Source organism: Sphaeramia orbicularis, chromosome 11 (genome assembly GCF_902148855.1).
Source record: "Sphaeramia orbicularis chromosome 11, fSphaOr1.1, whole genome shotgun sequence".
In the NCBI taxonomy this organism is placed as follows: Eukaryota; Metazoa; Chordata; class Actinopteri; order Kurtiformes; family Apogonidae; genus Sphaeramia; species Sphaeramia orbicularis.
In genome coordinates this window covers 39,608,248-39,680,336 of record NC_043967.1, presented here as the reverse complement: position 1 = coordinate 39,680,336, position 72,089 = coordinate 39,608,248, and positions in this window count along the sequence as shown.

Here is a 72,089-nt window from a genome sequence, read left to right as displayed (position 1 = left end):
ATCAAATGGGTGAGACATTCATTTCCAAGTTCTCCATAATTATCCTGTGATCACGAGAAAATAAAAGCTGATAAATTATCTCATTATCCCGAGAAATCAGCCTTTTGTTTTATCGAGATAGCGAGATGAATGAACCCATTATCAGGAGAAAATTAACTTTATTGTCTTGAGATAACTAAATCATTAACTTGGGATCTCAAGGTAACAGTTTTAAGAAAATAATTACAAACCTGTTCTTTAGTTGCACTGCTCCTTTAAAGAGATCTCAGCACCTGAAGTAATAACAATAAGACAAGGCAAGGAAGGTTTATTTATGAGCCACATTTCAAAGGCAAATTCAAAGCTCATTACATAAACTGAGACCATTAAAATCACAAGGCTAATTATAATTCAACAAAATGTAGTATTACACAGATTTGTCATTGAGGTGCATTAAATAGTGGTGTTAAACTGCTCTCAGGCCTCATGCATGTTTTACTTTTGAAGATTACAGGCTAATTAACTGTATTACTTACCTTAATATGTGGCAAGGTATGTTGCATATTAGCTTTTATTTAGACCACTGCAAACTGTTGCAGCTCTTTTGCATTACCTGTGTTTCCAATATGTGCTGTACCAGTATGGTTTGTGCAATGCCCGCCTGAGAAATTACATAATTACAACAGAGTAAGACATTTGTTTTGAAGTTTTTGTGTATTTTAATACTAATTCAAGCTTGTATGTTGACTAGAGTACAATGGATCTCTCAAAACTCCAGAAAATTCATGCATTTAGCTGCATCAGACCTGTTTGATTGTTTGTAGGCTGACCTTGGGATACCTGTATTTCACTTTGACAGGTAAACACAAACTTTACCTCACTCAAACTCCTCACCTGTCACTGTCCACAGAGCAGGGCTTGAAACAAAGCAAGATCAGATCAACACCATGCCTCACCAGTGCCTATTTTAATCCTCTTTTATACTTTTTTTTTTTTTTTTTTTAAATTCTGGAATCAAGCTTCTTTCTGTTTAACTTGAAGCCAAAGCTGTGATGTAATAAGTGAGTGCAGTGGGTCACTGTGATGAGGACAAGCCTCTGTGTTAACACAGATTATGTATAGAGCCTGATAAAGTGAAGTTCTACTTGTAAATTAATAGCTGTGGCAAAGACACACAAGTTATCTTGCTATTTCAGTGAAAAGCACCACACAACTCAATATTTTTGCTTTATTATAAAATTATAGTGGGTCTAATGGGATTCTAATGGGTTACATTATGCAGTTTTGTTTTTGGCTATAAATACACCATGATGACTAAAAGTAGTCTGGGACATGTCCAAGCAATATAACCTTTTCACCAAATCACACAGTCCTAGTGTGTGCAGTATGTCACAAATACACATAAATATATAATTAAGTCCTATATTTGTACACACTAAACCAATATCAATTATTTCACTTTTTATGTTTTTTATTTATTTTTTCCCCTATGTTTGTATTGTATGCATGTCTGTGTGTATATGGATTGTTGACAATTGAAGGCAATGCACAGAAAATGTCAAATATACAATGACACCAAAGATATTCCTTTATTATTGAATATTTATCAAGTAAGATAGGGTCAAACATCTCAACGGTTATGGTTAGATGCTATTTCACCTTTTTTTTTTTAATCATGAATGTCCCAAGGATCTGTATGTGTCTCTTTGTGTTTATCATTTTCTTCTTGTCTCACTTCCATCTTAGTCATCTCTTCCCTCCCTCCCTCTCTCCCTCCTCACAGACAGCTCATGTTGGTGTGTCAGCAGTACAGTTCTTTTTCAGATGCATGCCACTGCACCTATAGAGGTGTATGTGTGAGATAGAATCTATCTATGCATGTCAGAGTGTATTTTCCTGCTGTCTATAAGGGTTTGGTGTGTGTTTGTGACAGTAACGGTTTGTGTGCAGCAGTGGGAATGTGTGTGCATACAGACTGTGTCAGTGAGAGTGTGTCCCTATGGATTGCTTGCCACTGCATCAGGCGTCTGGATTTCTCTCCACTTGCATTTGCTGCATAAGGTATCTGGATGGTATAACTGTACACTAAGCTGTGTGTGACGCATCGGCGATAGCTCTATTGTTTTGCTGCATCAAGTGTTTACACACCTCATCTCCATCTCTGCACTGGGACAGACTTCTGCTGCTATATCTGCATTAAAGCTAAATGCTCCAGGGTCCACGGCTGTAAGAAGCATATGTGGGTCTTCTGCATCTAAGTCCTGCAGCATCATCTTACACATTTCTACTTCACCAGGATAATTGCCCATTACACAGTGGTAAAAGTAGTGCAGGGGGTGGCTAATGTGCATTTATAAGACTTTTCAGGTAAGGGAGAGGTTTAAAAAAAAACTCATAAATGTTCTTAAGTCGTTTTATTACCCCAGATGGGAAATGTGACCCGCAGCTGGGTACAAGATTAAAACAACACAAACAGGAAAACAACACTGAAGCAAAAATTACAGAGATGGATCATTCAACATACAAAGGTAGTGAACTAATGAGAGAAACTGAAACCTGAATAATAGATTTGTTTTTTCATTCAATGGTGGGTCCTAAAGTCTACTCCCACACAAGTTGGACAGAAACCTCATGTGCAACTGAATGTTTCTACTGTCTCATAGATAGAATGGTATCATAGTTTAATTCAATTAATTAATTTCTTGAATGCAGATAACTAGGTTTGTTTGAGTAGAGACATTCTGCATTGGGTCTTTCATTGACTTCATTGTTGTTGCTCAAAAATGTGTTCTATATACTCACAATTATAATAATAAATAAATAAACAAACCACTTTGTAAAATCCTAAAATCACTCAATTTAAAGAATAAGAAATGTTTCATATCAGTTCTGATTGAATACATTGGCTTCAATACTGGTTCCAAAACAAACAAAATACACATTATGTTTAAAAAGCTCTTTGGGTTTGTTATATGCCGAAATAAGTTTTATACAAATTTTTTTTAAAAAGCCTATCAACATGATCTTGAAGTTACCTGATAATATAATATTCATGAAAGCACCGACAGTGATGAGATTTACACCTTAGATATTGAAATTCTGTGTCAAATAAGGACTCTGTGCCATAAAAGTATTTAATTTCAATATCTAGCCCTACTCAATATAGAAAGAAAAATTTAAAAAAGGGAATAAAAAAAGGTTTTACTGCTATTTCACATAAGCCAGGGTATGCTCAGGCTCCAACCATACAAACACCAGGTAATGGGGGTGGTTTGTGTAATTTAGACCAAAAATTGAGTTCTTGAATATCAAATCTTGGAAACAAACAGACAAAAAACCAGAGATGTTAATACTGTAATAGATTTTCAAACTTTATTAATATTGATCTTAGCCCCACATTTTTTCATGTAATTCTTGCGAGATGTATGACAACACTAGTTATTTGTTCTGTTTCCATGGAGCAGGCATCTAACATTTGTGGGAGAAATGTCATTTTAGATAAACAACTCAGCTATTCCCACTTGCTATATTTGAACACTGACCGCTGTTCACAATGCAGGACCCGTGCGTCCCAGAGAGTTTCTTCCATAGAGATGATCACATTATTTCCAGCCTCTCTCTCTAAACCAGGCGATATGACCATCAGAAAGGCACCACAGACATCCCATTCTTCCTCTCTTATTGTCCTCACTCTGTTATTCACTCTCATTCTTCTGCCGTCATTCAGTCAGTTTCATTGTGTTGCTCATTCTGCTTCTCTACCACTCCCAGTGCTTCGCTTCTTTTTCTGCCGCCCACCCTCATCTCATCCCCCCCTCTGTCTTTCATAGTACTGGAAAAGTGACGGATTGACTGCATGTCTGTCTCTCTGTGGGAAATGAGCCCACTAATGTGGCGAACAGGGCTTGTTCCATATTCATCTGTAAGTCTGTGAATCACTGTGTGACTGTAGAGACTGTCTCGTGCACAGAGACACATCTGCCTCCTTTCCAAAAGTCAAACGGAGCGCAAAATAAGCAGTGAATATAAATCCATTTCCTGTCTCTTTCAGGCCATCATCAGTCCATCTCTTTGGCTTTCTCCAGCTCTCCTGATCCTCCTCCTTCTTTCCACCTCTCCATCTCCCCTTTCACCTGCTGTCACATTCACGCTACGATTATTTTCCGCCGCTATTGTGCTGTCCCTCTCTGTTTCCCCCTTTCTCTTTTAATCAGCCCATCCTTCATTCTTCTTATCTTCCCTCTAAATGTCTGCCCCATCTTTGTCAGCAGTGTAGGGAGAGGAGGTTGTTATGAAAAGGTATCACAGAGTCATGCAGACTGACAGACGCCTCACCAGCTGGCTAGGAGGAGGAGGAGGAGAAGCAGGGAAAAAGGCAGAGAGTCATTAGGGATGACTGCAGGGATTAAGGTATAAATAATCCAGGAGTCAATCAGGCATAATATTTGTGGTCCGGTACAACAACCTCAGCAGACCCAGGTGGATAACTGGGCAGCAGGTCAGTATTAAACAGTGGCTTTACCAGTGAATTACAATAGATAGTCAACAAAGCACACCGGGCCTGCTATCAGTGACTGCTAAGTAGCTGTTCAGCAGAATATTACAGCTGAGAACACAGCTGGGAAGAGGTCAGTCAACAATAAATGCCTGCATATCTTTTTTTTTTAAGCAGCATAGTGGATACTCTGTCCAGCAGAAAGGAAGGAATTCAACCTTGTCTCCTTATTAATGTTGAATTATGTGTTGACAGAGGCATACGTAATAGCAAATATGAGAATTTCTAGCCGTCTCCTATGGTGTATTGTCTTTAAACTATCCTAAATATCACTGCAAGTTGTTGCCCCTAGCATCAAAGAATTACATGCAGGGTGGGTGATATATTTAAGGCCTGTACAAAATGAAGAGAAACTGAAAAGCAGTGTTAAAGTGGCAGTGCTAGATGTTTTTTTTAATATCACTCGGCAAAAATTCCATAATTCGCTTTCAGCATATAGTAATTCAAGAGGATACAAGACTTCTGTATCCACTTCTTCTCTGTGCTTTTGAGAAGCTGTAAGTCTGTGCATTGATGCAAGTTTCTGGTGAATCACTGGCATTTTTAGACAGGTAGAGAGGTTATGTGAAGAATGTAATTAAATCTGACAGATAAGACCGCTACTCTACTCTGTGTCGCAACATGAAATCTCAGAAAAATTGCTTTACTTTTCCATGAAGCAACATCAGGTGATATGTATTTATATTTAGGCTTTTGATTTAGACCAAAAAGCTGCAGAAAGAAGGTGCACATTGTCTAATTCTGCTTCCACCCCGTATTTCATCTTAAAGTATTGTGATTATGATATAACAAACTGATGCCAGCTGATGGTATGTACTGCATGCATACACAATATGTTTATGGTACATTTAAATAGTGTCATGGAATGAAAATGTGAGTTGTACAGCTCAAATTACAGGCATGTGCATTTCAACACTTGGGTCACGTTCATAACTTTTGCGAGTCAGCACTTCAGCACAAAATGGATACTGGTCCATTGACAAGCTTGATGACATGATCTTGGCAAATCGATGAATAACACAACGGCGTGTTGCTGAACTTATGTCCATGCCGTTATCCACACTGAAATCTGAATGACTGAGGAGCCAAAGCACGAAACCCACAGTCGCTCATTTTCTCCGAATTTGCACACTTGCATTGTCCGTAAGACAAAAAGTACACTTCAAACTTTGCATAATCATCCAAAATGTTGAACTGCATGAGAATATAATGAGACTTAAATAACTCATCCTCTCTTACCTTAGGCCATGAACTTATCATGAACAATCACCACTTGGACTTAGTATGCCTCGCTGTGCTTTCAGCTCTTCCAATGATGTCTAATGGTAGTGGTAATAAAAACAGTGAGAAAAGCAAATTACTACATTTTATATAAGACAGGGTGGATGATTCTGTTGGGTCATAATCTAAATTAAAACTCACAGTGATCAGAGTCACACCGTATAAGACAGCTTGACTCTTTGTTAAAGTATTGTTTGCTCAGTTGATACAGATTGTGGTGTGAGGCGACCACACAGCACGAGCATTGAGTCATACTAACACTAAAACAGAGAGGTGCTGCAGTACAGTTACATAAGGAAACCTGGAAGAGTCAGAACTTCTGGACAGTTGCAGTTCAAGATCTTCTAGACTCTTAGACTTGATGATGCCTCGGGTACATAATTTGAGGGCACAGTGACAAGACCTTCCTGTCTGCCATGCTGGCTCATTGCATTTGAATTTTAGTGACTCATTTCTTGTCAGCTGGGACAACAGGCAGACAGACGCCTCAGGTCACTGGAGGATTGACTTTCTAAACTTGATTTCTTGATGGTAAAGTTCTGCAAGTTTACAGGTCATAGTTCTGCTAAGGGCAAAACCTCATAATACACTGCATCACGGGGTTCCTTTCTCTAAACATGCCCTGTTTCTACTGTACTCCATTATTCATGGACTATTATTCGCAATTTCAATGTTCAGAGAATTCTTATAAAAGGATTTACTGCATAATTGGAGCAGGCCAACGATGAAGCTGGCATTGTCTTTGCAGTACCTGAGAGAAAGCAGATTAAAAACAAAACATATCAGCCAAAATAAAAATGTTTTGAGTATAATTTGGCCCAGATTCTGTGTATCTTAAACAGATGACGCAGTTGATGTAACCTGACCTTAATACTGTACTCTTATGCCCCATACACGCAACAACAAAATTATGTCAATCTGCAAAAGTTTAATACCATTCTGGCCTTTCGTCCACATGACACCGGCGTTGTCAGTGCCCTGAAACAGTATTTTTGAAGAACAGGTCACAGAGCGGAAAACTCTCACAACGCTGCCCTTGTGTTGCTGTATGGATACACAAAACACCACTTCTTGGAAATGATGACGCCATAGTACCACATGACCAGAAGAAGAAAACCCTGGACATAACAACCAGTAACAACAACAAAAACAATGGTGGATTACAGAGTTGTGTTTGTTCTGCAGGTGCATGCTCACTGCATTCTTCTGTGATTTTAGTGTATCCTGTGGCTCTGTCTGTGTTTGTGTACAGCGCCACATATAGGTGTGGCATATGTATTACACCGTTTTAACCCAGTTTTCCCGTTTCCAACTGGACGGAGGTATTTCTTGAAATGATACGTGGATGGACATGAAACTTCAAAAATATCACAAGTGTTGTCGTCTGGATGTAGCCTTAGTGAGTCATCTGTCATTTTAATCTTGAGCTCTAATCTTGTTCTAGAGAGACAGGTGAGAGTTTTGCTTACTTAATATCCAGTGCATGTTGTCCTGTAGTTTTGTTTACGTGAAAAGTATTAATTTATTCACGGTAAGACTCAAATACCTTGGGACTGCATTCCACAAAATAAAACATTTAAAGTTATACATCAGACTTTGTTAAAGTGCATTCCACTAATATCATTGCCATCGTCTACCGTGTTTTTGTGAAGTGCTTTCATTAAAAAGACTTTTGTTCAGGAACTCACAGCGAATTACATTTTCTTCCACACAGAAGTAACAGACCGTGCAATAATGGATTATCGGAGCAAGGGTAATATGTCCATAGTATTATGCAAAATCTGTTCTTGACTGACAATGTAATGGGAATAGCAAATAAATTACAAATTGGCTCTCGGTGTCAAACCTGTGGAAAGCAATATCCATTTTCATAGAAGTACTTGTAGTTCAGACACAATATGTCAAGAGAGAAAAACATAAATATAGCACAGTTAATTGTTGCAAATCTTTAATTCGCACATTTTGACAATTCTTTTTACACTGTAAGTTAGATACATAGTAAAAATGGTAATTATTTTAACTCAAGCTGCATAACTCATAATATAGGGCATTTCTAACAATGTCTGGAGAAAATGTGATGAGTAGAATCATTTATGACAAGGTCGTTCTACTTGGCCCCATGGGGGTATTGCATTTGGGTCTGTCTGCCCACACCTGATGCTCCAAAACTACAGCGCACTGTCACTGGAAAATTTTATACCAAGTGGGACCGTCTCATATTTCGATGTTCATACTCCAAAAAAAATGCCCCAGATCTGGATCTGGATTGGAAAGGCCTAGAAAAGGATTTTTCACAATGTGAGGATAGGGCAGTTTTTGTGATTTTCTTGGAAATGGAGACATCACTGATGTCATTGTTCTGAAGAAAGATATCACACAGAGGCTGCTTGGCCATATTTACCAACATGATTTATTTCCTACTCTAGTTTGGCACAAAGAAATTTCCGATCTGGTATTTACATTTTCTGTTCATGAATTTTTATGTAAGATCTGTTTATACTTGGCTTATACAAGAATCATTTACCGTCAGTAAAAAAAAAAAAAAAAAAAAAAACAAGTCCAGAACAAACAAGACATTCATCTCAAAGTTCAACATTATTATGTTTTTCACTCTGTTTAAATCCATACAAACTCTGTCATTAAGTCAGGTACTGACACAGAGCTGTCTGTTCACATGATCAGGTACCAGCCATTAGAGAATCATGTGGCCACCATACAGAAACACCATATGTTACTCAGCTTCTTACATGTCAGTGTATGGCTGTGGAATCACATAAGTTACTCATAGATTGATTTATTTCAGAGCAAAGACCGTTAGAGAAAAGTTATTGTGAAAAAAAGGGAGAGAGGGTGGTACAATGTTGGCTGATCATGGAGGACACAGATACAGAAGGGTAATTTGGAAAAATGAAATGGTATTTTCTGACTGTTTCTCTGAATTTCCTGTTCTTAAACACAAACACAAACACACATCTTAACCTGACATGAACATAATACTGTCTAACACTGATCATAGGTCAGCTAACATAGTCCCAGTTGTTCCATTTTTTAAAAAATCTGTTAATTATTCTGAATTAATCACTAAATTATTCATTTATTTTACAAACTGCTTCCTCCTCAAGAGGCTCACATGGGTGCCGGAGTCTATCCCAGCTACTAGTGCATGAAGGCGGGGTACACCCTGGATGTGTCGCTAGTTCATCACAGGACTGAGATTTAAAAACAACCATTCACTGTCACATTCACACCTACAGCGATTTAGTGTGGCTGATTAACCGATTACAGTGCACATCTTTGGACGGTGGGAGGAAGCTGAAGTATCTGGAGAGAATCCACACAGACACTGGGAGAACATAAAATTAATGTGTTAATATTAAAAGCCCTCATTAACATATATCTGTAAACACAATTCCAAACTAATACATTCTATTATGCATGTGCTCTGACGGTGAACATGAGTTTTTAAAGTGCATCATTGTGCTCATTCATACTTTCTCACTCATATTGGACTGAAAAGTTTTACATTCCCCTGTGCTTCTTTTGTGGCTTTGATAAACAGATGCTTGTAAATGCCTCTTCTTTAAGTGTCATCTCAGGGTAGTGGTTGAATCACTCATATCTATCTATCATCTTTCTGCTTATTTGTTCTTTCTGCTCTGCAAAACCACTCTACAGCTTCATCTGTCCTCTGTATACCTGCTGCACCACTCCAAGATACCGCATTCATGTCAACACGATCAATTTTACAGTGAAGCTCCACACTAACACTTACATGCCCTTCAGTATGGCTCTTAAACAAATCAATTAATTTGTTAATTAATCAAACAAGTACAGTTTGCTGCATGGGGACATTGATCCTCCCCAACCCCCATACCGCCTTGTCCCAGCACACACCTCTATCTACCCCTCTCATTTTTCTCTTTTCCAGCTCCATATGAAAGGGTCTTTCGCTCAATTCTAATTTCATCTCCGGTCTCTTTTTCAGCATCGATCTTCATACACCCTGTGCGGCGCAAAGTGATATTGAGAGGGGGACTGATATGGAGATGGGCATTGATTTGACATAAAAAAAAAAAAAAAAAAAAAGAAAAAAAAGATGAGTGTAGCTGTGGGCCAGTGCTTGAAGAAAGTGAAGCGTAGGAAACGGTGTGACAGAGATAGAGGGGAGGTGAGAGCTTCTGTGTTGATTCGATTAGGTTCATGAGATGTTATGACACGACCTGTTTCTTCCCATTTCCTCTTCAGCTCTGAGAACTTCATCAGGAGAAAGTTAAAGTGATTATGCAGAGGCATCGCTGGAATGGCCGACAGGTTTTTGTGCCCGCTAGTCTGTCTTTCAAAACTGAAACCTGTGAATACTAGCCTAAGGAGTGTCTTTGGCTACCTTACTGGGGATTTGGATTTCCCTTTTGTCTGCTTGTAGGGTTAAGATACAAAAGCCCTCCAACACTTCTCTTACTTCCCTGGAAAAGGTAAAGTGCAGAATGAAGTAGTCTCACAGCTTTTTCAGTTTGTAAAGGCCTGTTTTGTCAAGGCCTGAAATGTCAAGTCTGCATAGGACTGTATCATTTCCAACAAAAACTACAAAAGCAAGAAAAAAAAAGAAAAAAAACCTCGGTTACATTGTGCCAGGTGTTCAAAGCCTCAACACTGCTGTTAAAGTATTTCTCCATTTAAACCATTGACATTGCCCACATGACAGCGAACATGAATGGCTAATTCTACACAAGCTGACTCCATTTGTTACAGAGCTTTAGCATTTAACCAACAAGTGATAATAACAGGGCAAACGGAATAGAGAGAATGGCTCCAAACACAGCAAATCTACATTTTACTGCAGTTCTGCTGACTCAGGGGGGATGAGGAAGTCTAACTTGCAGCAGCTGCCTCACACTGAGAGCTCTAGAGTGATTATACGACTACCCAGTCTGGCCTCAATCATGAAGAAGTCTTGAAATGAAGATCCCAAGAATACTCATAAACAAAACAAAATCCTGTTAGATTCTCAACTACTTTATGAAATTAACTTTCTGACACACCAGCCAAACAGATTTTCTTTGAACTCTTCTTGCACCACATATACACATATACATTAACCTATAAAGACTCAAACATGCCATGGCTCAGGAGGTAAAGCGGGTTGTCCAATAACTGAAGGGTTGGTGGTTCGAATCCTGCTCTGTCCTAGTTACTCCGTTGTGTCCTTGGGCAAGACACGTCACCCACCTTGCCTCCAGTGTTACTCACACTGGTGTAGGAATGCTCGATGGTGGTCGAAGGGACTGTTTGGCGTGAATTGGCACCCATGCTTTGGTCAGTCTGCCTCAGAGCAGCTGTGGATACAAATGTAGTTTACCACCACCACAGGGAGAATGTGAGAGTGAATGTGTAACGCACATAGACTCAAGGATCTCAGGAAGAGACTGTTGTTCCAAAATTTTCCATATTTGTTCCGCCGGAAGTGTGCCTATGCAAAATTAGGAAACGTCTACGTGATGCAAAGTACAAAGTCGGTGTCTCTTTATCTGCTCAGATGCCCAATAAAGTCTAAAGGGCTAGGGTAAAAAACTAAACTGCTGGGCGATGGGGGTTCACTTACATGGTAAAAAGGACTTACCACTTGAAGTCGGTGTCGGGGGAACACAACAGGAGAATGAAGAAAAATTCACCAGAAACCAAGGATGAGATTTAAAAAGTTAGAGCAATAGCTTTGTTTATTGCATCAGGCAAAAGTTAAAAAAAATCTAGCATTAAACACACATTTCGTTATAGAGAGAAAAAGCAAAAAAGCCCGCACGCACGCACTCGCTCTAGAGTTTCCTTTTTTTTTAAACTTTTAATGGCCTTTAGTGACTGTTGGAGACTCCCATTATTCAATGACGTTATTTGTCGTAGGCTTATTATTGGTTAATGGTAGTTACTGGGCAGAACATGTCAGTCACTCCATAAGCTAATACTAAGAAAAGCACATGCTTTCGCATATGCATCGCCTTTGCTTAGCACCTGCACTGTTAGGCTAGCATGTCTTGACCACAAAAATCCCCAAGTTCATATTCAGTTTTTTCTGCTCTACACTCTCTTTACCACAACTACTTTCTAAAGCTGTAAAAACAGATCTTTTAAGTAGAATATGACCTCTGCTCTGAGTTCATCACAGGCAGGTGTTAGTTCAATCAAAATCACACACACACACACGAATCAAACCTGACTGTTCAATCAAAACCACACACACACACGAATCAAACCTGACTGTTCAAATCAGACTGTTCAGTACCTCTTAAAATAAAAATACAAGATACAGTTGGAAAATATAACTCAGAATATAACTTAAGACTTGCAAAATTAAAAAGACTCTTCAAGCATAACAACTTTGTAATGTAAAGATTAAGCAGACAACTAATGATGTTACTTTTCCTCTCCTCCATTTTGGTTCATGATGCATGATGTATGATATTCATCTGACATTGTAAAATTTAAAGTCACATTCAACTACCATTTAATACGATATGTTTAACAAATGAATAATGGATCAATAATGTAAAGCGCTTTGGGTGCCGTGAAAAGAGCTATAAAAATCTATTATTATTATTATTATTATTATTATTATTATTATTATTATTATTATTATCCACCGGTGACCAAAAGCATCTACTCATGTAAACTATTTAACACCTTTTCATCCACTAATCCTATCAATACATGTAAATAATTGGTGTAAAATACAGTTTCATGGTCATCAGATATGACCCATTTGGACGTTCAGAGGCTCCATAGTAAACGCAAAAACACTGTCATCTTCTACAACATGGATTCACCAGTAAAACTCAGAGTTGGATCAATGACAGTGGATGGACACATGTATATTTACATTCAATTATTGATTTATTTCGCTGAAAAAGTCACTTTTTCTTCAGTTTTCTCTGTTTTGATGTAATAACCTTTGAACTTGCTCTGAGTTTCCATGAGAATAAGCTTAATTATAGGAAAATACATGATTTATAGTGAAAATCGCAAAATACAGAGGATGATATAACAATAAACGGCGATAAATCACTGAAGAAATGTTAAATAGAGACAAAAATTCATTTGGGAACTGCCAGAAAAGTCACCCTGGGTCTTAATGGGTTAATTTCAGTACATTTCATTGAGAGATGCACATGCACATATGTCATCCTCTTTTCATCAGTGGGTTTTGCTTTAAAGATCACTTTCCTTGTTGTAAATATTGCCAATTCAGTTATTTTTTTTTTAGCCTAAAGATAGCTAACAGCAGAGCCAACTGTATTCCACAAAGACATTCCCCTACACTGTTTGGTAGTTATTTCGATGGCTAGAATAATAAGAAAAAAGCTCATAGGGGCCTGAAGTCTATGTAGATACACACTGCATATTCAATTTGAAACCCACAAAAGCATGTAACATGGGACAGAGTTGTTGTGTAACAGCATGGAGACACACCTGCTTGGTCTGTCGTGTAGCTAAAATTACCTTCATATTCATTTCAGTACAATATACTATGTATAAACAGTGCTTTATATAATGACTAATGGCCAAATACATGAACACCTGCAGGAATATTTCACACAAGCTTTACTACTAAAGGTGGAGATTTTATGTGCTGTCAAGCTTTATGTTGTATTTCACAGCATTAAAATTACTTGTCAGAAAACACTGGTTGTTAAGGTTTGCTGTAAGGATGACTGTCAAGGTTAATTGAAGCAAAAAGCTATTTGTTTAACTACTAAATGTGTTATTTTGCAACATGCTTTGCCCTTCATTCCTATTTGAGAGGACATGTTTTAGTGGGAAAGGAAAATTCCTTGAAGTTCCACCTATGTATTCGTATGTTAACAGCACCATGGTGATAAATAACACCTAAATACTGTAGAAAATGACACGTTTATATATTGCACTACTTTGCCCACCAGTGTAGTGGACAGACACTGATAGGATTTGGGATCCTGTGCCCAACGGTCCATGCTTTTTTGGCAGAATATTAAATATCTGTCAGACCTGTACTAGACATATGGCGTTATTAATAGATTAGTGTGTTTTATTTAGAATAACCCACTATGTAAAAGGGAAATGCTGATCTCTACTCCACATATCAGTCAGAGACCTACAGACCATGAGTCTTTCAAAGGGTCTACTTGGCAGGTTTTTATTCACCGGCTTTATTTCTTGATTTGGTTTCAAAAGAATTTGATGGACAGGGTTGCCAGATCCCTGCTAAGTGGCTTTTCCTTTGTGGCCCTCAATTACTCATGCTTTTCCTTGATTTTTGGCTGTCACCTGTAACACACTATGTAACTCACTATGATCTGCTCTGGCAGAGCTCACTGATTTATTATTCAAAAAGGAGGAGGAAACACACAGAAAATGTCACAAAACATACATCAAATGAAGAAAAATGGCACAGACTGCATAATGTGATGTGTTTTTTTTTTTTGCAGAAAGGTACTGTATAATATGCTTACCAGTGTGGCTGCACATTATGGCTGGGAAATAAAGAAAAAATCTCTAAGAGTGATTGCAATCAAATGCACTTTGATAATGATGATAAGCTTTGGAATCTAAAGATAAATTCAGCAGCTTTCACACAGAAAAAATATATGCAACGCCTACAAAGATCCACATGCTGGTAGATTTTCCATTTGGTGAGTACATCTTGGAAGGCTGTTTGGCACACTGGCAAGAACATGTATCTACCAAAGTACTGTGATGTGAGTCTAATGCCTTTTGGTTTCATTTCCAGGGGCATTCATCTGTGTCAGACTTTGACACATATGGGCAATAATGTGGACTTTAGGGTGGATTCAGGTGTACCTTATAGACACAAATACTCTGTGCCAGGGCAAACCCATTACCCTTCAAATATACTAAACCTAAAATGCAAACTTAATGTTGGACACCATTACTTTTGTATCTGGGCTAATTCCATAAGCATTTGTAAAGATTCACATTCCAAAGCACACATTTTGGAAAGGGAAAGTCAGAATTTAGTTCTTTTAGTTGACGGCCAACAAATGTCACTTTCCTATGCGTCCTCTTTGCGTCACTCTCCATGCCTTTTGCTTTAATCTCCTCTGTGGAATGAGTCTCCTCCCTGCTATAATTCACCTTGCTCGCGAAACCTTTACGAACAGATTGAACATTGCAATTGTGAAGTCATTTAGTCACTGTTTTAATCTAGTTAACATTAAAACACCCACTGCTCTGGTTCTACTACTGTGAATTCCTCTTTCACCTGCCTCTCATTGGTCTGTGCTGCTGCTTCAACAAAGAAAATCATTTGTCAAACCTACACTCATGTTTGTCACATTACTATATAACAAGGTCTGTATATATTATGAGTACAATCTTGGCCATATATGCCCAATCTGGCTCTGTACTAATTTTTGCTGTGTTTGGTTTAGCATAATTTTACATATCATTAATAGATCACTGGTCTCTCTTTTTGGTGTTTTGTCCAGGTTGCAGCTTTGCTAATTTCCACTGCCTTAAAACTGGTGCTAAGTCTTACTTTGAAGATGAAGACAGGTGACTTTTAACAGACTCCACAGTGCATTCATTTGTGTAAAGTCAGAAATCTTTATATAAATATCCATGGCGTTCCATTTGATAGGGAAGTTTATTCAGGCAGCAGTGTAGATAGATAGATAGATAGATAGATAGATAGATATCACACTTTAAATGTAACATGGACTACACAGCCCTGCGATGAACTGGCGACTTGTCCAGGGTGTACCCCGCCTTCGCCCATAAGTAGCTGGGATAGGCTCCAAGCGACCCCCGTGACCCTAGTGAGGATAAAGCGGGTTCAGAAAATGAATGAATGAATGAATGGACTACACAACACAGGTCGATCACATTATCACACTTTAAACATTTTCATTATATGATGAGAAACTCTTCAACTGACAATAGATTGAAATCGGAAACTCCAACTCACAGTTTAGGTGAGCACATTAGCATGCACCGTGTTACATACTGTACCTTTAATTTTTATTTTGTTAATTAAATGAAATATACAGTTTATTCAGGCAGCAGCCAATGACAGGACTATCTATCTATCTATCTATCTATCTATCTATCTATCTATCTATCTATCTATCTATCTATCTATCTATCTATCTATCTATCTATCTATCTATCTATCTATCTATCTATCTATCTATCTATCTATCTATCTATCTATCTATCTATCTATCTATCTATCTATCTATCTATCTATCTATCTATCTATCTATCTCGCTATCTCTCTCTGAATCTGAAAAATGATAATTAAGTTTCATGTGCTCTGAATTCTAACCTCTAAGTAACTGTATTCTACCCAAATGTCAAGTCGTACCTGAGTTGTGTGATGCAGCGCTCAACGGTGGAGGGGACCTTGTGCTCAGCGGTGGCTTTGGCCTGACTGTGCGGAGGCCAGAAACCTGCTGGGCTCGCTTCACCTCCTCTGCTTCTTACTGACATGTCTGAACAGAGGAGACAGAGGGAGGAAAGAGAGATATATTGGTAGGCGGAAGGAGAAAAGGCTTTTTTTTTCCCTCCCTCCTACCGCCTCTCTCCCTGACTCCTGTGGATCTCTGTCTCCCCTCTGCCCTTCACATCCTCCCATCCCATCCTCATTTCTCACTCTTGCCTGTTTATTTGCAGTGTTGTGTCTCTTTCTTATCTCGCTCCTTCTCGTTTTCTCTTACCCTGCGAGGGGGTCAAGAGGTAGAGGAGAGCAGGGATGCAGAGGAGGTCAGCTGGTTAGAGTGAGAGATGGAGGAATGAATAACAGCACAGGGAACAAAAACGGATAGATGGTCTTTTCTTCAGCTGTGGGTGTCCTTAACCTTGCTGTAACCCTCTGTGGGCTGTGCAAGCCCACTTCCTTGACCTCAAGGTTGTTTAACCCACCCCAGTGTGAAAATATATTTAATGTGTTTTTGGCTCGCAGCTATCCTCGTTCAGTAATTATAACTTCACATCCTCATGTCATTGTGTGTGTGTGTGTGTGTGTGTGTGTGTGCATTAAATGGAATGAAATGGATTTTTTAAGTGAATGTATAACATGGTTCTAATTTTAAAAGGGAAAACAAGAGAAAGGGTCATCTGTAGAGTTGGTGAGTTATTTGTACAGCTAGGATTAGAATTTTAAAGCTAAAAGATCAGTTTGCACTACTTTATTTTGCAGCCAAGCACAAAGAAAATCTGTAGAATGAGTTCTTTTCAAAGAGATGGTAGGATAAATGGTATATACATATTTTTATTTCTATTATTTTATGGACAAGTATTGAAATTGATTGAAATCAAATCAGTTCTCATTTAATCATTGATTTGTTGGAATATTTCAGTAATAAGCAGTGGTGGCTGGTGCTGAAGAAGACCAGGTGGGTGGTGGTGTTGTGGTTATTTGGCCAAATAGTCAAGTGGTGTTTGACCTCATTCAAATTCAAAATTATACTCCATTAAACGAAAGTCTGTACAAAACCCAGAGGTGTAGGAGACTAAACAGAGGTGTAACAGGGTGAACAGGACAAAACTGTATTATTCATGACATCTGGAGCAGCTTAAATGTCTGCTTCCGGTTCATTCTCGAGTCCTAAAATTATCTGTATCTCACTCGAGGCAACTTGGCAACCAAAGAAAACCATCATCCCACCATATAAAGACAAGAAAATTAATAGAATACTGATTGGAGGAGTACAGAATCACCACAGGGCACAATTTTTGGTGCCTGTAGCCAATGAGAGCACAATGTCATATCATCCGCCTGTCACACAGAAATTAATTCAATACAGTTAAAAACAACTTCAATAACTGAGACATGGACTACACGACAAAGTTCAAGCATATTATCACAATTTAAACATTTTAATTAAATGAGAAACTCTTCAATAGACAATAGATTGAAATCAGAAACTCCAACTCACGGTTTAGGTGAGCACATCAGCATGCACCATGTTATATATTGTTCCGTTAATTTTTATTTTGTTAATTAAATGGTGAAATATACAGTACAAATAATACATTCTAAGCAAGGAGCACAATGCTAAGAACTGCACCCAGTTATTCCTTTATATTATCTCATCTATACTATATGAACTCTATAGGATGCCTCTTTTGTGTGTCATACATTTATGCTGCATTCTGTTCAAAATATTGTTTACCATGGCTGGTGGGAGAGGTCTGTCTTAAGTTAAAGCTGCTCTGTACCCTGTGGTCTACAGGAGCTCTTCCAGTTATGTAGAATAAGGCTGGCTGCTACATTAGACCAGTTAGTGCCAGCTCAGACTCTGCTTTAGAAAGTTCTGGTTGTGTAGGAGAAATATCCACCAGCTAAACACAGTTGAGGAGGAACTGGGACAGAATGTTTTATCCAAGGAGACAATACTAAGGGACAGTCCCACAGGACACTGGGATATGCACTCCTTCCCTTGTTGTATTTCCAGTATGCATTGTCTGGGGTTCGACCCATTCTGTTTCAGCAGTGTAAACTATGTAGGATTTTGTAAATGTCCATCTTTTCAATTTACTGTCAAAGAGTGTTATGTGATTCGTAAACGAAACACAGCAGAATGGCCGTCAGGAAATTCTTATCTCCCCATCAGATAGTACTAGTGGTGAATATGTGGTAATGGAACACCTCTGTCTCCTGGAAATCCTGTTTATATACAGCTAAATGGTTTTACCAAATGTGTTTTAAGGGAAATGTAATTTCAGGCTGCTCTGTGTTCACTGGCCCAGGCAGTGTAACTTCTAGAAATGATAAGAAGGTGTCGCGTTAGATGGTGGGTGTACAAAGACTTAACACAGGAGGCCGGGATTTGCATTTTGGCTCCCATGTGTGGTTGAGTTTCCAATCAATTATTGAAAAAGTGAAAGAGTGCTCTTTTGTTCTTCCAGTCACTGTTCAGCAAAACCATGCCCTTATAGTAAAGATTTAAAAAGTTTATCAAGTTTTAGCGGCCAAAGGAACAAAAAGAGAACCTCGACTGAATATTTTACAGGTATCTTTAGCAAAAACATTTGCAAATACTTGGAAAATATGGATATTAAAAGTTCTATTACTTATTAAAAAATGGAACTCAATTAATAAGTAGCCTTACTTGATGCCAGCCATGTTTGGGTGACTGAGTGTCATTTTGCACAACAGTGAAAGCATGATTTAATGTAGACTCAGTCATAAAGAATATCTTGAGTCTACGTGATTTATGTTTACTTCAGTAAATAAGGTTACTTCCTGTTACTCTATCTTGAAAAGTTGATCTTAATCATTGTTACGAGGCCTGCTCTCATATAGTATGTGAAAGAATTCTATAAAACACCAGGCTGAACTGCAAACACTGTTAAGATACAAGATGTCCTAATGTTTATTGTATTTAATAGAAGTTAGAGTATGTCAGTATACCGTAAACAGTTTTTGTAAACCTGACCCCACATTGATTCTTCATAAAATGTAATAACACTCCTGCTCTAAGTCATTTAGAACTGACTGACTTCAACTTCACATATCTATCAGAAATGTAATAGCCAATACAATGTTAATTCAATCAAAATCTGTCTTTGCAATAAAGGTTCCAGTCATTTGACAGTTCTACAGTGTTATTGGTAGTTTAGTTTCTATATTTTTGATTCCTTCAGCAGTATAAGACAAAAAGCAATGATATTGTAATGGCAACATAAAGGATGTATTTTCACTGGACCTTTTCATAGTAAATGTAAGATTTATTGCAAGTCATAGTCTTACCTAACAATTTTTGTCACTGCCCATAAACAAAAGCTTGTATTAGTCCTTTATTATATCCTAAAGCCAGCAAGGTTCTGGGAACTCTTTCCAATAGGAGTTATTAGAGAAGAAATCCAGACGTTCTGTCTGCCAGACGGCCAAACAGCCTTGTTCTCTGAAAGCCATTAAGACTTTAAGATGAGGCCATAAAACCAACTTTAGCTAGCTCTATTACTGGATGGCCCATCTCTGTCAGTTGGTCTGTCCATCAGTCAGTCAGTCTGTTGCTTTGGTCCTCTATGGTAAGCATTAGTATCACCGGAGGGCCTGATAATTACTGAGTTATTATCTCAGTAAGTCCAGAATGAATTTCATCCCACTGGAAATGGCCATGTAAGTGATTTTCCACAGCTTCTCTGATGGGGGAAAAACTCAGACCTCGAGGGTGCTTTGCTAATTATTTTTCAATCCGTAAAATCCATGGCAGAAGTCTGACTCACGCTGCAGTAATTACTTGATGATTGGAATTAAAGAAATTAGTATTTTTGACTCTTGCTCATTTCAGTCACTTTTGAGAATGCACACCACAAGGGAAGACATCTCAGTATGATTTAATTTGTTTTATGCCAACGTTCATTTGAAGTAAGCCTCCATAATAAGCAGTGTGAAAGTCACAAGGCAGAGATGTCAACAACAAATCCAAACTGTGCTCACAATAAAAGGGAAAAGAATTCCTTTGGATCAGCTTGATCACCCCCAGTAGGCACACTGAGACTTATGATTACTTTTATGATGACCCCAGGGGAAATTAATATTTTTGTGGAAGGCCGTACAACCACTGTTCAGATACTCACCACGCAAACACAGCATCTCTCCTTGAGTGACACACGCTTTCTAATTATTCCTCAATATTCACTTTTTGCCTTTGAAAACACCCATTAAATATGAATGAGTTTTACTCCCATCTTCTGTTTTGACTTGACTCAGCTGAGCCCCAGCCTCCCCAATCATCAGCTTTTATGATGTTAAGCTGCCATCAATTAGATCTCATTTGATCTGCTGACTCCCTGGCCACCCGGTCTGACAAGGCGGTGCGCTGGCGGCGGTGGAGCGGGGTGCGGCCTGCAGCAACTCGCTAATTAAAGCAGTAATTAGACCTAATCCTGGGCTCCGCAATGAGCTCCTCAGCAAGCCAGGTGTGCCAAACAGCAGTGGGGAAGGTGTTTTCCTCATTAACATTCACCGACTCTATCACTTTTCTACTTTACAGTATGTGCTTTTGTGTCTTACCTTAGACACATTTGATATAAAATCTAACCATTGATGGGTGATAGCAAAATATTAATGTCACTTCTGGGAATGTTTTGCTCTTCTTGTTCTGTTGAAGAAAGTTGTATCATAATTATCTTGACAAAACTTCCAGCAGACTGCAGGATGATATAAAAATGATGTATCATCCTTTTTAAACAGCGGAATACTTTGTTTCATAGCACCAGTGGAAACAGCTGCAAGGATAAACAGCTGTGCATCTTAACCGGCCACGCAATGTCAAACACAGTACAAACTGTGATGATAATTTTTTTTGCCCTTGTTTTCAGAAGATATTCACTTGCTCCAAGAAACATTTTTCTCCAAGCACGCACTGGATACTTGTCTGTCTGTCTTTGTAAAGGAGAGAGAAGCAGAAAGGTCTATAAATGTGAAAGTACTTGGTAAAAAACAAGGCAGCTTTTAATCTTGTTTTTCTCTTCACAGCAGTGGATTAGTACAGCATATACAGTGTTGGTCATCTTAGCTAAAACTGATGGTAAACAGTTAACCTCCAGATTTAAAGAAAAAAGAGAAGGTGCCAAAATCCAATGAACTCCTGGGAGAAGCTCCAGCATCTGTTTATAAACTCTAGCTCCTCTCACTCCAGGAAATTGCCATTAGTTAATCTATAAGTCAATTTATAGCAATCATTTATCCATTACTCCATAACCAACTTAAATAAGTAAACAGTGCAAAGGCGATACAAACTATTACGCAGAGGAAACATGATCTTAAACTGATTGAAAACAACAAATCCTCCAAATATCTCCCAAACCTCCCACTCATCTATACCACACTTGGCACATCTTTCTAGGAAGTTAACTATTAAAGCAGTCCAAATGGTCTGGACTCGTCTGGCAGTTCTTCGATCTAAACCACAAGATGGCCAAGTGTAGTGTAAGGGAGAGGTGAGAAACACAAAAAGTTTTCACATAAACATTGTGAAACTACAGTATTTTTTTTTTTTTTAATCATGCTTGTTATCTCATGTGACTGTATAACTTCCATCAAGATATTTTTATGTGTATTCTGATGTATCATGTTAGAAAAGTTCAATGGAAGCAGTGACATTTGAGAAAATATTGTGACTCTCACTTGAGGTGATTTTCACCATTTCCGAAAAAGACATAGCGAACTTGCATGAATGATCAGGGTTTTTTTTCTGAAGAAGAAGAAATAGCCACAGGTTCAGTCACTTTCTGATGACACTGTGCAGCTCTTACAAAATTCTAAGTTTGTTTCAAATTTGTTTGACAGATATTTTTGAATGGAAGAACAATGACATGACTCAGTCTCTGTAGTTGCCATGTTGGGTTTTTGAGGCTGGAAATGACCATATTTGGACAAAAGAGGTGGAACTAATTAAGCTAGCTAATTACTACCATCCTGACACAGTAAAATGGTAAACTTCATCAAGCTTTACATAACAGCTATGTTACAGTGTTTTTGGACTGTCAAAACAACAATTAAACTTTTTTTTTCTGATTAATCTGATTAACATGAAAAATTTAAAGATGAACCAAACACAAAACACTTGTTAGAGCTTTCAAATGAAATGGATTAGACCAGAAATTATAGAGTCCTAAAAAAACTTATCGACTTCGAGTTCAATGTAAGTCTATGGGAGCCAGGGCTTTTTGGAGCCCGCCCCAGCAGCTGTCAGTGGTCTTTCAATGCTAGGACAATTATGCATCTGCTTTTATTTGGAGCTGAGGGCCTCGACTTTGGGTTTTAATCACTTTACTTAAACTAAGTAACTCAGCAACCCAGACACCTGCTATCTAAAGTTGTGGACAGATGTTCTGGCATTAACACAATACATTATTATTATTATTATTATTTTTTTTTTTTTTTTTTTACAGATAATGTTCTTTTAGGTTTCTTCCATATCTTTCTTACATACATTGAACAACAATTATGAGGATGTTATACATTTCAAAGACTTTTATTGTCAAATGAATCAAATTTCTGGAGAGAGTCCACTTGTGTCAGTGCCAAGCTTTTGGCTGTGACTGTTAAAGTGACTGACTTTGATAAGCACAGTGCATTGTGTCTTATGTAATACAACATTAAATATGTAGTAACACATTTCTTTCACTTCACCTGTCTCCAAGCCTTACCTACAAGGAAACTGAACGCAAAAGAGAATCCTGTAACTACGAGCCTAACTACTATGAAGCCATAGACTCTGCTGACCAACACATCTTTAATTGTCCCAGCAACTGTCACTAAATAAGTCCCACTCATGCTCTATGATCCCCATCTATAAATATGAGAGATTGCACACACATCTGACATGCAAGCATATTTCTCTGCACATGAATTCATCCTGTATGTGAATAAAGAATACTGTGAGCAAGCTGCCTGTGTACATAGCTGTAGTTCCATCTGTTAGCTTTAAGTGAAAAACTCAGCGAGGATAGTAGCTTGTGATACGGGCACAGATGGTCTGTTCTTTCTGATAATGTTTTGCAGTTGGAGCCGTCAGCGGAGAGAATGTGTGAATGAAGAAATCCCTGTTGAATAATAATAAATCCACAGTACAACTCTGCAGGTTCTCAGCTATGATCTGCCGATCAACTTGCCAAGCAAGAGAAAAAGAATTTAAAAAAAGGGGACAAAGCAAAGAGAGGTTGAGAATTGGAATAACTTGACATGTGAGTAGGAGGTATTTTGTAGGAAATGAGCAAGCGAGGTGTGAAGAAAACTAAAAATAGTGACATGTAGCACAAGAGAAAGTGGTGCATTCATTAAGTGAAGTAAACAAGAGTTAAACAATAAAGACAGAAATCAGTGTTGCAGAAGAAAAGATCCAGAGAAAGTGAGGAGAATCATATGATTTCTTAAAGGAGAGGTAGAAGGGAGGGGAGGCAGACAGGAGGAGACCGGTTAGAGAGATTAGTAGTAAGAGGCGAGCAGGAGGTGAACAGATAGAGGAGGGATTACAGGAATCCCCTGACCTCGCCAGGCAGCCATTAGAGCAAAACTAATTACCAGCCAACGACCCTGGAGATAGAAGTCAGTGCCCTGCCATACCACAGTCCACACCCACACTTGCTCAAGCAAGCGCCCTTCTTTCCACGTGCGGATAGTGTGTGTGCATACTTAGTTTCGTGCTCTGTTGCTGTCATGGAAAACCAATCCATATGATCTATGGATGTAAGGGAGCAAAGGGAAATGGATAATCACCTCCAACAACGAGAGCGAGGGAGCACCTTCTAAGGACCTTTACATGACTTTCCTCCCTCTCTCACCTGCTCTACGACTAGTGCCTTATAGAAAAATCCAATGTGGCTTTTAATCAGTGGTAAAAGAAAAGCCAGAGTCTTTACTTAAAGCTGTAGGAGCTGAAAGCATGAGCAGATAAAAACATACCTTTCTTCTGTAGATCTCTCCTCTTGGTCCAAATCAAAGACTAAATATTAATACAGATGAAGCTGATGTGGTCTCATGCTGTTAATAGAAACTTAATGGCCACTTTTTTCTAAAGCCTCCATGTTGAGAGCAGTTACATCATGTGCAAAGATCCAACCATCATGTCGGAAATTACAGTTGTCAGCAACCTGCATCATGGGGTAGATTTTTTATAAATAGGAGGAGTAGATGCAGAAGTCTTGTCGCCTTTCAAAACATTTCAATTATAATATACTGAAAAGTAATTATGGATTTTTCTGCCCAATGACATTAAAAAAAAATCTATTAATTACTGCACCATTCAGTAAAAGTATTGATAGAGAAAATGAAAATATTCAATATTCCATTAGTAAAAATCTTATTAAAATACCTTTTACTTGCTGTGTTCTGTCTATGAAGGACCATCTGCTCCATAGGGTCTTTAATAAACTTAAAAGCTCCTTTAGTGAGTGAATGGTGATGCCCCGGTGTTCTACTGAATGTCTAAGGAACTCTTTTGTTCCTGCTGTTGTATGTTTTTATAGTGAGAATTTTATTTGAAATTGCTATTGGGCTGTTGCACTGATGTTACAAGGGTCTGTAGCAGAGTCCATAATGATGTTGTGTTTTTGTACTGTGTAATGAGTGTTATGAGTCCATGGGATTTTAATTTCCTCATTTGGGAATCTATCTATCTATCTATCTATCTATCTATCTATCTATCTATCTATCTATCTATCTATCTATCTATCTATCTGTCTATCTGTCTATCTGTCTGTCTGTCTGTCTGTCTGTCTGTCTGTCTGTCTGTCTGTCTGTCTGTCATGAAATGTTATTATATATGTTGTGTTACTGTAATGGACTGCATAAGAATCAGACTGAACTGCCATTGCTGAACTGCTGTTTTGAAGCCAGGACTTTATGTTTTGGCTGTTGTCATATGGCTCTCTGGAGTACTTCTGCCTCTTTTGTCTTATGTCAAAATGCACTAAGCTTTTGCTCTCGCTTCAGTCTATCCAACAGGGGACCACCAAAGGTGGAATGTTTCCCCATGAGCAGATGGAAGGACAGAGTCTTTGTTTGTAGACCTTTTGCTCCCAGCAGAAGCTTTCAGTGCAATCAATATTTGATAAAGCCAGAGTGGGCCACAAAAAAGAGGTGCAACACACATCCAGCTACTGCTCTGTGAGGTGTCAGGGTTCCTTTTTATCACAAGGCCCCTTTGCCTGCCACAGTGGTTTGCATTAGAGCACAGACGAAACCACACAGGTGGGTCACAGAGACAGGCAGACAGAGATACTCAGAGAATATGTAGAGATACAGAGGTGCACATACCTATGCACTCGGTCGTTCAACACACTCACACTGCACTCCCAAGTCTTGAATCGGAGCACCGCTTTCATCGCTACTGCCGACTGTCAAAGGCCATGTCCACATTAATACAGACGTTTTTATTATTGGGAATTTTCCTCCATCTCCGTCCTCAGTACATTACAAAATCTATTACAAATCAGTACAAACACTTGGACAAACCATTGTTTCTGCTGGTCTTTAAATTGTGGGCACCATGACATTCAGCAGGTGAATAAGCTTTAGCCTTTGTAGTTAAGTATCAATGACTACTTAAATTTGTCATTCTCAAGTGTATTCTTTATTTTATGGAAAATGGCCACAATTTACAGCATATCATACACTGACTGATGCAATTATATGACCATTATACAATTATATGACAAACAAAGCAACAATAAGCATGTGTAAAATGTAATGTGATATCATATAGTAGAGGAAAAAAGTTTTTGGACATAATCTGAAATATTACATGAAATATCTGCTGAAATATTTCTTATGTCTATCAAAACGTGGCTGCATCAGACAGACACAAACAAATGCTATTTTTTATCTATCTATCTATCTATCTATCTATCTATCTATCTATCTATCTATCTATCTATCTATCTATCTATCTATCTATCTATCTATCTATCTATCTATCTATCTATCTATCTATCTATCTATCTATCTATCTATCTATCTATCTATCTATCTATCTATCTATCTATCTATCTATCACCAAGAAAATATAACAAAACTACATTCTTGATAGTTTCAACATGTCATGCCTCAGATGTGTTTCATTATCTTGTGGAAACATCCACTTTTGACCTCTATGGAACAGTGGATGTCCAGAGGGGAGCATGTGGGTTTGGAGAATGGAACAATACTCGGCAGAGTTCAATGACTTAAGAGTGATTCTTAATGCAAAATATCACAAATGCATGGAGTGTCCAGTAACTTTTTTTTTTTTTTTTTTTTCACTACTGTAGTTATCTTATCTCTTCATATTCCCTGTTCACACAGATACACTAAAACCAGAGTTTAAAAGAAATCTTCAGTCAGGAAAGTGTTTTTTAAAATCTCTGTTTATTTATTCATTTGTTTATTTATTTCAAACTAACAAGCATGTGGATGAGAAGCCCAAAAGTAGAAAAAAACACATTTTGCAAACTATTTGCATTAATGTTGACAGAGCATGACGATAGCCCATTTGCTGTTGCTGTTCTGTACTTTTTTCTTTTCTTTTTTTTTTTTTTTTTCTTTTGCATGAGTGGGTCATTCTTCATTCAGTGATTATATAATCTTACTGAAGAAATTGCCATGCAAGAAACAATTTTATCATGCACAATGAAACAGTCAGTGTTTGCTACACACAGACAATATTGGTACATTCTGAACAGTGTGCCATAGTGCAAATAGAAACAAACAATATTATACATTTGCTTTGTTCAACGAGTAAGTGTTAATGCTGCTGTTTTTAATTTAACTCAGTTACTGTGTGGCAGTGTATGAAAAATTTATGGTCATATTGGAAATTAAACTAGCACTTGCACATCCAGTACAATATATCGTCAACACAAAGTTAAATAGGTTTGCATTTGCTGGGGTACAGTATTCTATACATGTGCATTCTTACTTGGGCTTTACCTCAGTATAAAGACGATAAACTGCTGCTATTTTTTTTATCCAAATACTTTTGTTATGTGTTGTTATATTTTTGGATATCCGTTCCATTCTGTTCCAGTGTAAAATCTCACAACAACTTGAGAGAATTTCTTCAAATTTGACACACACCTTCACTTTGACTCCTGGATGAAATTAGACATTTCGGTGGTGAAAGGGTAAATGTCACAATTCCTGTGAAATCACACCTGGCTCATTTTTGTGAACACAGTATAACAGGAACTTAGAAGGATATTCATTACACCTGACAGAAATTTCCACCTGGACTCAAGGATGAACTGATTACAATTTACCAACTAATTACCAAGAAAATCAATACACTAATGGAGCGACTCCTGTGAGCTGCTGCAAACAGTCAACTTGAGATGATCTGCTGCATATTCACATTGTACGCTCTCTCTCTTTATGCACACCATCAACAACACACATACAAAGAAACAGATAACCTGACATTTTAACGATTATTGGTTTAGTAGGTTTTCCATCCAATATCTAATAAAATAAATGAAATTAAAAATGCTCTCTGATGCAGCTGGCTTACTCTATCTGTATTAGTATCCTGTCCACACTATGATCTGATTGGTTACACATCATGAGTAACAGCCTATTATCACTAAAATGAGAAATGAAAACAAACAAACTTATATTTATTGTTTCTAATCACTCTGGTTCAATGTAAAATCACAGTGGCTAAAATATTGCTATAAAATTATTAAAATTCATTCACTCTAGTTGATTTTACAGTCAATTTGAATGTATTTTAGAGGAGTTTTGTGTTGAAATTACTTTAGATTTCAATTTTTTTTTCATAATATTTATTCCGTTCATTCATTATTGATCTGCTTCATTATGGATAATCAGCATTGGCATCAGTCTGTCAGCTGATCCCAAATACACACTCTCTAAGAGTCTAGTTCATTTTATGTTGCAAGGACTTCCCAGAACTCCCTCTGACATATCAATAGGTGCATTTCCATCCAGCTGTTTTTACTTTTATTTTCAATCAGGGAAGTGCAAATAACTTTCAAGAAACAAATAGAAATGTGTCAAGAGCTGAAGAAACAAATGTTAAACAAAGGCTTTGACAAATAACGGCAAATATTGAGATCCAAATGAGTTTGAAGCATTGTGTGATCCAGCCTCCAACATTTCTCAATTTGTCACTTCATTGCAGCAACTATATTTGAAGCATTGGCTGCAGCTTTATGTTTAGAATCAGCTTTATTGGACAAACACAAGGTATTTGATTCTGCCTGAACAGACATGTAAACCACAGCTTGCCTGGTAAGTGAAGGCATACAACCTAGTTCTAGTTTCAGGTGATGTAAATGCTGTAAATACACGACCTCTGCACTGCCAAGGATGGTAATCCGTACACAATCTGTGTTTGACCTACTAAAGTCCAACTCCTATTAGATGACGGATTATATCTGGGATGTATGGATTGTAAATGTATTGTAATACCAACCTGGGATCAATGTAAAAAGTCTTGAGTGATGGATCCATGCTTAATCCTCTTTATATTTCTACAGAGAGAGCCTTCGGATTTGTACAATATTTTGAGCCAGGATGAAGGCATAGTGTATGTCATAGTAAACTTTCAGTAAAGGTATCGAACATCTCAGAGAATACTGAGGTTGTGGTTTTAGTCAAGAAGTGAACAGATGTTAGTGCTTTAGGTTTCATTTGCCTGTCCCATTCAGTACCTCCTCATGCCTACATGCCTCACTTACCTGGCCAAAAACAGCCGCACATTCTAATATTTTGTTGGGCCATCTTTAGCTTTGACTATTGCACAGATTTGATATGCTTATACAACATCTCAGCATTAATTTCTTTTCTGACTTACATTTTTCACCAAGATCTTGTATTGATGATGGGAGGGGTAAGTCTTCTCCAGCTGATCCCTAAAGACATTTTCAGACTGGGTATCACTCTTTCCTGCAGATGTTGCGTCCACAAGCATGTACCGCAGCCCATGCCCAAAAACGAGTGGGTGTTACAGGGCCGAAACAGTAGGTGGTGGTGTGGATGGAATTCTGCAGCTATGTAGGAAGTGACAAACCGTCATGTCATCAACCGAACAACTGTTCTGTTCACAGGCAATACTTTTCTATCTGTTAGCCTGTTTGAGGCAAAGAGAAGAAGAGTGACCTTCATTGTCCCTGATATATCACTGGGTGGTTCAGTTGATAAGGCGAGCCCGTACCGGGTGGATCTGAGGAGTTTTTCAGGAGATGATAGGAGCGGCGTTTATGGTCTCATGTTGATTACGTCACTTCCGGTCTCGAGTACAGATCGCTTTCACACGGCAATGTTCTGTACTGGAATCCACGCAGTTCGTACCTAGGAAATAACCTCTCAGCTGGACTCGGGTACTTGTGCACGGAACATTTACATTAACATTGATAAAAGTAAGTGGACTTTGGGGTCCAACGGACTCGGATACCCAGTCTGAAAACAGACTAAGATTCTCAGTGGGTTTCAGGTGTAGACGCTGTGGTGGCCAATCCATGTGGACACATAACTTTACTGAACCTAGACCTAGACTGAACCAACCCCAGATCATAACACTGCCCCCGCAGGCTTATACTATAGGCACTAGGGAAGATGGGTAATCAATCTATCTCTATTCTGACTCTGATGCGCCCATCACTCTAGAAAAGGGTCAGTTTGGACTAATCACACCACATGACTTTTTTTCTGTTGCTCTAGATTCCAATCTTTATGCTCTGGAACATCTCAAAGCCTTTTTTCCGATAAGCTTCTCTGATACATAGCTGTTTCGCGTCAGTTCCTTGAGGTTTCTTCACATTGTCCAAGTGGAAATGCTCTTACATTCACTATTAAAGATAGCCATGAGTTCTACTGTCGATTTTTGGTGCAATTTGAAATCCACATTTCTTCCTTGAACATGATAGTTCACCACAAAAACTAGGTTTTAATAACCTCTTAACCCAATTTTAGCCTCTCATCAGGTGGTTCCTTTCTTCGATGCAGGACAATAATTTGAGCTTCCAAAACAGAGCAACATCTGTTCCATAACCACACAATATAGATTCTGATGTGGCTGTTTAACAAATGTGATTGTTTAGGGTTAAAATACTTATTTACAGCTGAAACATAGTAATCAGTGTCCAATGGAAAGATCTTACCTGTTCACAAAGTTCCCTACTTGCTTTGGTTTCTTGGCCAGGTTAAGTATTTGCAAAACAATTTCACACCCAGTATAAAATGGATAATATTTTATTAAACAACCTTTTCACTTCAGTTGTGACCATATGCTTGGTTAGAAAAGAATCTTGGCAAGAGCTGATTTGGTTTGAATCATTTTCTGAAATCCTCCGCTGCAGCTCAGTGTGAACAAGTAAATTCACAACAAGAGAATTAAGTTTTCTTCTATAAAATAAAAGACATTGTTATTATTGTATTTGAGGTGGTCAGTGTTAAAGACTTGTTTTGTACCAAATCCAGTACAAGGTGGATTAGGTCTCGAGTGCACAGACTACACTTCTACATTTAGCCTTGTTTTCTTTGAAGTAGTCTTCACGATTCCCATCAGTTATGTTGCGTCAGTGTAATGTTAGTAAAAGTGGTTTATTTGTTGAAAACACGGTGGGGCTTAATGTGATAATTGTGACTACGAAGGCCTCAGTGGCATATCGTTCCCAGTACAGACATTTTTATTTATTTAGTTTTATTTCCTTTGCCTGTCTCTCATATGAAAAGAGAATAACAATAACAAACACGAGAGTGAACTGTGGGTGAATATGATGTTTCTAATTAAAGTTTAATTTATTCCCTGTTCACATGCTGTTTCATCTCATGTAAGAAACACTATGAAGCAATTAAAATATAACCTTTTATTGGGAAGGTCAATATGTGCCTTCTTTTCATCAAATAAAAGTTGCACAAATAAACACAACCATGAAAATGCAAGCCATGCCCATAGCACTCCATGTTTTATTCATGAACCTGTAGCCTAAAGTAAAGTTTTCCTATAGACAAGGTATATATAGCATCTACGTCCTGCTGCAAATTATTCTAATGAGTGTTTTCATGATGTTTGTACTGTGTCCTACAGAAATCTCCAGTGGTTTAAAATTGTTTGCTTCAAATGCTACGGAAATGGAAATAATTGAAGTGTTATTATCTGTGTTTTCACTTATTCATAATAGATGCTTGATTACAAATACTGAACTTGGCTTGTGTTCATGATGATGATGATTTACTTTGTTTCACTTATACCTGTGGCTAGTCAGCTGTTAAATTAATGATTAATTATGATTAATTAATAATGATTAATTAATTAATTAATTAATTAATTAATTAATATTTTCTAAAACCAGTGTTTGCATCAAGTGTAGTGTTATCCTAGTTGTATACATGAATGTTGTCTTTGTAAACAGGTCAATAAATAGCTAGTCGTTGGCAGTGGGAAGTGTATGTATATGATGCAGATTATTACAAGAGGTGTGTAACAGTCAGTCATTTTATTTGAGATGGACTATAATGTGATTGACATCTGGGAGTGTGATTCTGCTTTGTTTGGCCATCAAATAATTGGATGTAAATATGCATAAACATCTGGAAACCGTATGACTTAAATATTGACTGAGACTCCAACAAAGCTATGTGTTTTGGTCAATAATCAAACACTTTATACAGATGAAACTGCTTATTTTAATGGGAGGAGTGATTTTTTTTTTTAAACGTTTTACAGTGTGGGATCTGAATGACAAATGTAGATGTTCATCCAGGGACCTGGGCTCATTAAAACATATTACTCCTCCTGTCAAATGGTCCCCAGTGGCATTAGGCCTTTGGCCCATTTTGTGTATGCATAGTTAAAGAACTCATGATTCACATTAAGACACCTCAGTAATCTTAATTACACTAGTGTTATGTCTGTGTGAGTGAGCATCGATCTGTCTGTATGGCGATGATGTCAAAGCCCAGGTGTTTTTAAGTAGATCGGAAACCTTCCAAGAAATGAATTATTTCTGTGATACAGATACTACGGTTATTTAAAGTATATTATTAACTAACTTGTTTTTTTCAGCCTGTAATATATAACTTCTGCTTTTATTTGTGTGTATTATCAGCATTGAAAGTATTGAAAAGTGTATGGAAAAGGTTGTCAATACACATACAAATATCTAAACATAAATTTGATTGTGTAAAAAAATACAGAGAAGTAAAACTTTCCAAATGGATATTTTAACAAAAGGGCAGGTATTACTTTTAGTCTACTTATGTTACACATCTATTCAGATATTTGTATCACATATTTTCAAGATAGTCAATTGGCTTGATCAAAACAAGCAATTTTATTATAAATAGTATAATACTTTAAAGGGGTCAGGTTTTGCTAAACCCACTTTTATTAATCTTTGGTTCATTTATTTGTGTATCTGGACCCTAATAGTTCATAAAGTTTGAATTTGAACCCTCCAGGTGTTGCAAAGCTATCTTTATATTCATTTCAGCAAAAATTTAGTGGATTTTGACAACCTGTTTTAATTCCTGCTTAATTTAATTTAACTAGTTACGTCACAACATTTGCACATATAAGGACAAGACTTCCGATGAACATTTCTCCGAGTACGACATAATTGTTTATCAGCAGCAGCGGTTGTAGTCCATACTGAAAATATGTCCAAACTTCAAGCCGATTACCTAAAATGTTCAGATGTTGGTTGTATTAGGGTACATTTACACGGCAACACTAGGATCTAATTCCGCAAAGATTTCTCCTTTGCGTTATAAAATCATTCCGCGTTAAGACGAAGCCGCTATGATAACGATCTGCGTTAACATGAGTCCGCGAGGACGGCTGAATACGCTGTAGTGGCCATGCCAGACCAGTAGCTGGCAATCTCCTAACTGTCCTCCTTCGATGGTACGTTAGGGATTAACTCAGACATTGGCGAATATAAGAAATGCGTCTCCGCTGGTAAGAGAGTAGATGCAGTAAGTCTAACTTTTGGTGGAGAAGCGACAGCAAACTGAGCACAGTTAGCAGCACGTATGTTGTTCTGAAACTGGCCATTGTTGTTGTGGTTGTTCCTTCTTTTTCTGCAGCTTTATTGTGTCATAGAGGCTGGCAAACCAGCTTGGAGGCGCATTACCGCCACCAACTGGCCTGGAGTGGGTTAACTGGCGGTTCTTGGCTGCGCGCGCATGCGGTGACGTCATATTTGACCCCGGAACGCTCTGATTCGCGTTAACACGGAGCTGAAATGCGGAGCGTATCGATAACGTTCCACCCTGGACCCTGGTATCAAAAGTTTCCGGATTCAGGCACTCTAGGCACCGTTTCCATGTTAACAGAAGGCTAATCCGCGATGAAATCTTCCCGGAGTCGACTGAATCCTACGCCGTGTAAACGGCCCCTTAATGAACACAAGTGGCTGAACGGGACAGAGCAGCACGGTCAACAACCTGGAGCGGGTGGGGTGTGAAGTGGCTCATTTGCATTTAAAGGGCCAGCGCTCAAAACAACCTTTCTGGTGTCATTACTCAGAAATATTGTTGAAGATGGACCTGTGGAGTTGAATTAATGAAGAATTCAGACCCAAGAAGAGCATTTACAGTTTATGTAGACCATAGGGAAATGTCTTAAAATGTATAATTCAATTTAAAAAAAAAAAAAAAAAAAAGCAAAATATCACTCCTTTAATACTATACAAATACTCTAGTGGTACTATAATAGTAAATACTGCACCTCCGATATTATTGATTTTCTTTTCATTCAGTATTCTTCTCTACACATATTGTGTGGCTGTATGCATAACTGACATTCTTCTTCTGGATAAGTCATTTTCATTCCCAACAGTCAGACAGATTTTTAACATAATGAGCTGTAAATCTTAATCTGAGCAGCTGTAATGTTTGTTTGCTGTTATAGTCACATTTCATTTCTGTCACACCTCAGCTCATAAAGCAAGAACACACAGTACACTGTGAACTTGTCCTCTGTGTGTCAGGATGTCATGCATACACCAGAAAAAATGTTGAATTATAACCGACCGGTTTGATGTGCAGGGAGGCACAGAGGTTTGGGGGTTTATTTTGCAGCAGCCTGGTGTTGACTGTGCATAATGTAATCAAGGTAACCACAATGGATCATTTTGTGTAATGGTGCATCACTTTTCAAATTAAACGCTGCAGATGGAACAGACATATGTGACCCGAAATTAACTCATCACCTTTTTAAACTCTGTTTTTGTTCAGTTTTTGTAACCTTTTCCATAAAAAAACATGTTTAACCCAGGGGTGTTGCATAGTTTGGCAACCTTTGAAAGTTTAATTTTCTAAAATTAAGATGCAGCATTATTTGATATGTGTGATATTCTACATTTTGCTTTGGACTCTACATAAACTGTACTATATAAAGACTGTAAAACAAAAAGTTAAAGCTTGATAAGTTTTTTGTGTCACTGGGTAAGATATCCTTTTAGCATATTGTAATTTAAGAAGTCTGACCATTAACAAGACTTCTGCACCTCCTTTTGGCTCTATTTACAGACTGTATCTACCCTGTGACTCCGCATTTTGGCCTATCATAGGAGATTACATATGTGACTGACAATGTTAATTACAGATAGCTGTTAAACTTTTAAAGGCCAATAAAATAATGTCACCCTGGAGCAGGGAAAAGCCAATAGGTCATTAATCATAGTCACCACCCTCACTCCTTCTCCCTAAAATGTCAGCACTGAAAATATATATTTTATCTGATATTAACTATATTTATTTGAAACTGCAGAGTCAAAATAATAAGTGCCTACATATACATATCTGTAGGGTGCTGTATTTTCATTTTCTGATGCTCTTTCCCATTATTTCTTTCTCCTGCTCTTATATTTGGAGCCAAGTAAAACACCTTACTAATATTATTCTGCAGTGTTAGTGTGTTTCTCAGTTTTGTACATTTAAGGTGTTTTCACACCTGTGCTTTGTATGCCAGTTAAAATGAACCTTGCTTTGTCCTGGCAGGTGTGAAAACAGTAATTGTATTTGGATGTGGACCAAAACAACCAGACTGAGAGCCTTCACAGAAGAGACAGGGTCGGTCCGCTCCCGAGGGGATTTTGATGTGGTGTCTTTGTGATGGAAACGGGATCTAACTTCAGTCTGACCCTCTACCAGGTGTACTCTGGAAGTCTGAGCTAAACAGTTTCTCTAGCCAGTTGTACTTTCCATTTTGGGATGCAAAATACCCTGTGGGGAATCTTTTTTTCTGACAAAATATGCACAGGGCTTTTTTCAGTACATACTCAGACACCTCTGAGCAATAGATGAAATGAATATGATGCTCTTTAAGCAGTTGGGTTTCTCAAACCAAGGAGAAAAATCTCCCGGTTTACACACATAAACTGATCCAAAGCTAATACACTCACAAATTCAGTTCTTTAGGTGGATAAAACATCTGGCCTTTGCATATTTATTCATTGGAGTTTTTGCAATGGAAACAGAGCCTCCTTTCTGTTTTTGATTGGACTTTGTTGCTTGCCTCCTTCTCCTTGAATGATTTTACCTTGCTAATTAATTAGCTTGCTAAAACAATCCTAATAGTCTTCTTCAGGACCTCTTCTTCTTTGCTTCTATCTTTATCTTCATTTTCTTGCCTGCTCCCTACCTCTCTCTCATTCAATCTTTTTTTTTTTTTTTTTTAACTTTACCCTCAACATTTCTATCTGCCTTTTTTTTCCCCCTCTCACGGTGTTATCCAGTAGTCTCCCCTGATGCAGCAAAATTAATTAGAACTCATCCCATTAACTCAAGCCGAGCCTTGCTGAGGTATGTGTGGGTATGTGTGTCAGTTAACTAAGAGATGCTGTAAGGACACTATGTACCAACCTGAGCTCCACTCCAGCCCCCTAAGGCACAGACAGCCCACCAGGACAAACAGCAGCAGGAATGAGAGAAAGTGGAGGAAAGAAAAAAGAAAGAGGGAAATGCATAGGAAGGTTTAGACTGAAGAAAGAAAGACAGGAAGATGTGCAGGAGAAGGAAGGATGATGGAGAGGCAACATTTGTGATAGCTCTTAAGGACCATTGAACTATGGCAACAATGCAGCTCAAGGAAAAGATGCACTTGATTGTTTTGACTTCTGGGCTCTGGAGTGAACACTAAAAGAGCAGAGGAAAGTTTTCAAAATTCTTACAGCAGTTGGAGGAAATATGCTCTGTGTCAATGATGACTTGAATGCATGACCCTTCTATTAGGCTGAGAATACAACAAATAGTGTTTACTTAGCAAAGCTGCAAAACATAAGAAGACAGAGTCCAATGAGAGAAAGGGAAAATGCAAAATCGATGAAAACTAGCAAAAGTCAAAACACAGGAAAACCAAACAATACAAATAAAGGTTGAGAAACTAGTTAAATTGACAAAGAGAGACAAGAGAGGACACGGTATAACTCCGAAAGGAAGGGGAAGATAAACAGAGAAGAGAAAGTAATCACGGAGACAGTGGGGACAAAATAGTCTTAAAAAAAACTTAAGTACTAGTATAACATTAGGATCACCACTATGTCTAAATTGGTGCCTCTATTTTCCAGCTCCATTATTATCTTGTTATTGTGGTGTTGTATGTCATGCAGAAACGACATTTCTCTGGCCTGCAAATATATCCCTTCAGGATCCCTATCGGTGGTGCAAATGCCAGTACTAAGACCTTGGATGTCTGCAGCTCTCAGGGTTATCCTCAGGGAGTCTCCACAACAGATTGGATCTGAAAAGCACCTAAAAAGATGTAAAAGGAACACTCTAGTGGAGGACTGGGGCCAATGAGACCGAAAGAAACAGTACTCAGGAATTTCAGTACATCCTTAAATGTTACTAATATGTTTAAATATTACACATTTGTAGTAACTTATTATACATATACTACCGGTCAAAAGTTTGGACTCACCTTCTCATTTAAATGACATGAGATGGATTGCAGATGGCCAACAAGCATCACTGGGAACTCCTTCAAGACTTTGGAAAACATTTCAGGTGACTACCTCATGTAACTCATTGAGAGAATGCCAAGAATGTGCAAAGCAGTAAAAAAAAACCCCAAAAAAAACAAAACAAAATGTGGCTATTTTGAAGAATGTAAAATATAAAAAATGCTTTGAGTTACAGGGTGGGGAAGCAGAATTTACAATATTTTGAGGCAGGGATTGAAAGACAGTGTATGACCAATTAGTTTATTGAAAGTCATGAGAATTTATTTGCCACAAGAAAATTTACATAATAGAAAATGTTTTTATTCTATGTGTCCTCCTTCTTTCTCAATAACTGCCTTCACACGCTTCCTGAAACTTGCACAAGTGTTCCTCAAATATTCAGGTGACAACTTTTCCCATTCTTCTTTAATAGTATCTTTAAGAAAGTCGACATTGCTGTGTGATGTTCTATTGGTAGCATGTTCTAAAACGCCCTAAATAGCAGAATCCAGAGGGTTTAGATCTGGGCTAGAAGGCGGCCATAAACATGATTCCCAAAAATTGCTAAAGTTGGATTTGTTGTTGTTGTCAACAAGTGTTTTGCTGTTCTTGTGTACGATTTTAACTTCAAATCATATTTTACTGCATTTCTAACCGTCTTGTTGTCTACCTTAAGTTCAATTGCCATTTTTCTCATGGATTTGGTTGGATCCTTGAGGATTTTGGATTTGAGAGCTTTAATAAAAGCTTTGGTACGTTTTTTGTTGCTTCCTCCACTTCCAGACTTTTTGCTCATAGTCCTTCTCTTCTTTCCATTATAAACAGTCTTTATGGACACTCCAACTGTTTTTGAAATCTCCTGTGGTGTGACGAGTGCATTCAGCAAATCACACACTCTTTGACGTTTGCTTTCCTGATTACTCATATGGGCAAAAGTTTCTGAAAAGGTATGGATAATAGTGTTAGGTATGATTATGACATCAATATATGTTTGGTTTCAAAACAATTGATGTAGTGCCTGCTGAGAAAAAACAACTAAATGTTCATTGTAAATTTTGCTTCCCCACCCTGTATATCACACTTTTTTTAACTACATAATTCCATATGTGTTCATTCATAGTTTTGATACCTTCAGTGAGAATCTACAATGTAAATAGTCATAAAAATAAAGAAAAAACAGGTGAGTCCAAACTTTTGACTGGTAGTGTATGCAGTATCCATCATTTAATAATGTATCATCTCTTATTTGAAGGTAGTTTGACAGTAGGTAGACAATGCACTTCTTTCCACAAAGCCCTTGTCTCCTTTCTTATGTAAAGATGCTAATGAGGAATGCTTTAGTCTTAAAAGTTTCTTTCTCTTGACCGCTACCTGCAGAGTGTTCCCACACATACTGTTTGACATTAAACAAGGTCAGATGGCAGATAGAGGATGATAATGATCAAAACGAGATGGATTGCGGCAGATGCTGCGGAAGGCGAAGAAAATGAAGAAGAAAGAGAAAGGGCATTTTAATTAGATGCTGAGAAATAAATATTGCGACACTTGACAGAGAACAAGGCGAAGGTAGTCGGTCAAAACGGGCTCCTACAAATGTACGTCCTAATTTACTTGCAGGGGAAAAAAAAAAAAAAAAAGAGGATGCAGGAAAACGGTCTTAGAGAGATGAGCATCGAGCTGCGTAATGAGAACAACACATCATCATCAGCTCACCTCACATCACTTCCCTTAGCCACCTGAGGACACGACACACACGCAAACTCATGAAATGCCATCTGTTCTGCTGGCCGGTGTCAGCGCTCTGCTCTGGGTCTGGTCTGCCTTCAAGTGCAGGCACACACACACACATACTACAAAACACACCCTAGGTTGAATGTGAACCTGAACTCAGCTCATTGACAGGTGGTGTTGGTCTATCAGGGCCAGATGAGGTAACTTACGCCACAAAATACTAATTGCTGTTAGAATCTGCAGGAAAAAGCATGGGAAATGTGTCACCCTCTGAATGTGCTACACCCTCCAAATACACACATACTCTGAGCCCAGTTCAGATCACATATCCCTATCCCTGACCACTTCAGGATGAAAAGCTGATGTGGTGCAAACTGGTGTGCTGATGGAGTGGTGAACAAGGGTAAAGATGGTAGAGTGTGTTTACTGCTCTGAGCCCTGGTGCTACATGTTAGCAATGTCAGCAAAAAATGTTTTAAATCAGCACTTGTACAGATTCCTGTTGACCGAGGCCTCAGCTAACAGCAGATATCAGGACAGACAGTTTTATAACAGCAGTATGACCTCAACAAAAATGTGTTTATGTCTATTTCTTTTTACTAACAACAACCTAACCCTAAATCTGGAAATGTGATGTCATGAAATATTAGCCGAGGCGTTGAAAGTAGTGTACAAACTAAACCTCCTCCCTAACTGATGAGTTCAACTTGAATGTTTGGTGAGCTTGGCTTTACTATTTACTCATTTTACAACTTATACACATGGCATGGCTAGTACTTATTTTTTATTTGTTACCCCACCCCCTGAAGAGGAGGCAAGGGGGTGTTGTTTCTGGTTCGGTTTGTTTCTTTGTTAACACTCTAACAGCAAAACTATTGGTTGAATTCATACCAAATTTGTTTTATGTATTGCCAGTGACCCAGAATAGATCCCAGTACATTTGGGGAACAGTAGGTAAAAGTTCAAATTGTTCATGAATTTTTCAAATCTTTTTTTCCCATTTACTTATAATGGGCGAAATTCCAAATGTCTGTAGCAGCAAAACTATTGCTTGAATTCATACCAAATTTGGATTATAGATTGCCAGTGATCCAGACTAAATGTCATTACATTTTAGGAAAAATAGGTCAAAGTTTCATTTTTTATGAATTTTAACCCCCCCCCCCCCCACACACACACACACACACTTAGACTACTTACAATGGATGAAATTTCAAATATCTGTAGCAGCAAAACTATTGGTTGAATTCATTCCAAATTGGGTTTAGAGATTACCAGTGACCCAAAATAGATGTGATTACATTTTGGGAAAAGTAGGTCAAAGGTCAATTTTTTAATGAATTTTTTACATCTTTTTTTCCCCTCCTATTTACTTATTGGGTGGGATTTCACATGTCTACAAAAACATCAATTTTGTTTCAATTTACATCAGACTTGGCACATATGTAGAGGCAATTGACATACTGAAATCAACACACGCATAGACCTAATGACATCAGCTGGATCGGTGCCAAAATAAGCTACGATGCGTGCGAGGGGCGGGGTTTGTTTTTATATCTGTTATATCTATTCATATGTGTAGTATTTGTAAATGTGGACAAGTGCATTACATGTTGTCAAGGCTTGAGTCACATGTGAGAAACAGTGCCAACGGTGCTGAAACAAATGCTGAATGCTGTTTTTTTCTTTATTGATGAATCTGTCTATTATTTTGCTAATTAATCAATTAATCATTTTGCCTACCCATGATCATGCATTTAAATTGCTTTAATATTGTTAGAATTATGTTAAAATATGACAAAACATCAAATTACATCAAAACAGCAGCATATAATTTTTTTCTTGATTGACTAATTAATCAATCAACTCATTTTCTCAGCTCTGCAATGACGTTGATGCAGTGATATCTGAGGAAGGTGCATATTTCAGAGAGGCAAATACCCAGATGGGTGACAAATTAAAGGAAAAATCTGAATAAATGAGTGGAAAGTGAAATGAACGCAGATGCTTCCACACAGGTGCAGCACATGGTTTAATTGAACAATTAACATTCGGGCACGTTCTGTAGCATGTCTAAAAATGCTGAACACACCCGGATCACAACTGAGTTGAACATCTATGGGGGATTATGGGCAGGTGTGTTCGACAGCGCTCTCCACCTACATCCCCAAGACACCAAATGGAAGTGGTGTTTTTGGAAGAATGGTGTTCATCTTTCCACTGGCATGTTAGTCATTCTGTCTCTTTTATATTCTCTCCTGTCTGCTCTGATGGATGGTTGACAGTTGGTTGGGAGCCACCTGATGAGTGGATGATCTATGTGGAACAGTATGACGATGCAAAGTGCAGCCAGTGGCGCTTAACAACATGTGAATGGGGTATGACAAGAATTTTATGTCACTGAATAAAGATGGAACAGGAGTAAAAATGCACTCCTGCATCACATCCCTTTTCCACCATCATGGATCTGTTGCTGTTCCAGTTCTTGAGTCCAGTTTTGAAACATTAATACCATTAGAATTAGCATTACCTGGAGCATTGAGTTCCATCTTCCTTTGAACTGAAGTTGTGGGCCTCCTGCATTCTTAAGGTTATAATGAGTGGATGGAGATGACGACAACAATATATATGTTTTAGAAAATGGTGAAAAAAATGTGCAATAACAACCCAGTTCTAATCTACTGAGTTAAAAGGATTTATATGTAATGTCAACATTCCCAACTATCAATAGTTCTAGGCCATCGTGACTCCAGAATGTACTCGCAGTTCCAAAAAAAACCCACTATGTATCTACAGCCTGTAACAATGAACAGCTGAGGCTCATTGTTTACACACATCTGTATTGTGTCATCTAGTTTTCTCCTTCAAACAAAAACTCAGACAGCATCTCATAAAGCACTGTTATCTTATAATCGTAACATGCTGTCAGCCCATTGTTTAGTTTAGTTTAGTTTAGCGTTGTTGTAGCAGAAGCCGCAGTAAAATCACAAATCATCTCCATTTTCTGTACAGTGTGTGTTGTCAATATCTGTTTGGAATCATCCAAACAAGGTCAGAACTGTCACAGTTGAGTCTGAACTGTGGATCAACATAGCAAAGATAATGACATCATAAAATAACTTTATACCCCCATACGCCTCAATCAAACTCACCAATGTAGAAAAAAACATTTACTTCAGAACCTGCCAGTTGTGTATGTTCACATACATTCACACTGATATGTTGGTTTATGGCTGTGAGTAGATTCAGAGTATTTTTGCACTACAATATATATATCTCTTTGATATAATGCATAACTCCTTCTGTTAAACACTCTAATGATCATTTTCGAGTAACCTTTAAATATTTTAAACCTTTATTTATTGCATTCTATGTTATTTTATTTTTTACTGCATGCTTTGTATGCACCAAATCACTGAAGCAAATTCCTAGTAATGTGAACCCTGTTTACTTACATGGCAATAAACACGATTCTGATTCTATAAGAAAAAAGATTAAAAGCATCAAAAATGAGTAAGCAGACTAGTTTCACTTGAACACAAAAACAAATATATGCACTACAAAAAGAAATTGATTCACATAAAATACCAAAATTAAAAAAAAAAAAAGAGTGATCTGTTAACAGATTATGTTGTGTTTTTTTTTTTCCTGAAGCTGCATCTTTGATTATACAGTTTCCCCCCAAAGTCTGTGTAAACACAAGCTGGTCGAGAGATGACACAAAGTTTTCATCTAGTAAATCCTGAACGGTACTGTTTCAAGAACTGGAACCATTCATCCATTGTTTCTCTGAGCTGCTTAGTCCTCAGGAGGGTCACGGGGGTGTCGGGGTATATCCCAGCTATCAATGGGCGACAACAAGTTACAACATGAACACGCATGGTCTTGTCTGATCTTGGAATTGGAACTAATATGGTGGGATAGGCCTTTGTGATTATTAGAATGCAGGGTAAGACACATCAAAGTTCTGGTGGCACATGGAATACCAAAACCTTACAACTAATCACAACTCATTTATCGTCCGTCTATATTTCTGTTAATCCATCTGTAAATCAACTTCTACTGGAGCTGAAATTAAAATATTGGATACACTTTTACCTACTCACTCTCCTCTTCAGCTCTCTGCTCACAATTATGTGCCTACAAATTACCTTTTGGTGTGTATGTGTGAGTGTGTGTGTGAGTTGAAGTGTGGGTTTGTAGCTCAACTTCAAGGACACTGAGTCAGTTGATCCTATTGACAGTCTCAGAGAGAGACAGACAGGGAGAGGAGAGATACAGCAGGGTTAATGGCTGATTCATCTCGTCTTTGAGGTGCTCTTCATTCAGTTCATATAAAGAATCTTCTCTCAGATGAAAGCGGATTTGAGCTGCAGAGGAAAGTGGAAAGTGAAGTTGAGAGGCAGTGGGAATTTTTTGATGGAGACATCTTTTTGACAGGGTCATAGTTCCTCCTCCTTTATTTCCATCTGTGGTCTGTCACTCAGACCTTCATTTCCTGTCTGCTTGTTTGCCAGCCACACCTGTCCTTTGCTATACAAATTTTATTCATTTTAGAGATATGACAGACTGGGCCTCATAAAAAAAGATGAGTTTTTATGCCTGTTTTTTCATCCAGCATAAACACACATGCCTGTCTGTCTTATAGCTTTTCTGTCTATATCTGTCATGCTGTTGAACTCTCTGTGATGACCGGCCTTTTTTATGACGCTAACTGACCTTGCGTGCCAAAGAGAAACATTACACAGCTGCTCCCTGCCATGCTGGCCCATGCCCGGGTTTTAATTTCCCTGCTAGATACTGTGGGCATCAGAGTGCACATTTGCTTATGTGCCTGAGAGAGAAACAAAGCCTGTTAGTTTTTTAAGCCAACTATAAACTTGCCAACCCTCCTACCATCTTCTAACTGCCTTAAATCACAAATAAAACTCGATTTAAACATGCTAATGTAATCTGGAGCTGCTCAAATCTGCATCTCGTTGAGGCACTAGGCCACACACACACATAAAATTGGCAGAAGTATTGCTCATGGCGTTGACATTGATAATGATGAAACACTAGATTCATGCTTATTTCATGTGTTGTTGCACCAAACAAGCAGTCTTATTTTACTTCCCCCTACATTTCCTTTTCTTATCACAATTGGTGGCTATAGATAATGAGTCTCCAGTACTTTGATGTTTAAAGTTTAGGTGTTCTACATGTAGAAAATTGATGGATATTGTCACAGCCTGGCTCAAAGGGAGGACAAAGTGGAGACAACCATGTATGACCATTGAACTCAGCATTAATTTTAACCAAAAATAACATAAATAAATGTTATGTATTGTTTGCTCCTCTATGATCAGTGGTGTAGTGTGTGTACGCTGGGGCGCAGCTACCAATTGTGGACCCCATGGAAGGTAAATGAGTGGGCCCTTCAGAAAATAAATCATTTGTAAGTGTGTGTGTGTGTGTGGGGTGTGTGTATGTACTGGAAGAATCGAAGGTATAGGGCTGCATTTCATAAGTGCTGTAACAACTGCAACTGGTGTGAAAACTAAAGTAAAACTTAACTTTGGACACCCAACTCTGGGCTTCTTTGCTTCCTTTTTACTACGGAACTTGCACAAAATTTTCACAACTTCTAATCTATAACCTCTGGGCCCCCTGCACATGCTGGGCCCCATGAATTTCTCATGTTTACCCCCACTTTACGGCGCCCCAATGTGTATGGACAAATGAAAGATGTGGGGATGTGAAAAATAACACAAAAGAAATTAAATCAAAACCAAATAACCAGCAAGTCAAAGATGGACTGATTCCAGCAGCTATGGAACAGCCACCTCAGGGGTGAAACCTCTGGTAATGACACACCAACACAGGAGAACTTAGACAGGAAGTGTCTGTGGCTGTCACAACACCATCGGAAAGGACTGACATGTTGAAATGTGATATTTTATCACACGTTTAATCCATATTCAGGACATGGTAATTTAAAGTCTTATTCTTCATATTCTTTCTGGATTCATAATATGCATTTAAACTCTGGGATCCAGGGTGCAGCTGCTTAGTAGCATTTTGCGAGATTTTGGAGACACCACCACCTCAATATTAGGTGAATTTCATTACCTTCCACGTTACTTTCAAATCACCGTCATATATCATCTAATACACCATAAGGGGGAATGGATTTGTGTGTGTGAGGGAGTATGATAGTGATTAGAGCAAATGTGAGACTCTCATCATCTTAACAACAGGGGATGGGGACAGTTATGGGCAGGATGTCATCCACCTGTGTTCAACCCATAAGTACTCTCACATCCTGTCCTTTGGTGACAACAACATAAAGACTCAAGAAAAGATCAATCAGATCCTCCTGTGCCACTACAGGTCCAGGTTTCTCTTGTAAAGGTTCATACTGTCTTTCCAAATATAACTATTGTAGATAATTCATTTATCATACAGGGGTAGTTTTTTGTTTACCTGCTTTATTAGTTTCAGCTACTTCCTGTAGCCTTCGTCAGAAGCGTCACATGATGTTGCTGTGACGTGTCTTATAGGCTACAGGAAGTAGCTGAAACTAGAAAAGCAGGTAAACAAAAAACTACTCCTGTCTGATAAATGTATTACCTACAAAATGGTCCAGGTTTCTGATAGAGACAATTCACATGATGAACTAGAAAAGCACTTGGAGAGCGCAGACCTCCACCAAGGCAGATCTGCCCCCCCACCCCCACCCCAATCACCACCAAAATTTAATCATTTGTTTGTTGTGCCAGTATCAACATTTCCTGAAAATTTCCTGAAAATCCATCCATAACTTTTTGAGTTATCTTCCTAACTAACCAACAAACAAACAAACAAACCCTGGCAGAAACATAACCTCCTTGCTGGAGGTAATCAGCAGGTGAAACAGTTCATTTAAGGGGCTGAGATACTGAAACTAAAGTAACACCATGGACTGTGCTCTCTGTGAGACCCAATATTTTCAAATGACACACAGTTGGCCAAATTGACCATAAACTTTCAACATTAAACACTTGAAAAGATCTTCAACATCATGTATGAACTGTGGAGGCACAGGGGTTATTACCTCACCATCCACTCGAGTACCCCAGACTCTTTTACTATATCAACCGCCCCTCATGTCAGCCAACCTCTTATCAATACAGCCTGCTGTCATTTCGAATTTCTGGACATTAAAGCTTCTGAGCAATTTTATTATTACTATTTTCAGGCTCCAATTCAGTATTGCTTTGGGCTCAGGTCCTGATAGTCACAATGAAAACAAAGTTCTACAAAGTAATATCATTTGGTACTATTAGCGTGGAGATCACCTGAGTGCAGTGACTGTATTTCAAGTGACTGTAGTTTAAAGACACCTGTATCTGAAAGGTCTAGTAGTCAGTGTTTATGTTTCTAACTACACTATGAAGACACCAGAGCACCCCAAGCAGCTATGAGTAAAGGTTATAGTATAAGTTGGTGATAAGGTTCTGTTCTGTTGTCTGACAGTTGTTTTTATTGAGCTTTTAGATGATGTTCTTCTGGTTACATGGAAGTATAGAAGGTGCTGTGCTTGGTATCTGCTCCTGGTGGGATATCCTGGCCTAAGTGGTGGGTAGGGGCAGCTGCTGTTCCGTGTTGCCATGGTAATGCTACACAACATTTGTAACAATGCTATACAGCTACGTAACCAGAACATCAGCTAAAAACTCAACAAAATTGTTGGACAACAGAACACAACTCAAACAACAAGAACTTAAAAGGGCAAAAATCTAAAACAAGCTAACAATCTGAGACCAGCATGTCATGAATAATTTCATAAAACAAGACCAATGTGACAAACTTTGCAGCACTAAGGTAACACTAAGCAAATCCTGCAGTACAAACATTATGTCTCTACCACTAAAACTAACACATTGACCCCAAAAACAGGAAAAATAAATGAAGCAATGGTTATGAATTTTGTCTTACCTTCACTGTTTGGTTTTATGTGAATGAAGCTTCTGCTATTGGTTAATCCATTGTTTTGCACTGAAATGATTCTGACTAGAAACAAATGGCCCAGGGATTAACAGGTGTAGAAATGGATGGAACATGGTACATGCGCTAGTCTTAGAGCAAGATGTCCACACAAACTGTGACCATGAAGAAAGGGACTAGTCAGGGAGGCCACGATGGCATATTTCAGTACTCTGTTGGAGTTAAACGCTTCATCAGCAGAGATGGAGAGACTGTGCAGACGGAAACTGTTGCATGGGTTCTATGTTTACTATGTTTGGCAGACACCAAACACAGCACATCACCACAAACAGACCATCCCTCCTGTGAAGTGTGGTAGAAGAAACATCATGCTGTGAGGAGGCTTTTCAGCAGCAGGACCTGGAAGGCTTGTGAAGGTGGAATGCAGGAAAACAAAGGTGAAATCCTGATGGACAATGTGATTCAGTTTGGTAGAGAACTATGGCTCTGGAAAAGATTTTTTTTTTTGCTAGCAAGACAATTACCTGAAGTGTGCAGCGAAAGCTACACAGCAATTATCTAAAGACAACATAGTGGATGTTCTAGAGTGGTTGAGTCTAAGCCTTCACTCATGATACCCAGACAGAGCTTGAGCAATTTTACAAAGAAGAATGGAGTCAAATTGATGTGTCCAGATGTGCAAGCCTGACTTTCCACACATACTCAGTGCATCTGCGAAATAGTGACTTAAGGGGGGGTGAATATGTATGCAATCACTTATTTTACATCATACACTTTTGGTAAATTCACCACGTTAATTAGCATTTGTTTATATAATATTAAAATAATATTTTTGATGTTAAAGGTTTTTCTTTTGTAAATTCTTGTCAAAATAATTAAATTTTTAAAGGCATTATGAGGGAATCATTGATAGGGGTCAATCACATCAATATTGCCAAGTGTAGTTAAGGTGAAACATGCCACGACATACCATTATAAACTAGAAGCACTCGGAGAGCGCAGACCTCCGCCAAGGCAGATCAGTGGGCCCCTGTGGCCCCCCCACCCCCGATCACCACCAAAATTTAATCATTTGTTCCTTGTGCCAGTATCAGCATTTCCTGAAATTTTCATCCAAATCCATCCATAACTTTTTGAGTTATCTTGCACACAGACAGACAGACAGACAGACAGACAGACAGAGAGACGGACAAACCAACGCCAGCAAAAACATAACCTCCTTGGCGGAGGTAATGAAGCATTGTCGTGCTACAGAGATATGTCCAGATGTAAGAGAACATGTTTGTTTGGTACAGACCCTGCAAAAAACACAATTTTTTTTTAGTGAAAGTGAAATGCAAGGATTACCATTTTAACTTAACTGATATTACAATATCTGTCAAAAATAATTGTAGTATATATTTAGACGGTTTGCACATTGTTCAGCCCTTGTCTGGAGCTCTGATTAAATGGCACACTCACATTCTCACATAGCAGCTGTTACTTGAGCTCTTGCATTTAATTATGAGATGATGTATGTGTGGTGAACTGTAAGTATTTTGATGTTAATTTGCATTTCATATTAGCTGTTTGTGGGATTGTGTTTGTGTTTATTTTGGGCTGGATTGTCTCATTTCCCAAACAGTGAAAAACACTAAAGAGGAAAAGGAGGAGGAAAAGGAAAGGGGTTTTAACTGGAAGTAAAATATATGGAGGATGAGGAAGATAGAAAGGTGGGGGGAACAAGGTGGAGGACAACACAAAATGAAAGTAGAATGGCGCAGAAATGGACAAGGACGGGAGACCAAAAATAAAGATGAAGTGGACAGAAATAAGATAACAAATCAGAATGGGACAGAAAAAAGAAGTGGAACACAGGAGGGGCAGGAGGGAATAAGGGAGGAAGAATGAAGTCTGCATCACAGTAAACAAACAGGTTGAAGTGAACGGACCACAGGAGGAAATGAGGAATAGTTGAGGAGACATAAAAACAAATGGAAGAGATAGGAAGCTCCCACAGCAGGTAAACACAGAGATGGAGAGAGAGAGGAGAGAGAAGAAAGAGGAGATAGTAAACCCCCTCCAGAAGGACCTCAATGTATAATGAGAGACAGGAAAGAGGAGATGGAAGTGTTGAGGGATGGAGGGACAGGGGAGAGAGATAGTGTGTCTTTCTCTCTCTCTCTCTCTCTCTCTCTCTCTCTCTCTCTCTCTTTCTTTCTCTCTCTCTCTGGCTGGTTTGGATGCTAACTCTCTGTAACGTTGCTCCTTAAGGACCAAAACACAGGTATCTTGAAGTAAACACAATTAATGAAGGATGATGGTGGAAACAGATGGAAGGTAAGAACAAGAAGCAACAGAAACACAGTGTGCACTTGAATCTTTTTATTCACTTCCCTTTTCTGCTTGACTCTGTTCCTTTTTGTCTCGCTTTCCCTGACTCTTACATCGCTCTCAGCTGATGGGTGGGTGGGTGGCGTGTACGTGGACTGAGCGGCGTGTTGGCAGCCCTGTGGTGCAGACAGCTCCTGATAGAGCCGTTCTAATGGGAGCAGATGATGATTGACGGCCACGCAGCGAGCTGACAGCACATAAAGGTCACTTTAGCTAACGCTGTGATAGAGGAAAAGATGGAAAGAGGGATGGAGAGGAAGCAGGGAGCAGGAAGGAGAGGGGAGTTAGGAACTACTGAGGGTAAAGACAGACAGCCGGGCACACACAGATGAAATGTCAAAAACGCTGAAAAGATATGGGGAAAATAAAAATAGAAAGGCCAAAGAGATGAGGAAAAAAAAAAAGAGTAAACTAATCAGAAAAGTCTGCCAGTAGAGAAAAAGAAATGCAAAACAGTAACAGAGTGAGAAAGACCTAATCTGTGTTTCATCCTGTTTTCAGAGAACATTCTGCTTAGTGTTCACTTTCAACAGCCAAGCATGAGGGTGAGTTCAGTGTAACTCTTCATCTGTTGACTTTCCAAACTTTTTAATTCTCTGACATGGGCATCTGATGTAACGGTTTTTAATCTTTATAATATGGGCTTTATTAAAGGGGTCATATTTTGCTAAACCCACTTTTATTTGTCTTTGGTTCATTTATTTGTGTATTTTGATCCTGGTAATTCAAAAACTTTGAATTTGAGCCCTCCAGGTGCTGCAAAGCTATCTTTATATTCATTCCAGCAAAAATCCAGTGGATTTCTGCAACCTGTTTTAATTCCTGCTTAATTTGTTGCATTGTATAACTAGTTACGTCACGACATTTGCACGTTTAAAGTCAAGACTTCCGATAAACATTTCTCCAAGTACTCAATAACTGAATCAGTAGCAACGGTTGTAGGAAAACTGAAAATATGTCCAAACTTCGTGCCAATTACCTAAAATGTTCAGTTGTTGGTTGTATTAACGAACACAAGCGGACGAACGGGACAGAAAGCACAGTAAACAACCTGGAGGGGGTGGGGCGTGAAGTGGCTCATTTGCGTTTAAAGGGCCAGCGCTCAAAACAACCTTTCTGGTGTCATTACTCAGAAATAGGGTTGAAGATGAACCTGTGGAGTTGAATTAATGAAGAATTCAGACCCAAGCAGAGCATTTACAGTTTATGTAGACCACAGGGAAATGTTTTAAAATGCATAATTCCATTTTAAAAAAGCAAAATATCACTCCTTTAATTGATGTGACATGAAAATGTGTTTACCTTAGGGCAATGTGTTGATGCCAGACCACCACAGCGGCCATATAAACTCACTAAACTGGGCTTTCTGGGTCATCTATCCCTGTAGGTGCAGTACTGCTTGAGAGCAACTGAAAGAGTCACAGTTTGCGTTGTTCAGGTTAACACCGGAGGTAGCAATTATCGCTAAAGCATAGCATTAGAGAGACAAATGTGATTATATAAGTAGTCACATTTAAGATATACTGATGGAATTGTGAACTCAACTCATGCACTGAATTGCAAATGTAAGGCCAAGAAGTTAAAGTAATTTATGTTTATGAAATGTAAGGTTTGGCGGTGAAGTGAATTACAGGGAGTAAATTAATTCATGCATTTGTTAAAAATATATTAACAGTGTTTATCCAATTAACTATTTATATTTATGTTTGCAGAATTATTATTTACACATTTATATATTCTCATTTGTAGTGTGCAAGTGGCTATAGGTCTGTTGAATCTGCCTTTCTGGATCACTTATGTTTACCGATGGAAGTACTGCTAGCTGCTGATTGGTTACTTCAGTCATGTGAGATGATGTGTCAGGAAGTGTTGTGGCGGTAGTTGCGGTGTGAAAAAAAGTAAAGCACTGTTTAAGAAGAAATCCGTCTCCATCCTGCTGACTCATTTTATAATGAACCATTAACCACCAACGAACCCTCACGTTACACAAGTAAAAGAACTAGATTGATTATATTCTAGGGTAGGTAAAATCATGCAGATTCATAAGGATAATTGCAGAGGGATCATTTTTTTTGCAACGAGGCCATAGAACACATATAAACATTGGAAACAATGCTTGGTATTGCTAATAATTACATAAATGTCATGCCTGATTAAGATGCTTGATTAAATGTCTGATTAGGAAACACAGCAGCCAAGGATGAGTTTGCATACAACTAACAAACACAATAAAGAGCCTACATGTGGGAGTTCTAGTTTAAAATATTAAAACCTGACCGAGAGAAGATGTCAGCATACTGTACTGCAGAGCTTGAAATAAAAAGAATAGAGTTTGATCCTGAAATGGCAGTGTTTCTTTTACACGAGTGAGTTTGATTATGAGGCTTATGAAGGTATAAAGTTATTATTTGATGTTGATTGTTAAATGATTCACGGTTCGGACTAATCTATGAAGGTTCTGACCTTGTTTGACGATTCCAAACCGATCATTAGTGCAGCTATTGGCAGCACAAATGGTACAGAAAACAGAGGTGAGTTTTCAGACACACCTGTAATATAAAATACTGGCTGATGTAACGTGAAGGTTTTCAGGCACAGCATTATCTGAGTTTATGAAGGAGAAAATTGAATGTGTGAATAAAGTGAAATTTATTGGTGGTTTTGGAAGCTGTTAGTGCATTTTGGATGAAAACAGTTTCATGAAGACACAGTTTTGCCATTTATGTGGACGTAAAGTTGTATGTCTTATCTACTGACTGTTTGATCCAGATGGAAGCAATGGCAAAGAGTCATGTCAAAGTCAAACCGTTAACTTTGGGGTCAGTTCGATATCAACTTTTTCGCCAAACAACTGCGGTTACATAGCCCCAAGAATGACCCACAACATCCACACATCATAGGCACTTTCTGCTACTGAAACAAACCGCACCACACCTTTGTTGTTGTAAAAATATAGTTTATCCTCCTTATCCATCACTAAACCTGGGAGCCAATGTTTTTCTTTCCCTTTGTATTATAAATGCTTTGAAAACTTCCAATTAAAGTGGTACTTTCAGGTAAAATGTAGAGTGATTACTAACTTGGCAAGAATTCCCCGTTCCCTATTATAGTGTTTCAGGTGCTATGATTGAGCTTCTTCAAAGACTAAGACCTGTTTTCATGCAGTGTGTTTGTTATTTTGTCCTACCTCCGTATGTCCTTTTGCAGTCTTGACCTATCCATAAGCAACTCTCTTTTCCCCACACCTTTCATCATTCCATACCTTCCGCCTCCTACATGTTTTCACCCTCCGTTTTATCTTTCTCATACATATTGTATACCGCAGTTATTCCTGCCCCAAACTACATGCTGGCTGACAGTCCCCCCTATAACAGGATCCTGACATTTCCTGATGGATAAGAAGACAGCAATGAGAGTTTACCTCTGCTGCTTCTTCCTCCTCCTGCTGCTGCATCTCACACCCTCCCCTTCGCACATCATCATCCTCCCTTGTGTGCTGTGTGAGGACAGGTGTGTGTCTGTGCATATTTCTTCTGTCTCTCTGCAGGCTGTTTATACAAGTCTGGTGTTTTCTATGGATGCCCTTATGGCTGCTGCTGTGTCCCGCCAGTCACACACTTGCACAGATCCATACACGGGAGACCAAACATCTCATTATTACGAGTGTGATGTGTGTTTAGGGGAGACGGGGACAATAAGTGCGCTTGCTGTGCTTGTTTGTATGTGACAGAGAGAAAAGAGGGACACAGCATTTTCATCGCATATTTGTGTTTGTGAACAGAGTGTATGTGAGAATAAGAAAGACAAAGAATGCGTAAATGTGTGTTTTTCACAGTGACAGTGCATTTTAGCCCGAGTGCATGTACAATGTGTGTGTTTGTGTGTGTGTGTGTGTGCCGGCAGTGGCCAGATGGTTGTGAAAGCTGTAGCATCATTTTGAGAAACAACAAAGGCGAAGAAAAGTTTTCCAGGGTGATGTTATGTGTGTGTGTGTGTTTTGTGTCAGTGCATGTTTGTGTACCGGGGCTTATACATGTGTGTTGGCGTTTCCGTCCTTTTGAGAGTCAATTTGAGAGTCAACAATCCACCAAACTTAATTTTTATTCATGTCATCACTTTGCAAGGGACATGTAGTGGCTCAAGGTGAAGATTTAAGGGTCAATGCTCGCCTTGTTTGCATAGTTTTTGTTTTCATTATTATTATAATTATTCTCATATCCTTTCTTAAAGTCTGTTTTCCAACAGTGACCTGGCAGTGAGATCAGCATAGGCACTGTCACAACAATGAGACAGCACAAATAAACAAATAGAACTTTCACATGCTACAGATGTGTGGTTACAATGTCCATATGCAATAAATGAGCAAGGACAAAAACATACAAAATGTATCGGTGTGAATTAGGCTTGCAGGATACAGGAAAAATATGTGACGTCTTGCATTAAAATAAAACAAATTAACCTCGCTGTCACTAACAAATTAATCAGGAAGAAGGTCAGTGGTTAAATGGTGTGAATGCATGGGTCAAGGCACCATCTGATAGGTCAAACATTAACATGCTGGACGTATTAATGAATGCCTGGCGGGTGTAAATAAATCATTTTGTTTTTCATCATAATTCACATAGTGTTTTGCTCATATCAATGAAAATGCAATTTATTGATCGGCATCACAGCTAATGTAGCCGCAATCAGATTGACCGCGACTACTGTTGTCTGATGGTTTATCAAGAATATAAATCCCCAGCGGTAATCAAATCAGACAGTTTCAGATCTATCGAAGCATTATTCCAGGAAGGAGTAGGACAATTATTTCCAAGCATTCTTATTTCCAAAGATCGTCATTGAGCATTTTTAAAGTGGCTACCATGATAATTCTGGTTGTTTCGACATGGAAGTACAAAGATAAGAAAGAACCAGCTAAAGGAGAGATATTTATATAAAAGTCAATCAATAACAAACCCAGCAGACATAGGTAGTGATTTCCACAGCCACTAATAATGATAAAGTATGGTGGTTTACAGTATCCAGACGGTCACGTATACGTTTTCTATTGGCTAGGGGCTTTTTTCCTACTAAATAAACCCAATTTCATTGTCTTTGCGAGGGATAAATCCTGCTATACCATTATATGTATTGGTTAGAATAACTGTATTTAAAACTGTAATTGATGAGAGCTGGAGCACAGAAGCAGAGTCAGATTATCAAACAGATTGGAAATGAGCCAACGGTAGCTACTTTTATTGCTTAAAATGCTTCATTTGGAAGTAAAATATGACATGAATGCAAACAAGAGGTTGATAAAATCCCCCAGTACAGGGCAAGTGTATGCACAACAGCAAGCACAGCAGGTCAAAGTTAAACCAAACTTGACCATTAATCATCATTTTCTCTTCCAAATAACTTTGGCTAACCTAGGGGATTGTTTAAAAACCCACATGCTGGTCTGAGGCTTTTTCTAAAAGTTGGATGTCCTCAAACTCAAAGTGAGATAACCTCCATGACCTCATTCGGGTTATTTTTTCAGAATCTAAAAGAAAAAAAAAATAGAGCCACAGAAGGAAATGGTAAATTTAGCTGAATTGCTCTGCAAGGAGAGCAATGCAAATGTTTCTGCTATGTGTGTTTACACTGGGATGAAGTAATGACCGACTGTAAGGCCCCCTTTTAACAGAACATTATTCATCCGCAGGAGTTCATTAGTCATGATGAATGCCCCCATTGTTCAATACACTGGGTCTCTTTTGCTAATTTATAGAGATAGAATAGCCTGATCTTGCAAATCAGAGATGATAAAGTAAAAAGGAGGAAGATTGTATAAATGAAAGAGTTAGATGCATTTTGAACTGCTTTAAATCTGCCAACATTTCAGGAATTGCATGCCTTTCTTTCTCACTCCATCACTCCAATCTCCTTGTCTCTTTCACCTCAATCTGCTCATGCCTACCCATATTCCTACTTATGTGTGTATATGAACAGATAAGCCACCGGACATGTGGCTGCATAGTTAAATGGCTCCTGGGAGGCATAATGTATAGACAAATCCCTGTTAGCGGTGCATTCACAGTATGAAGGCGACCAGTGGTGAAAGCATTATCATAAATTGTGTTGAAAGTGAACAGTGAGAGCCTTTGCCAGAGATCCTAAATCTTCCCACTGTTTGTTTGTGTGGTACTGGGAGATAAACTGTAATGCAGAGGCTTTTTCCTCTGATTATTGCTGGGTTCTGGGGCTTGTGTGTTTTGGCCATTGTGCTGTTTCATTTCATATGGACACAATATTTGGGTTTCAGACTTCTCCACTTTAGGGCTGAGGTCATGCTAATTGGAATACAAGTTGAGAAGTAACGATTTGGCTGTTTCTTAGATCAGAACACATGGTTGCTATTAAATGTTTGCTGTGTGTGCATTATTTCTTGTTTATTTTTTTTTGTTCTGTTGAATTCTAACCATTTACTGTTTTGTTTTAACAGTTTTCAAACCACGTGCGCAACAATGCAGTTGTTTAGAATTAACACAGCGTTCAAATTGCTTGAGTTATTGTCCTTAAAGGGAATATTCATGAGGTGGAAAAAAAAAAGTCTTTATCCTTCATTTGATTTAAGTACTGCCAGCCGCAACACAAAACATACAGCCAAAACTCATTTAAAATGCTGAGTCACTGCTGAGGGGAAAGCTGAGTTGGCAAGAAGCTGTTCCGCTGCAGCCTTGTGCACATGAGGTTGACTGACCTACCTTTCCTCATCTCTGTAGCCTCATTTTGTCTGTCATTGATACTCAAAGATGTGTGTTTGTGTAATACAAGAAATCTTCTCTTGCCTGTATATGTACAGTACATCATAACAAGAGTGTAAGCAAATGTAAAGTCGAATCATGAAGTTTAAGAAAAACTACTAGTTAGGTCTAATCAATAATAGATTCTTAATGACCAACGTAAGAGCAGGAAAAACAGACAGTATCAACTATGGAAAAACGTACTTACACAACCAGAAACTAACCCTTTTGTCAGGAATTAGAAAAATCTTAAACTAAATGTCTAAGTCAGGGGTGTCAAACTCATTTTAGTTCAGGGGCCACATTCAGTTAAATTTGATCTACAGTGGGCCGAACCAGTAAAATAATAACATAATAATATATAAATAATGTCAACTCCAAACTTTTCTCTTTTTTAGAGCGAAACAAGTACATTTACATTTTGAAAAGGTTTACATCTACAAACTATCCTTTCAAAAGATGTGAATAACATGAACAAACGGAAAAAAATGAGTGTAATTTTAACAATATTCTGCCTCAGTTTATCATTTACACATGCGCATTATAATTTACAGATCACAGTGGATCTACAAACACACAAAACATTTAGTAACAGGCAGAATATTGTTAAAATTGTACTCATTTCTCTTAAAACATTTCAGGTTGTTCATATTTGTTTAGGTTATTCACATTTTTTATGAAATTATACTTTGTTTTAGTGTAAATACATACAAATATTTACATTTACAATGAGAAAAATTTGGAGTTGTCATTATTTATATGTTATTATGATAGTATTTTACTGGTCCTGCCCACTTGAGAATGAATTGGCCTGAATGTGGAACCTGAACTAAAAGGATTGTTAATATCTTAGTGTAATTTTTGCATTTCACAAATTCATCCCAAGGGCCTGACTGGACCCCTTGGCGGGCTGGATTTGGCCAGCCCGCAGGTTTGACACCTGTGGTCTAAGTCAAGGTTATATCTATAAAATAAGTCAAGTAAGCCTACAAGTAGAAAAAAATAAGCCTTCAACCTCCCATGAGTGCTGGATGGCTGCAGTATATATATGTTTATGTGTTCATGTCTGGTCTGTAATGAAAGCAGGAAGAATTTGGGGATGATTGGATGAAGTGTAATAGAGTCATAATAACTTCCTCTTTCATGGCGACACAGAAATTTGCACCATTGCCACTGCAAACAGGCACGGTATCAACATGTCAGCATTGTCAAACTGGGTCTGTAAACTGTAACAATATGTAAAATTTTTGGCAGATTTCCCGAAGTACTTCCTGTTTAATGATGAAAATTAATTGCGTTTCCATGGTAACTGCCTCAATATTGAGATGTAGATATGGTCAGGATGGGCCTTGATTGAAAATTTGCAGCAGATTCACATGATTTATACATGAACACATGTACTCTTTCTTTGCAAAACGTCATAAAAATAAATAAATAAATAACTAATTGGATGAATCACCATAGCTTTTGTCAGCAGCCGATGAGTTTTGCAGACCATTGTAATTATTTTAAATCATATGGGTTTGTGGATGTTACGGACCAAATTTAAAAGAAAATACATGAATGAGTGAATGAATAAATCCAATTTTTCTGGAAGTCAGTATTTCCAGCTGAGCAGCCTGATAAGAGACCTTGTTCACAATCAGTGCCAACTCTTGCCAATACAGATAATTTGTAAAATACCCTGTCAGTGCTGACTGATCAGCCAAAGCCATCAGTTTTTACTAATTATCTGTTTGTATTGTCTCTTAAATTAACAACATGTCTCACTCCCTGTCTTACTGCTTATTGAAAGTATATTTGGTGGCACATTTTTCCATTCTTCCATTGTTATTTTTTATGGATTTCATAGAGCAACATCCTTCATGAGTGTTTAACCAGTGTAAACTTAGTACACATACTATGCACATACTAATGAAATGGAGTTACATCCAATTACTACTATTTTCATTATAAAGCTGTGTGCAGAGCATTGATTTACTCCATGCATCCTTGGCCTACTCTCACCTTTTTCACAAACACATCGACAACAGACCTGTCTGCTATTATCCCCCTTTGCACGAATGAATGAAAACATGATCCTGTGTGGGAGGAAAGGATCACTGCTGAAAGTCCTGACCAGAATCCACCTGGAGTTCACAACGAGTACTATATGATGCACAAATTTACCCAAAAGTCAAAAACAGTATGAGAAAACACCATCAACCTCATCAAACAGTAAAATAATAGAGCTGTGTAATGTTCACAGACTTATTTGTCATAGTGTATTTGTCAATTAAAGTAGCATTATATGGGCTATACTATTAATTATGGTGTTACAAAGAGTATATATGCCTTCTTTTTCTGTACACTCCATCTTGTCGGTCTCTGTCTCACAGAATCTAATTCAGTGGAAAACCCTGTCAACAACATGCTGGAAGGAATATTTGGTTTAAATTATGTGGGTACCACAACAAAAAATACAGTAGGTAAGGGTGAGGATCTTTATTTTATATTGAAAATCACAAAAAAATTCCAGAGATGCCAGGCTTAGTTGCCATGAAGTGAGATAAAACTGATTCACAAGATGTCCCAGAATGTCATATTTAATAGTAAATATCACCACAACTACCAGAACTCACTGGAGAACATAGATATTGATAGTTTTATGTGGATTTGTCAGAAGAAAGTTAATTAACCCTTTCATGCATGAATTATGAAAATATTAATCAAGATTTTTTTTCCCACGTGGTTTTTATTTCACTTTAGGCATGAAAAAAAAAACAAAAAAACAATGCGATTGAATTTTTTTATGAACCTATTTTTCATGGAGTTAACAAGAAAGTCCACTCAACTGATTCCCATGCTTTAAATTTTAGAAGCAAAGAAACATTATATTTATTTATTTATATTATATTTACTGATATACTGTGTAAAAACTATGAAATAAAAACATGTTTAATGCTGCTAATCTGATGTTTTCTCACATTTTATCGTACTCTAATACTAGTTATTACTCACTTCATGGAGATAATATGCAAAAAAAACAAAACAAAAAAACAACGTTTTGTTTAGCCCATAAGGACCCAGTGTGACATATGTGGCAGTTCCCAAATGAATTTTTCTCTGTATTTAACCATCCTTAAGAGGTTTATCACCATTTATTGTAATATTATTTTCTGTATTTTGTTTTTTTTTTCAGTGAAATTGGGTATTTTCTAACATTTAATTTACTGATCATGTAGATGTTCATGAAAGCTCAAAGTAAAGTTGAGGATTTATTAATATTATATCAAAAAAGAAAAAACTGAATAAAAAGTTATTTTTTCAGCGAAATATATCATTAATTGAACATGAACCCAGTGTCTCCATCCACTGTCACTGATCCAACTCCATGTGTTTTACTGGTGAATCAATGTTGTAGAAGATGACGGTGTTTCCACGGTAACTATGGAGCCTCTGAACGTCCAAAATATGGTCATATCTGATGACCGTGGAAAGATAAAAAGCTTTATTTTGCACCAATTATTGACATGGATTAGTCGATCATCAGGGATTAAACAGTTTACACTGTACCAGTAGATGATTTCGGTAGAAAGAGGTAAAAAGGAGGATAAAAAGGAAAAAAAAAAACCCTGTTAATTACAGTCAAATAACAATTAGCAATTTTTTTTACACTCAAACATGTTACTGCATATAAGGTTGGTCTAGAACAGCACAGTTACAGTAATGGTATGAATGTCAGTGTATGGGATGGTACATTAGCGTCCACTGTGTCGGCTGATATGGAACTAAAACAACAAAATCCATGAATATACAAGAAAACAGCTGGAGAAGAACTGTCAACTGGAGTGACCACTGTGCATGAAAGGGTTAAAAAGAATATTAAAGTAAAAAATAATAATAAATATGAAAATGTCAGTGATTGTCTAAAAAAAAAAAAAAAAAATTTCCTGAACAAAAAAGCAATTCCAGGTAACATCTGAGCATTTTTTCTTTTGTTTTTTTCAGTACTTAATTAGGGTTTGTTGTTTAATTCTGTCAGTCAAAGTGAAGTAAGGGAATAAGAAACAGTCCCAGACCTGAATATATGCATCATTTTCCAGATTAAATAAACTACAGAGATGTAGAAGCTTCAGTCGGAGTGCCTTGGGATCCTGCAGTCACATAGTTTGCAGTGTGAACTCATAGTTGTGACACAGTGCTGTTTGTTCAAGTTCAGTGTGGTGTTCACGTAATGAGTGGAAGTCGGTGGAGTGCCGTCATCACAAAAACAAACAGTGCTGGGAAAGATTTGCGGAGTAAGAAAAAGCAGGGTTAGAGGGTGTCAGCTTTGATAGGTGTCAGAGAGTCAACTGTGAGGCATCTCCTCTCTCAGCCGCTATTGATTGGCCTTAAGAAGAGAAAGAGGTAGGGTGGAGAAGTGGAAGGAAAGGAACTAGAGGAGAGGGCAAAAGGAGATAAAAGAGAAAGAGGAGGCTCAAGAGGAAGTGGGAGACGGCGTGAGGTGAAGAAAGGTGGTAAAAGACGGAGACAACACAAGAGGGTAAAACAGTCAGACTGAAAGAGGATCTGACGAAGGGGGCCGGGGAGGAGAGATGAAAGGCCGTAGAACGAGAGGACGAGTGGATTTGGCAGCAGGGTAGCTGAAAACGAGGTGAAATGAAGTTCAGCCGAGCGAGGATAGGCGTCTTTCATATTTCGGCAATTATCTGTTTTCGCTTTCCTCTTTTCGTTCCCGTACAGGACACTTTTCTCTCAATCTCCAACCTCGCCTCCCTCTTGCTTCCACTCCACGCTCCCGCTTTTTTGTCGCCTTTCATCTCCTCTCCGTCTGCTTTCCACACACATCTTCACACACCTATAATCTCCGGAACATGTTGGAGCATTAGATGAGCCCACAAAGTGAATGTCAGCCAAAATAAACAAAACTCTGCTCATCAAACAAGGCATATTATTAACGGTTTGCTCTTTCTCTGCATCCTCTGTGTTTGGCAGACTTTACTCTTTTAAAATCCTCTTTAGTCCGTCTCTGTCTTTGTCGTTGTGTCACAAACTAAACTTGTATGTTTGTGTAGTGTTGCCATGCATGTGTTTGTGTTTGGTTTTTTTAAGTTGTTTGCTCTGTTTCATCTACAGAGAATCAAGGAAAGCACATTGTGTTTTTTGGCGCGTCAGTCAAATTGCATGAATTCCGTTTATTTGTGTCGGCAGAGATGTACCGACAATAACTCTGTCAGGAAAAAACGACAGGCAGTGAGTGAAAAAGAGACAGAGCGTGGGGGGAGAAAGGTATAAACTACAGTAGTAACTGAGCAGGGGAAATTAAAAAGGCAGTGGAGAGCTATCAGCGAGTCTTTTAATTAGCCATCCCGTTTATCACCGTCGGCAAACCAAGCCAAGAAACCTTCTGCTGGTGTGTCAAGAGAAAGTCAGTGAAGTACTTTTCTCAGAGGCAGCCGGGATAAAGGAGAGAGACGGCAGATAAAAGACAAGACACAAGAGAGACGCACAACGGGAGTTAAAAAAGACGTTCAAAGATTAAAACTAGGGCTTGTTTATTATATAGTATAACATCACACAGTAAAATGTCTAGATGTATAGAGAAGAAATCTTGAATACCTGTCCTTGCACATATTTCTTCCCCAACATCCCGAGGCCTGCATGTGCATCAAGAGACGGCACTGTTACAAGTATTAAAGAAAGAAATATAGACTATTTAAGGAAGCGGCAACTATGAAAACTGCTGTGGCAGTAAAAAATAAACATCAGAGATTCCACTGAACTTTAAATTAGCGTTAAAAGTAAGACAATTTACCACCATACGCTGCTTGGGGAAAAAAAAGGAGCTGTCATCTTCTATTATTAAATTATTGTAAACCAGGTTTGTTCCACCTAAGAGATAAAATCAAGTGTATTGTTTGATTCTTGTATTAAGTTAGTGATAAAGGTATAAAAGCACTTGAGGGGTAGGATTAAATAAGTTTATACTTCTTCCTACTCCTTTTCAACCATGCAAAATTCAGACTTGCACATACTCGAAGACAGATTCTGTTTGTTTAAATGTTATTTTGTTTTTGTCTTATTTTGCTTTGTTTTGTTTCTTTGCATATTCTAAATAAATAAATAAAATAAGTGTATGCTAGATGAGACCTGTTACTATGGTGAGACAAAAAAATAATAATAATAATAATTTGGTGATGTAGAGAAGTCATTTAGATCACAAATAATGTGATGAGTTGGTAACCACATCGGCTTAATATACAGTACAGTGCAAAAGTCTTAGTTTGTTGGTTTAGTAAATGTCTATTGACCACACAAATGCATTTCTAAGTCTGTGTATTAAGGTACAACCTGGTATGTAGGAAATATGCACAGCATTAAAATCAAAGGTTTCAGGGAAAAAAACAGCTTCTATAAACCGAAGAAGTAGTATTTAGTGTAGCCTCCAAATGTCTGACCCTTTTGTTCAGATATTTTCTGTCACAACATCTACTGCATTTATTTTCTGATGTTTTACACTTGGTTTCATTCAACGCGTCAGATGTTTTTAACTGTTTGTGCTGCTTCTCGTCATGGGGTCAGGGGTCACACTCAATAGTTACTTTAACATTTAAATCCATTTAATTCCATTTATTGTGTGTCTTTTAAGGCCGGCCACATATTTCCCGTATTTTTATGTCGTATATGAAGAAAAAATAGTGAAAAACTATTATGTATGCTCATTTTAAACCTGAAAAAACAACAATGCTAAAGTCAGCCAAAGACTTTTGCGCAGAACTGTATCTTGCATTTTAAAGTTGTAGTAACTTATGAAACAAACTTGACAACTTAATTTTCTCCAGACGCGTCGCTCGGACTTGAACTTGAACAAATTTGCAACTGGGGGGGTGAATAGTTTGTAAGACCCGGGGGGGTGGTTCTCCATAAGTACCACGATGTACCTTACCTACCCCTCTCTCTCTCTCTCTCTCTCTCTCTCTCTCTTTTCACTCAAAACGCATGAGTTACACACAGGCCATACGGACATACAGCTGCAGGCACCAAGGACGAAGGGGACATGTATTTACTCAGATGCTTATTTAAAAAAAAAAAAAAAAAAAAAAAAAAAAAAAAACAGATCCGGGGCTACTGCCAAAACATCGGATGCCCAGGTCTAACGATGCCCATGACTTTCTCCGTAGCTCAGGATTTCAGTACCCCTCACACACCCACAGATGGAAAAGTTCAGATGACACATGCATTATCATGGCAAACCCACGATCCCATTTATCATGTCAGGCTGTAGTAACAAACATTATGGACATGAGCTAAAAACATCTGTTTAGTCATATGATAACACAGCCACTCATTCTGCAGTTTTACAGTCATCCATTCATTTGTTTATTCATTGTTTTCTGAATCGCTTCATTGTCTAGAGCTGGGGTGGGCAATCCTGGTCCTCGAGGGCCGGTATCCTACATGTTTTAGATGTTTCCCTCTTCCAGCACACCTGAAGGTCATTGTCAGGCTTCTGCAGAGCTTGATGATAGGCTTATCATGTGAACCAGGTGCGTTGGAAGAGGGAAACATCTAAAACATGCAGGATACCGGCCCTCGAGGACCAGGGGTGTGTTTCTGCACTAGTTTGTTAAATCGTTAAGCCCAGCGTAACGCAAAATGCGTCTATTTAACGCATTTTGCGCTATCCCGTTTTTGGGCTCGCTCTTTGTTCGTTAACAACTAGTGCAACTCAAAATGCGTTCATTTGTTAGTTCGTTAACCCCAATGCAACACAAAATGCGCTATCCCGTTTCTGGGCTACTTCATTTAAAGTGAGCGCTTACCCAGTTCCTTGTTAAAGAGCTGATTTTAACGCGGACCTCAGAGGTCGGCATTAGAAGGAGGATGTATTCTTGTCGCTTCATTTCACTTCATTTCTGTCATGTATTTCCTTTGAAATAATATTTACATTTGTAGAAGAAGATTTTAACACAAGTCTGACAATATCTTTAATGATATCAGATTTTTTCCATGGACATTTTGCACTGATAAAAACGAATTTACCGGGTGAGGACTGATCCGCTCACTGAATTTTATTTTCTATGGATTTATGGATAAATAGAAAAGCACTCGGAGAGCGCAGACCTCCGCCAAGGCAGATTAGTGCCCCCCGATCACCACCAAAATTTTATCATTTGTTCCTTGTGCCAGTATCAACATTTCCTGAAATTTTCATCCAAATCCGTCTAGGTTATCTTGCACACAGACAGACAGACAGACAGACAGACAAACCAACGCCGGGAAAAACATAACCTCCTTGGCGGAGGTAAATATAGATTAGTTCAGGACAAAGTGTGTGTGGCTTTGAGAGATGAATGAATGAATGAATGAATGAGAACCGTATGGGGCCAGAGCCAGTGAACTGGTGACACACATGCCAGCAGGGGTGTGCGTGTCTGTGCGTGCGTAATGAGATATGAGCGCGTGGATGAGAGGAAGGGAACAGAGTTCCATTTTTCTATATAATCTGTTTGTCCTGTTGTGGCCGTGGTTACGACCAACAGTGACCATTTAGAGTTCTGTTCATAAAGTCACCAGTGCAGAAGAACTGGGCTCATCCTTAGACGTCCAGCCGGACGCACCATATATATGTGTAAATAATTCAGTTCAGAGTGTGTATGGGGGGGGGGGGGGGTCCATCTATAGTCTATAGGAGGTCCATTCAGACAGGTGAGGGTAAGGAAGGGAGGAGGTCACAGATCCGGGATCACAGATATCCTCTAATACTTCTTCATTCTAACCATAATGCTGTCAGATCAGATGACTGGAAACAGCGGGAGCAGAGGCGTTCATTCTGGGTTCAATAGTGAACGCACCTGTTTAGCGCACCCTTCAACGCAAATAGTGAGTGAACAATGGCTTAGCGAACGCAACGAGCGCAGAAACGGATTTTGGGTTCGTTAAGCCTCTGTGTTCGCTGACCCATCGTTCGCTCTCTATTTGCGCTGAAGGGCGCACAAACAGCTGCGTTCACTATTTAACCCAGAAACGTACCCCAGGATAGCCCACCCCTGGTCTAGAGGGTTGGGGGAAGCTGGATCCTATCCTCATTAGACCCTGGACATGTCACCAGTTCATAAAACTGTGCTGCTCTGTACTTTCTCATGTTTTTTGTTTAACTTTGTCTGTTAGATTATTTATGTTATAACAGCATGAGTACAGTAGGCTTGTTGCCCTGGTGCTCTGAGTGCTGTGGAAAACAACAGCATCCAGAGAAAGAGAGCTCAAGTAACCCCACAACAGTCCCTAGATGTCTGTCAATGGAGAGGAAGCTAGATTAGCTTCCTGTTGTGAAGAGCAAGATGGCCCTCGGAGCAGTGCAGTAAGGTGAGAGGCTGAGAAAATACTAACCAATCACTTTTACTACTGACAGACTAAAGAATAAGTTTACTTTGTTCTGTTTTATTATGCTTGTACTTAATGTTATTCATTGGTTGTAAGTAATTAGACTTTCTGAGTTGTCAACAAGGAAGGCTAATGGAAACTGTTGCGCCAATTTTTGTTGTTGAGTCAACACTTTAGTGTACTCTGCTACTGGACAGCTTTTTTTCTGACAGGGAGTTGAAGACATTATATCACTCTGCTATAAGTTACCAGACTCCGGAGACAGTATTTTACCTTGCTGAACAGGGTCTACCACTGCCTCAGCAGTTCCCATACATTTTAATGCTGCCTCCATCCAAGTTAAGCAGTACATATGCTTAGCTTCTGCGCTAATACTGCTGTCTGTTTCTTCATACTGGGAGCTCATAGGAGATCTTTTAATGCAGGTACTACATTGACAAAAGTATTATACAGTTCCTCTGTCAAAAAAAAATCTGAATATTGGCCAATTGAACAACTTTTTATTACAGTCATCCTTTCATGTAGCAATCAATCCTAAATCATCATATTGTTAATTTTGTACTATAATACTGTGCTCGGTGTTATAAATATGATCATACCATGATCTTTTTCTAAACCTATCAAAGTGGTTTTTATGCCCAAACTCAGCCAAACCTTAACTGCTGAACTGTACATTTTCACATTCACAATTTCTTCTGCTTTCAGTAGGAGTGGTAATTCTTCAAACACTGACATCATGTGAGAAGGTAATGACATATTTGGTTGCTCAAGTTAGAAGACATGCCGGGTAGTGACATGTAGTGCAGTGCTCTTCTAACCTTGAAAGTGAAACGTCACTTAAATTATACAGAAGTTGGAATGGGAACAAGAAGCAAGTGCTGCCGAACTGTTTCCTTATTAATCGACTCAACATGCAACACAGACAGTGCATGTTGCAAAAGTAAGATATTGCTGGGAAAGTGCTATTTAACAAGTTCTGAAGTCATGCCTCGGTCGTGGCACGAACTGTTTTAGTTTGCATCTTTTTTCCTCAGGCTCCTCTAGAGTACTAAAATGACTATGTCTTCCCTTGCCCTTGGCATAGCTGCATACTATGTCTACATATTGTGCTATAAGAGTCTCTGAGTCAAGTTTTATATTCTTTTCCACTAAATAATCAGGTCATTTAGAGGAAAAAAAGCCCAAATAGAAAGAAGAGAGAAGAGCAGACATGACCCAATGTTGTTATGCACAACAGTATTTTTCAGTTTGCCTCCAACCCTCTCTTAACCAACTCATTAATGCTGGAATTTATCCTGCAATCCCTTGGTTGGAAATGTTCGGGCCCTCAGGCTGTGGATCTCTTCAGGGACCTCAGGGCCCAGCATCATTGGCAAATCTGAGTCTGTATCTTTTTGTTACGGGGAGGCTACTAGTCTGAAATCGGTTGATGCTTGACACTACCTGCATACAGAGCTTTGGGGATTGCTTAATGTATAAACAACACATAATATAATTCTAAACACCACACTGCAAGAATAGCTAAAAAAAAAAAAAAAAAAAAACATTCATTACATCAGCCGCATTCTTATACCTGTTATTATATCAGGTTAATGTATGTACGTGGGTATCTGCCTACCTAGCTGTGCATTCATTTTATGGGCATTCATGCATGTATTGAAACTACATGTGGGATGTTGGGACTCAATAATAGACCCTGTGGTGCCAGAGCATCCATTTCAACTGTCCTCCTATACAAGCTAAATCTAATTGAATCTAATTGGAACAATTAAAGTGAAATTGGACCAGAAGAATTTATTGAACCAGTTATCTATAGTAATTAGGCAGTAATTGGCCTATTGTTATCTTTACAAGTCTCCTGGAAAGGCTGACAAAGACCTGGCACAAAGACCTAAAAGTAAGATTGGCAACATAGTGTAGGAGTTATGACTGAGTATCTGTTGTGTGTTTCCTTCTCTCTGTATGTACAGTGAGTCTGAGCGAAGTCTGTGTTTGTCTATTCCCCAGTGTGCTGAAATTTGTCTTTGTGTGGCAAAATCAATGAATGACCATTTGCACAGAGAGGACATCTTCCAATATTCTTTTTTTTTTTTCACTTATACTTCTTTGGCTCCCCTAATTGGTATTGTTCTTTCCTTGTGTTCAGCAAGTGACACAGCATTGACTGCATTTAAATGAAATCCAAAAAAATATGCTTATTCTGAAAGAGATAGTTCCCCTGCATGTCTAGAGAAAATTAAAATTCCTTTTAACATTTCCATTACATGCAGCTGTGCATACTATGGTTTGAAGAAAAAAAAACAACTCTTTATAAACAGTTTTCCACGTCATTCCTTCAACCTCCGTCTTGAAAAGCTCCGCATTGTGATTTGTTTCTGAAAGCACAGCTGATATCCAAGCCTTTCAAAATGCTTTTTACTAGGTGTGTTTCTCCCTGTGACCAGAAATGTGGGCTCTGCTTTCTACCACATCCTTTCAAATTGATGTTAGTTTGTGTATAATGCATACTGCTGACTGTAAACAGGAAAGAAAGATTGTGTCACCACTAAAAATCTACTAGGATGCCAACTGACACACATACAGGGGTTGGACAAAATAATGGAAACACCTTCACCTCAAGATGATAATGCCCCAATCCATACAGCTAGAATTGTTAAAGAATGGCATGAGGAACATTCTAATGAAGTTGAGCATCTCGTATGGCCGGCACAGTCCCCAGACCTCAACATTATTGAGCATTTATGGTCAGTTTTAGAGATTCAAGTAAGACGTCGATTTCCACCGCCATCGTCTCTAAAAGAGTTGGAGGGTAGTCTAACGGAAGAATGGCTTAAAATTCCTTTGGAAACAATTCACAAGTTGTATGAATCAATACCTCGGAGAATTGAGGCTGTAATTACCGCAAAAGGCGGACCTACACCATATTAAATTATATTTTGTTGATTTTTTTAAGGCGTTTCCATTATTTTGTCCAACCCCTGTACTTCAAATGTGTGGTATGCATGTCCAAGGAATACATCTAAAACCTGAATAATAGCAGCACATCACATATGTCTTCATTGCTTACTGCATTTAGAATAATTCAGAGTTGTCTGTATTCAGACTTACTATTTTTGTGTGTAAGTGCATTCACACTTCTTGTAAGTTTTGGCAAAACTTTGTGCACTTTAACCCATAAAGACCCAAACATCCACTGGCAACCAAATTCATCTACTGATCTAAACTGTGTAATACCTGCTGTCCATTAATCTTATCAATACACGTAAATATTGGTGTAAAATGCAGTTTGTAATTTTTTCAGGGTCATCAGATATGACCCATTTGGACATTCAGAGGCTCTGTAGTGAACACCGTCATCTTCTACAACATTGATTCACCAGTAAAACCCATGGAGTTGGATCAATGACAGTGGATGGAGACACTTGTTTTATGTTCAGTTAATGATAGATTTTACCAAAAAAGTCCCTTTTTCTTGAGTTTTCTCTGTTTCTGATATAATAACCCTCAACTTTGATCAGAGCTTTTATGAACATCTACATGAAAGTAAGCACACCATATCCGACCTTATTTAAGTGTATTAACAGTAGTTGAATTGAGACACAGTCGTAGTTACTCATGGAAGATTGCTGACCTACTGTGAGTTTTCTTGGAGTCTTTGCACTTGAGATAGTTGGCAGAATTTCTACATCTAATCATAGTTTGACTTCAATATAGATATGATTTATACAGTTAAATCAATAGAGTGTGTATATTTAATACAAGCATTAAATATTAAGATGCTTCGCTTAATGACTTCAATCTTAATTAGATTAAAAGAAAGTCAGGCCCAAGGCTGAGGCAGGAAGCTAACACTTTTACACTGCAGATATTTAAATCAGGGCAAAGTATAAAGTATGAAGATGAGGGGAGATGCATGATTGAGATGCATTATTGGAAGTGTTTAGAGGTATGACCTTTTTAAAGACATACATTTCTTAAAATCATATGCACCGCTGCTTAGAAATTTGTCTTTTTGAGCACCCAGGCTTTAACTGGTTTTGGTTAAATGTTGATTATTGTTGTGTTGTTGTTTCCTCCCTTTCAGATAACACTATAAAAGACAGATTATGACTCAGAACTACTGTGTTTAATGCTTAAACTAACCCTTGACATGTGTGGATTGTATTTTATTTCTTTTCATAAGACACAAATCCCCACTGTCTGTCATAAACAAACTTGAAGTCAGACCATTCCGACTTCAAACTCAGGCAGAGGGAGGAAGTCTTCCCCGAAACCTTTTGTACCTGCATGATGCCTCCTCTGTAGCACACAGTCACAGCTTGAGGACGGATTCACAGCGTTGCCTGCGGCAACAACGTTGAGGACAGAAAACACCCGCCACCTTTCACTTTCTCCGTTTTTAGTCCACCCCATGTCACCATATTTCCTGGCTCATTGTGGCTAAAGGCGAATCCCCAACCACCCTCGGCCCTCTCTTTTCTCCTTTTCTCTGTCCATTTATTCTTCCCTGTGTGTATCACCTGATTCCTTTTCTTCCCCCTCTCGCTCCCTTCACATCAACCTGACGCTGGCTGTGTCAGGACAAAACACCTCCAGCCTGTGTTTTCTTTCTTTCCTTTGACCCCCCTTTTGCTCTTACCCTGTTCCTCCCTGAGGCTTCGATGTCAGGATCTGCCTGAGGTAGCTCCCTCAACAGGGTGCTACCCTCCACCTCCTCCTCCCTCCCTTGCTCTCCATCTCGCTCTCCCTCCTCCCTCCATTTTCCTCTCTATTCCCTCTTATCCCCATGGGATTCCCAGGCCTTAATTATTCATTGTAATTTGTAGATTAATTCTGCATGGCTACCTTCCTCATCACACACACATACACACATTCCTTTGCCTCTCTGTCTCTTTATTTCTCTACTTGGCTTCACCCCAGGCAGCTCTCTACTTCTTACCTCCTTCCTTTTCTTCATGCTTTTCTTTTCTTCCTTTTGGTTTCAGTCCTACTTCTTACTGTGCCCCACCTCTTTTAAATCTTTCTTATATCTTTTTGCTTTCTTTGCGCCCCTTTCGTGTCTCTTCTTTTTCTTTTCCTGTTTGCCTCTATGCATATCAGCTTTTCTTCGTCCTTTCCTCCCTCCCTCCACTTCCTCCCACTTCTCTCGTTCTATCCTCTCTCCCTCCCTGTGACAGGTTCCATTATCATGTTTCTCACGGCTCGCCTGCTCTCCTCCTGATGGATGACCTCACACGAATATTAATTTACTGTAGCATTAACAATATCACATCTTATTCTACACTTACCTCTCCTCCCCCCACTTCCCTCTCATTCGCCTCCCTCTCCCTGTACCTGCTCTAACCTCTAAACACCCTTCAGCCAGTCCTCTCATTTTCTTTTGTCACTTCACTCCTTCTCTTCACATCTTCATTTTACTGTTCTGTTTTTCTAAAGTTACCTCTCAGTGTTCAAAGTCAGTTCTTTTAGATTACAGCACATGCAGTGGAGAAGAATATAAAATATCTTAGTTCGTTTGCAGCTTATCATATAGACACTGTGTGAATCCAACAGCAATCTTTACTGGAACGCAAACCAATATGCACACAGCAGGGATATAATATTAAATTGGATGGCATTTAACCGACCCATGAAATCTGTCTTTCTGAAACCAAATCTTAGGGAAATCTCTGCAATTCATGCAGTGCATCATGACACGCAGTGCCTAATGGAAATGTTGAGTGAAAGGAGCTTGCATGTTATACTTTATAGATTTGTGAGAGGGTGTGTGGGAAAGTCATTGGCATGAGAGGAGAAGAAAGATGTGGAAACAAAGGGTGCTCATGAATCATAGATAAACATTATGCTTGTTGACCTCTTCAGTGATTTTTCACACAAACTCTTTTTTTATCCAGCACCTTCACCTCTTTTTCTTACACGGCATCCTCATGTAACCAGGGATGGAAAGGTTGTATATGAAACATAATAGATTACACTTTACTAGTGATGCTGTTAAAAACATAGTAAGTGATTTTATTATTTTAATGACTTTATAACACTTTAATTAGTTTAATTTTATTTTATGAGCCTAACTGTGGTTACATTAATGTACCCGAAGATGTTCAGGTCCGTCATTGAGCTTGTCATCACTTATCATAGTAGTATTTACACTGATTCCAACTATATCTATGGAATGGTGGTTATCATTAATATTACTCTTATAGGCCTTTTTATTTTATTTTGTCACTTTAAAAAAAGGAATTAAAATAAACTGAAAACATTAGATGAGAGACCACAAAATGCCTGCAACTTGTTTATTTTTTCAGAAATGTTAAGTCTGTTATAATAATAATAATAATAATAATAATAATAATAATAATTATTATTATTATTATTATTAATTGTAGTGGTAGTAGTACACATATGCTCACGTGTGTATATTGTAATATGTAGTTTGTATCATTGGTTTAATTTTCATTGCGATGCATTGTACTATGGACAGCGAACTCCAAGTTCTTCCAAAAAATTGTATTTGTTTAGAATCATGTTAATAAAAACCGTTACCAATATAACTAAGTAAGACACTATTTTTGGTTCATCGTAAAATTATGATGCTGAAAAACAGACTATGATGGTGCGCCATAGTCAATGGCAAACACTATACTTTAGATTGTACAGTGATGTTAAGAGTCCTTTTC